The 72,089-nt window shown below is 43.4% G+C and overlaps 2 protein-coding genes across 2 annotated transcripts; both read right to left on the bottom strand.

Annotated features, from left to right (window-relative positions):
* Window positions 1-11,834: 11,834 nt before the first annotated feature.
* LOC143933012 (5-hydroxytryptamine receptor 3A-like) lies at window positions 11,835-67,649 on the bottom strand. Its single transcript, XM_077455928.1, has 8 exons — window positions 67,530-67,649; window positions 64,134-64,178; window positions 43,472-43,581; window positions 35,318-35,487; window positions 24,284-24,441; window positions 18,222-18,426; window positions 13,204-13,425; window positions 11,835-12,097 (listed from the first exon to the last, which is right to left on the bottom strand). Exons 1-8 carry the CDS (start codon window positions 67,647-67,649, stop codon window positions 11,835-11,837), a joined length of 1,293 nt encoding a protein of 430 aa, XP_077312054.1.
* On the bottom strand, window positions 20,812-21,866 carry LOC143933291 (E3 ubiquitin-protein ligase SIAH1-like). The gene is given in 2 exon segments (XM_077456169.1): window positions 20,812-21,413; window positions 21,415-21,866. Coding segments are annotated over 2 exon segments (846 nt in total). The 5' UTR covers window positions 21,675-21,866; the 3' UTR covers window positions 20,812-20,827.
* Window positions 67,650-72,089: the final 4,440 nt, after the last annotated feature.

Here is a 72,089-nt window from a genome sequence, read left to right as displayed (position 1 = left end):
CTAAAAAGATCAATAGTGTCAGTGGGCACTTATCTGAGAGGCAGAATTTGCTAGACATGGGCGCCGTCAATAAATTCGTTCCGTTTCGATTCGTAATAAAATTAATTCGTACTTCGTATTTCATGTCCGAAATTCCGTTCTGTTTCGTACGAAATACGAATCGTCGTTCGTTCGTTCTTTACAATGAGTTTAAAGGAAAAAACATTGCTCATTATGCTTATTATGACTTGCAGAAGACTTCTGTAATAGAAGTCAATGTAAGTTGCCCGAAGACGTCGTCGGATGTCAAGGTTTTTCAGTGCGCAAACCTGTGGTGAAACACAAAACACTCGGGCCTCCCGGCCACGAGCGCGGAGAAGGGGAAAACAAAGAAGGACTCCGATCGTGAACGTACCGTTAAGCAGTCGACAATTTTATTAATAAAAAAATATAAATACACAGCAGACCAAAGGTATGACCGAATAGGTCAGATTCTAACAAATAAAAAGTATGCATAAAAAAACGGTTAAAATTAAGAACAAAATATACAACCGTGCTAGGGAATATTCTAAGCGTGGTGTTATCAGCACAAACAGCCGGACATGTTTCGTAAAAACTTACATCCTCCTGGGGCACCTCATACATGTGTTATGTCACGGTGCTGGTGTCAGATCACTCTATCTGACAAGTCGCGGTAGTGTGAACGGGCACTGAGTCGTCGTCCGAAATTCGGAATTCGTAAACAAAAGTTCAGTCGGAGTGACTTGAGTCGCTCCTATTAGAACGGTTCCATAGTACAGAATGGAGCGCGACTTGTCAGGTGACTAAGTCACCTGACAAGTCGCGGTAGTGTGAACGGGCACTGAGTCGTCGTCCGAAATCCGGAATTCGTAAACAAAAGTTCAGTCAGAGCGACTTGAGTCGCTCCTATTAGAACGGTTCCATAGTACAGAACAGAGCGCGACTTGTCAGGTGACTAAGTCGCCTGACAAGTCGCGGTAGTGTGAATGGGCACTGAGTCGTCATCCGAAATCCAGAATTCGTAAACAAAAGTTCAGTCGGAGCGACTTGAGTCGCTCCTATTAGAACGGTTCCATAGTACAGAACGGAGCGCGACTTGTCAGGTGACTAAGTCGCCTGACAGTCGGAGCGACTTGAGTCGCTCCTATTAGAAAGGTTCCATAGTACAGAACGGAGCGCGACTTGTCAGGTGACTAAGTCGCCTGACATGTCGCGGTAGTGTAAACGGGCACTGAGTCTATTATTGCAGATGAGACATACTATGTTTCTTGATATTCTTAATAGTATGCTTAATATGCAAAGAACCTGTCAGAATAAGACATGTGCATGACGAAAAAATTTGTTTCGTTTCGTTTTGATTCGTTAATCTAGTTATTTTGTTTAGTTCAATTCGGTTGACTCATTCAATTTGTCTCCAGAATTCATATTCAGAATTTTTGAACTTTCTTAGAATTTACGGATTTTTTCGTTTCGAAAACGTTCAAATTGATACACTTTCGAATCGGTCAAAATCGAAAAATCTTTAACCATGTGATCGGCTGAGTCCAATCACAGCCGGTCACATGTAAACATGGAGATGCCAGTAATCCACTCTTCTCGCCTCACACTGACAGAGTATGTGGTGAGGAGAGCCGATCGGCAGCATCTTCACGCAAGGGGACATCTAGGAATGTAATCAGGGCACTGATCCGTGCCATTAGTCAGTGCCAGTCAGGGCTGGCTATCAGTGCTGCCTATCAGTGCTGCCCATCAATGCCCATCACTGCTATCAATCAATGCCCATCAGTGACGCCCACCAGTGCCACCTATCAGTGCCCATCAGTACTGCCTATACTCGGCCGCCTATCAGTGAACACCAGTGCCTCCTATCAGTGCCCACCAGTTCCACCTATTAGTGCCACCTAACAGTGCCCATCAGTGCCGCCTATCAGTGCTCATCAGTGCCACATATCAGTGCCCATAAGTTCAGCATATTAGTGCCTCCTAATCAGTGCCACCTAATCAGTGCCCATAAGTGCCACCTCATCAATGCCCACCAGTTCCGCCTATCAGTGCCCATCAGTGCTGCCTCATCAGCGCACATTAGTGAAGGCAAAAAATTACTTAGTTACAAAATTTACTGACAGAAAAAAAGTAAAAACATTTTTTTTTTAAATGTTTGGTCTTTTTTTTTGTAAAAAATAAAAAACCCAGCAGTGATTAAATACCAGCAAAAGAAAGCTTTATTTGTGTGAAGAAAATGATAAAAAATGTGTTTGGGTACAGTGTAGCACAACTGCGCAATTGTCATTCCAAGTGGGACAGCGCTAAAAGCTGAAAAATGGCTTGGACAGGAAGTACATCTCCATACATATGGTGCAGTATTTACCATTCTGGGGATGGGAAAGTGATACCTTGTACACACAATCAGACATTCCGACGACAAAATCTGTCAGATTTTTTCAGAAGGATTTTGGCTCAAACTTGTCTTGCATACACACGGTCGCACAAAGTTGACGGAAAATCCGATTGTTCAGAATGAGGTGACGTACATCACGTACGACGGGACTATAAAGAGGCCAGTAGCCAATAGCATTCATCTCGTAATTTATTCTGAGCATGCGTGGCACTTTGCGCATCAGAATTGTCTACACACGATCGGAATTTAAGCAATCGGATTTTGTTGTCGGAAAATTTTAGAATAAGATCTTAAATTTTGTGTGTCGGAACTTCCGACGGAAAAGTCAGATGGAGTCTACACACGATCGGAATTTCCGACAACACAGTCCGAGCGTACATTTTTCGTTGGAAAGCCCGACCATGTGTACAGGGCCTGAAAGTGTATCGCACAGCCAGAGTTATTAAAAACAATTGCATTCGGTGGTCCCACAATGTCCGCACATTCCCTCCGCCCCCCCCCCCCCCCCCAGGCCTGTCCATTGTCCACGGGACTTACAAGGAGCCACACACTTGGACCCAGTGGGGAAGGTGTGGGGCGAGGCACCAGTAATTTGAAATTTGTAAAAATGAAGTTACAGTCAGCAGGTGTTGGGTAGGTGTTCAGTGCTGCCTTATAAAGCCAGACTGGTTAATGTTCAAATCAAATATTAGAAAAGTACCAACTAATTTTGTTCATTTGTTCGTATTTGAGTTTATTAATTTGTTTGATTTATGATAATTATGATAAGTTCAAATGGATGTACTATGTGTTGTTACCTAATAGGGGAAATTACACAGGTGATGGTGCTAAGTAGTGAGGTGATAAGTATGGCAATAAATGAGTAATAGGGTTTGAATGTGATAAAATAAATAACATAGGAAAAAATTTGTTGAAAAAGCAAAAAAAAAAAAATTGAAGGTGCCAAAACATGGGCAAAGAGGAAAAAAATAGTGAATGCTTATGATCTTTGCTGGTGGGGAAAATCCCATATAGAGTGAATATAGAGTGAAATGTAAGGTACCTGATAAATAGGGACATATCCCGACCTGATAAATAGGGACATATCACGACCCGATAAATAGGGACATATCCCCCCGACCTGATAAATAGGGACATATCACGACCCGATAAATAGGGACATATCCCGACCCGATAAATAGGGACATATCACGACCTGATAAATAGGGACATATCCCGACCTGATAAATAGGGACATATCACGACCCGATAAATAGGGACATATCCCGACCTGATAAATAGGGACATATCACGACCTGATAAATAGGGACATATCACGACCTGATAAATAGGGACATATCACAATATTAACAAGTAATAAAGATATTGAGAATTAAACCATGTACGGTATATAAAATATCAGTATATTAGTAACGTATTGAGAAACCTGAATAATAAAAAATATATAGGTGAATGAAATATTCAATGCAGTGCAGGCTGCAGCCGGTCTGGCATATCCAGCAGTTGCACTTTCTTGTTACTCCAAACCTTCCCACTGTGGGAAGCCAAGTCTAGGAGAAGAAAAACTCCATGGGCGAAATAGACAAATATTTCCCCCTCCCTTTGTTTCACTTAATTGGTTGAATTTAATATACCTTCACTTCAGCTTCTTAAATTATAAAAAATAAAATAAAAATAGAATTATATTAATATATCACACATAATAATTGATACAATTTAAATAATTATGGTTGCCTCTCGGTGTACATCTTTTATTCACTCTATATGGGATTTTCCCCACCAGCAAAGATCATAAGCATGTTTGTAAATATTGACAAGGAAAAGGGGGAGTAAGGGAGAAAAATAAAAAATGAAAATAAAAGAACCTTCACATAAAAGACCTCAAAAGAAAAAATGTGGGTTCAGTTGGACTTTTTAGGCATAAAGAAAGTTGTAGACACAACCAGTATATTCAAAAGGAATTATTTCTATTTATTTTTAAAACAAAAAATAAAAACAGAAAATAAAGAGTTCAATTTCCTTTTTACACACAGAAAGGAAATGTTTCCTCCTTGTAACTACACATTTAAGACCTAATTGACATCCTATCAAAAACAGTAAGATCCATTTCAAATTTCCAAAAAGGAAAAAACAAAATATGCATCTATATAAATATAGAATTAAGGATACCAACCATACAGTCAGCAATTACATATATTTTTGGTGCTCTACATGTTTCGCGTCTGCGATGACGCTTCTTCAGGAGCTGATAACAATGTTATTCCTTCATAGAGTGTGTCCCATATAGAGAGACCACCATTTCCGAAGGAGACTGGGGAAGTTGGTACGATTGATTACACAACCATTTCTCCACAAAGGGAAAAAAAAGTAATTGTTGAGCAAAAAAATATAAGTATAGATTTTGAGCTTAGTGAAATCACTTTAAAGGTGTATTGGGCTCATAAGGTTTCAAATCTTCAGTGTTTAATAAATATTCTTGAGACGTAAGTAAACAGAGGTAGGATCGGTGATGGATACTGTTTAGTATCCCCTAAGCTCAAGGTGCAATGAAAACGGACCAAGTTCCCACTGGGTAAAGAAGGAAGGTAAGAGGGGGAATCAAAAAGGCAGACTATTCAGCCCATTCACCCCTATCATATTGTTTGTTGTGTACAAGATGGCCGCCATTCAAGGACGTGGCATTTTATTTATCAGTGTATCCACAGACACCACCCTGTGATAGATACACATTTGTTCTATTTTAAATATCAAAGATCATAAGCATTCACAAATTTTTTTCCTCTTTGCCCATGTTTTGGCACCTTCAATATTTTTTACATTTTTTTTTTGCTTTTTGAACACAACATTTTTCCTATGTTCTTTATTTTATCAGATTCTGAACCTATTACTCATTTATTTCCATACTTATCACCTCACTACTTAGCACCATCACTTGTGTATTATCCCCTATTAGGTAACAACTCATAGTACATACATTCTCCTTGGACTTTGTGTCATGAAAACTATATCAGTCATGCCAATAACTCACCAAGTACCGTATTTCAATTTCTAAAAGTCAGAACTGTACATCACCATATTTTTGTATTGACAGGCTCCTTCTGAGGGTGTCTAAACACACAACTTTAAGCAAAACTAGATGTTTTCTCAAGCAAAAGCATATTTTTTGTTAGATTTAGGTTAGATTAGGCAAGGTTGTAACCACTGTCAGATCTGATTGCTGCTTGTGCCCCTGCTGGGAATATTCAACTTCTCTATTTGTACTGATGGCCATAACTGTATTTCTCTCAAAACAAGTTTATTTCAAAGTAAAGAAAAATAAAACTGTCAACTTTTATTAAAAAACAGTTTGATGTCAAGATCGTATGATATAGAAGTTGGCATACGAACAAAATAACTGCACAATGGTATAGTGCTGGGATTTCTTCAACAGAATTGTATTTATTGGCTACTAGTTCACCATCTGGAACTAGCAAAAGATGGCTCTACATTGTATGGAAAATGATGTTTATTACACTCAAAGCCTAAAATAGAACCGCAAACAAGATTTTTTTACTTTTCTCATTTATGACTGAATTCTATGTATTACGTAGATGTCCCCTTTAACTAACCTTTACAGTAATTATTCAGTCCATGTATGTATTTATGCATTTTCCATTCTTCTTCTCATACAATGATAAATAACACAACCTGAAACATAAGATGCTGTAAAGGGGAAAAAAAACAGAGAAAGAAATATGTTCCCACTAGTACGGTATAAAACTCCCCAGACCTTGTTTTTTCATGAAGTATATAAATCTAGCCACGAGCGTTGTTCGTTTCCATGTTTTATGTACATTTATATGGCATATACAGAAGAAGACGGCGTAGATCAATCTGCCTATTGGATTTGTCCAGCCAGGCGTTTGATGTTACATGAACGTAAGCGATTGCAGAGGTTGTTAATTGCCCATTGTGCTGATCAGCTCTGTAACTCAATTGATTTAACAGGGATCAATGGGCTGATTTACTGTCTTACTAACTCCCGGTCTGGACACCTCATCAATAGATGGTTACTTAGGGATGATCAGCGCATTAAGTGAAGAACAGATGCTAAACATCACCTCTCTATACCTGCTCAGTGGCTTAAACTTTTCCAGCTGTTTTTTCTGCAGCTAGTGCTGAATTGTAAGGTATATTTCTTCAAAAATATCTCTTATTAAATCCCTGACAATATGCCCATAAGGTCCACTGATCACCAATATAAGGAGATCCTCCTCCATTGACCACCATTGACCACCAATGTAAGGCCTGATTACAATGGCATTTGACGCGTGGTAGAAACGCCCGGTTGAGCTGTGATTTACCCTCCTCCCCAACTGCTCTCACTTCAGTTGCAAAGGCAATGGACACATGCCACGAGAGTACAGCCTACTGAATGCAACCCATTTACCTGAATGGGTCCCACCACAACTTCCCGGAATTGGGTGACATAATGCCTTCTAACTTCCTGTCATATGCCCTATGAAGACCAATCCACCATGTGTTACCCTGCAGCCAACACATGTATAAACCGGCCCTAATGAGCATTTTTCCTTCCATTGACAACCAATGTAAAGCAGCCATTTTCCCTTGACATTGGGGGAGTGGGGGGGGGGGGGGTCTTCTACCACTAACCACTAATGTAAAGGGTCCTTCTCCTACTGGCCACCAATGTAAGGGAACACTTCTCTGCTGACCACCAGGACATTACACTAAAAGGATAACTTCACTTCACTTCACAAAAAAACCAATGCATGCACATTTTTTTACAGGTAGAAAATAATGCATTTTATTATTTTTTTTGTAGGAGCCTAGAAAGCATTACACCCTTGATCAGCAGATCACAGGTGCCATGGAGGACATATTATTATAAAATGCTTACTGGGGTTGATTTACTAAAACTGGAGCACATAATATGTACTAAAGTCGTGGTTATTTACTAAAACCTCATGGTAAAAAATCTGGTGCAGCTGTGCATGGTAGCCAATCAGCTTCCAACTTCAGCTTTTTTAAGCTTTGACAAAAAACCTGGAAGCTGATTGGTTTCTATGCACAGCTCGACCAGATTTTTTACCATGCAGTTTTAGTAAATAACCCGACTTCTTACTCCTTTAGTACATATTATGTGTCAAAATAACCAGTAGATCTTGAGCCAAGAAAAATAATCTTTATGAAAATCATGACTTTTCTTGTAAAAGTTGCCCACATCCCGTACTGCCACCCAAGCTTCCATATAAGACTTAATTTGATAGGCAGCCTTACTGGTCAATAAGTAGGCTTGGGAAAACAATAATGGAGCTGAGGGTTTGTACATAAATTCAGTTGCTAATATATCTCTGATGCCAGCAAAAGACCGATGAGAGCTTTTCATCGGAAAATGCGACCATGTGTATGCTCCATCGTAATTTAGCTGGCCGAATTCTCGCCAGCAAAAATTTGACAGCATGTTCTCAATTTTTCCAATGGAAAAACTTTCTATCGGAAATTCCAATCATGTGTATGCAATTCTGATTTGCAAAAACTCACGCATGCTCAGATTCAACTAGGAGATGGAAGCTACTGGCTACTGGCTATTGAACTTCCTTTTTCTAGTCCCATTGTACGTGTTGTATGTCACCGTGTTCTTGACGGCCGGAATTTGGTGTGACCGTGTGTGTGCAAGACAGCGAATTCCGTCGGGAAAACCATCAGAGCTTTTTCCGACCAAAATTCCGATCGTGTACATGTGGCATTACTCTACGATTTTTTTCATGTACAGTTTGCACCAAAAATAACCTCTTCTAATGCATGTTAACTCACATCAGTTTGAAATCCCCAGAATCCTGACAATTTTACTTTACTTTAGCGAGGTTGGAACTTAGATATGGCTTTGCCACAATGTACCACAGAAACCCCAGTCTTTGTCCTCTTATAAACTTGAGCTGCAGAAAGGTCAGTTGACTTCTGCTAACATGCTGATTACAGGTTTGGTAGGTGTGATTGTGCTAAGACAGTGATGGCGAACCTTGGCACCCCAGATATTTTGGAACTACATTTCCCATGATGCTCAACTACACTTCAGAGTGCATGAGCATCATGGGAAATGTAGTTCCAAAACATCTGGGGTGCCAAGGTTCGCCATCACTGTCCTAAGATATAGTGAAGGAGGGTACATCACTGGAATGGTTCTCTTTGTTGTGTACAGCATTGGGAACTGTGAGCCATAATAACAAAGATGTTTGCAACAGTCTCTTGCAGGAAATTGGCTAATACACTTCCTCTCACTTTAGGGGTCAGATGATTCTCACTTATTAATCTTCATATTAATGGATGTTAAACTCAGGTGCCCAACACTCATATTTACAACCTGTGTGAGTCTTTCCTAAGATACTGAGCCCCGAAGAATGTAGTGAGATCAGTGCATATGAATATTACTCTTTATCTGTGCTATCTTGTGCTAAAGGAACTCAAGAAGTAGTCAGTTAGTTAGTTTTAGTTTATTTAGAACATGCAACAAAAGCATATAAAAAAAAATCATTCAGTAGAAGACAATCACAAAACAACTAGTTACAAGAGAAGACAAAAAAAGAACTATAAAAAATGTTTTAGTTTATATATCCAAAAAGTAACATGCATGTGCAATGATGCCTTAGCTCTTGGCCTTCTATAAGGCCTCCCTTAGTTGGATGCTGATTCAGTAGAGCGCTAAAGGCAAATGTATGAAGATTTAATAGCAAGCATCATATGCATTTTAGCAACTTTTTGATTCAGTACAGAACAGCCTGTCATTGTACATGGCACACAGGTGAAGGGATATAATTGATAATCCTAAACTCAGACAGCAAAACGACAGTGATCTTTAATGACCTGCTTTTTCCCCCACAATACATTCTGATTGTTTTGCATATATTACTGAAAAAAAATGTAATGTTAAATTCAGATGCATGAGACTATAAAGTTGTTATTTTGCAAGTGGTATTTATTACTAGAAGAAAAAAATAAGAAACATGAGTTAAAGTGTTACTGAACCCAGGGACCTGCATTAACTATATCTGTTCTCCCACAGTACACAGAACATGAAAATGCAATTATTTTAGTAAATATAAACTGATAAATACCTTTTCTCGTAAGCAGTAAGAGCAGTCTTGTGACTTCTATCAGGGTCCAGCAGAACACTAGTCAAAGCTTTATGGGAGGAGCTGTCATTCTCCCCTGATTGTCCTATGAGGCTGCATGACCCCTGACCCTATGTCTGGACAGTGCTGATTAGCCCTGTGCTGATTAGACATGTGCAATTTGTTTCGTAACTAATCAAGATTCGGACATATTTTGCATATTTGAATTTGAAATTCGTTATTGTTTTCTTTGGACATTCGGATGCATCCGAATGTCCGAAGAAAACAATAACGAATTTCAACTAATACGAAATAAACCATAACAAAATAGAAAATTAACTTGTCATGATTTGTTAATTAGTTAAAGGTCTAATGAAATAGCAGGTCGACTCAGAATAAACCTTACAGTCCAATCAACTTATTCATTTAGTGCTGGAGGTTGGATTACTGGCAAAGTGCATTCCTGAGAACTGAGTGAGAATGGTGTTGTATTTGGGCAGAGGAGACGAGTTTTGAGAGGCATCAGAAGAGATATTGTCATTGTGTGCTAATGTATTTAAGCTCTAAACATCAGGTTCCTCCTGGTACCGGCTGCAGTGACACAGAACAACCACTGGCAATGTGCATTCCTGAAAAGGGTGTTGTATTGTATTTGAGCAGAGGAGATGAGTTTTAAGAAGCAGCAGAAAAGATATTGTCATTGTGGGTGTTACTTGATTCAATTAACAAACGACTGTCGGAATTACAAATCGTTATCACAAATATATATATACAGAAATTATGAATTATCCGAAAACAATTAAACAATAAAACAAATTGATTCGTTATAACAAAAAGTTTATAACAAAGCAAGGTCCATAAAGACATGGGAGAGCAAGTTTGTGGTGGAGGCACTTGTCTGGCCTGCAGAGATTCCATACCTCAACCCGATAGAACACCTTTGTGATGAATTAGAGTGGAGACTGAGAGCCAGGCCTTCCCATTTTACATCAGTGCCTGACCTCACAAATGCACTTCTGGAAGTTCAAACATTCTCATAGACACACTCCTAAACCTTGTGGACGGCCTTCCCAAAAGAGTTGAAGCTGTTATAGCTGCAAAGGGTGGGCCAACTCAATATTGAACCCTACGGACTAAGCCCTTGTACACACGGTCGGAGAATCCGTCGGAATGTGTCCTATCGGACCGTGTCGTCGGATAATCCGACTGTGTGTGGTCTGCATCGGACTGATTCCGTCGGAATATCCGTCGGACCCAATTTTCCAACATGTTGGAAATATTTCCCGACCAACTGGTTCGATCGGACATACTCCGATTATGTGTAGAGAATTTTGATCGGACCAAGTGCCACGCATGCTCAGATCAAATTCCTACATCAAAGCTATTGGCTACTAGCCTGAATGTAGTCCCATCGTAACGAAATTATGTCATCACATTCTGAATGATCGGATTTTTCTACAACTTAGTCCGACCGTGTGTATGCAACAGTTTCGGACAAGATCCGACGGACAAAATCAGACGGATTTGGTTGTTGAAATCTCAGACTGTGTTAACAGGGGCTAAGACTGGGATGCCATTAAAGATCATGTGCGGGTAAAGGCAGTCCCAATACTTTTGACTACATAGTGTATAATTTTTCCTGAAGAATGTAGTCCAAATAACATCATTACTGGATGACTACTGAATAAATATCATCTAAGGCAGTGGTCATCAACCCTGTCCTCAGGGCCCACAAACAGGCCAGGTTTGCAAGATAACTGAAATACATCACAGGTGATATCATTTGGTGCTCAGTGATTGCAGTATTCTAGTCTGCATCTCCCCAAGGTAATACATAAAACCTGGCCTGTTAGTGGGCCCTGAGGACAGGGTTGATGATCACTGATCTAAGGGTTAAGCCACCTAGAGATTCAGTGATATTTATAAAATGCAAACTGAGGCATTGGCTTGCATTTACAGTAGATAGGAGAAACTGTTCTGCACAGATAGCACAGCATGTATACATTGATAGCAAAAACGGATGCATCCAATTTGCCCACAGTACCTAATTTCAAACTATAAATTCAATGTTCTTCATGCATTGGAATGATAAAGAATGTACTTATTTGCTTTAAAATAACAAAGTGATAGTATGTTTTGAACAGGTAGGTAGCACAAACACACCTCTATAAACTTTTATGTGTCTACATTTCACAAAATACCAGTTTAAAGTTATATTAATATTCTGCTTTTTTGTTTCTCTATGACCATTTGTCTTTTGCTGAACTTTGCAGTTATGTATGCTCTTATGAACTGACTTACAGTGGGCCATTTCAAGCGGTGGACTATATAGACCAAAGAGTTAACATAATCAAAGCGTAGGCAATCAGCAAGGTAAGATACAGCCGGAAGAATAATGTATCTAAAACATATGAAACACAGAGCCACTCGTTGTTTTCTTCTACTGGCTTATTCAGATGTTTCAACCTTGTCTCAATCTCCTTCACAATACTGTTCATTGCTTCTATGGGGTCAGTATATCTCCTTGTCTCTTGTTCCAGCACATTGCAGTCATATGTTCTTTTGTTGCAGTAGGTAGACAGGTTGTCTGTGTACAGAGGAACAAAGTGAGAGCCCAGAATGATAAAATAGTTCTACCTGAAATTATGTAGCCATGCTTGGTGATGAATGCACACTTTTACATATGAACTGATGTAATGTTTTTTCTAAGTGATGGAAAACTGGTGGATGAGGTTCTCACTGTAAGTTCAGGGCTTGGATAGCAATCTGGAAAATTAGGAGAAAAGAGAAGCAGAGCAGCACAGCTCTGAGAGTAGCATGTCTATTAAAATGGCTTTATTTATAATTTAAAAGATGTGCACTCACATTTGAGTAGATAAAAACAGGCATAATAGTTCTCTGTGGCCGTCCTCAGCTATCATCCGGTGTGTCTTGCTGGGCTCAGGCGATCAGATCCCGGTCGCTTCCGGTGGTGTTCGTCGCTCCGGGGCATTTGTGTCCTACAATGAGCACGTCATCAGGTGGAGAACGTCAGCCGCTTGAGATCGAGGGGTGTGGCTACAGTGCTCACGTTCCGAGCATGCGTGCTCTTTCATCAGGCATTCATTGACGCTCTCCACCTGCTGATGTGCTCATTGTAGGACCCGTGTGTGTCCCAGCAGACAGCGGGCTGGGACAGGAAGAGGCATAGACTCCCTGAGCTACTTACCTATTTTATCTAAAATTAAATGAATTTTGCCCTAATATCGATCTTAAATCACATTGTAAATTGCAGATTGTACTTGTTTGTTGCCTAAATACTGAAATTTGTACTTAAAACTATATTTTGTAACTTTTGGAAATGCCAGTAAAAACGTGGCTGTCCCTGTAAGTTCTGGGTATCATGTCAGTAAATTTCAATCTGGTAGGTTGTCAACACTGAAATGCTAATGACACAAATTCTCCTGATTGGCTTGTGGTTAGGGTGGAGAGGAAGGGGGGAAAAGAAGGATGACTGCATAGCAGGATAAAGGAGCTTGCCACATGTCATCCCCAACATTAACAAAACCTTTGGCAAGAAATAATGTGATAATTGTCAGACATTTGGGAATATCCACCTTGAGTAAGATACGTTGAGCTAGCTGATCCAGTCATCTATAATTACCCTTACCATTACTGTTTTGGCCTTGCTGATATAATCTCACTATTTCTTACCAACATTTATTTCCTCTGTCTTGCCAGATGTTCTTTTAATGCTGCACGATGCGGAAATCTTGTCTTTTATGAAGAGCGCTTGAGCCATCTTCTCTAGTACCATTTTTTTTAACCACCCTGGAACTTGCGGGAAGAGACTCTTCTTATGACAAATTCTGACTATGAAGATACTTTCTGCCAGACTTAACATCAGCAGCAGCATGCACAAAAAAAAGTAGATGCCTACAAGAACAGGACAAACTGTTTAGGCTTAATTTACTTAAGAAAAAAAAAACTCATCAACATATCTAATACTCATCCTGTATTTAGCATTATAACCATTAATAATAATCATTAGACATGTGCATTTGTTTTTGTCCGAATGCATTTTCATCCAAATTTCGGGTATTTTCGTTATCGTTTTAACAAACGATAACGAACGCGCAGAATTACAAAAACCGAAAGATCTGACATAAACAAAAGCTTTATTTTTGTTTTCGTTGCAACAACAGTTCGATATAGATAGGAGGTTCGTCATGATGCTGACAATTACGATCTGTGTTCATTGAACCTGTGGTCGAATGTGCCTAACCTTAGCTCTATTAGTTCAAGATTATTCTACATAGAGAGAAAAGATTCGACATAGAGAAAAAAGATTCAACATAGAGAGAAAAGATTCAACATAGAGAGAAAAGATTCAACATTATAGAGACAATAGCAAAAAAGGTCGAATGTGCCTAACTTAATTCTATTAGTCCAAGATTATTCGACATAGAGAGAAAAAATTTGACATGAAGATTCGACGAAGCAGTCACCACGAGTGAACATTCAAGGTCAAATGCTCTGCCCATAGGCTATAGAAGAATTCTAATGTTGGTTGACTAGTAATAATAATTAATAAATATAATTATTACTAATGTCATACAACATTAGAATTCTACTATAGCTTGTAGGCGGAACATTTGACCGGAAATGTACAATTGCGGCGTCGTAGAGTTTCATTCAAATCTTCTTAGAACATTCGATAGACACCATAAGCCTTCAATGACAGATTCAACCTTAATCATTTCAGATTTTCGGACGAATGCATTTTTTTTAACGAAACAAAATAAATAAAACCAAATTTCTGGAGTAACTAAATAAATGTATTTTTCGGACGAAAATTAAATTCCAAAACAAAATATTTCAGTGTGCACATGTCTAATAATCATAGTACCTAAATTGTATCTGTATTGAACTAAAAGCATTCTGAACCACCACCTACCCTCACTTGGCAGGATGATTTTGTTCATGGAAATGAATGGGTTTAGCTTACCAGAAATGGTCTGGGTTAATTAAGTATAGATGGATTGGAATGGCTTACAAATAATGAGAATGGTAAAATGAGCATTTTAGGAAAACAACTGGATTTTTTTCTACTCATTGTAAAACGCCTTTCTTTGAGTTCAATGCAGGACACAGCCCAGCAAGAATCGTGACCATAGAGCTATAGCACCACATCCAGGAGTAGGACACTTAGCAGAAAAAATAGCAAAGCACCACCTATGGGCAACTCTTACCAGTGGCCAAACCTCCAATCTGCAAAAGTCAGCTCAGTTAATTACAAAGCAGTACAGAAAAAAATAACAGAGGAGTGGGAGCTGTGTCATTAAATGAACAGGGTTTTACCTAAGAAGCCAAACTGTCAATCTTGTAAAACTTGGTAAAGGTATGGACAGATGATCAGGTAGCTTTGCACAACGGAGACACTCATGTCTGATGTCTTAAACCCCAAAAATGCACCAAAAGCCTTAGTGGAGTGTGCTGTGATGGGAATGGGAGTCTGACCCCAGATGGTATAGGCCTGAACAATAGTCTGTCTAATTCAACAGGAAATAGTAGCAGAAGAGGCCGCCAAACCTTTACGCAGACCATCCGTAATCACAAAATAGGAGTCTATTTTGCTTAAAGGGGCTGTAACAGATAGATACACAACACTTTAAACGGATTGAAGTATAAAACCCAGAGGCCCCGTTTATACTTAGTGATAAGGAATTGCGTGCAGAATTGCCCGCAATATCAAATCACAGCAATTGTACATTTGGGTGCCATTTATTTTGAATGGCACTCCAAACACGGTTCAATTTTGCAGTGATTGTTGCATGACAAAACACACATGCAAAATCATGCGTAGCCGAGGGACAACATTTGGTCCCTGAGCTTCTTTGGTGTGACAAACATAGGGAATCCCATTAAAGTGAATCAAATCGCTAGCGGGAACCAGCAATTCCACTAAGTAATATGTGAACGGGGCCTTAGGGCATGGGACCAGAACTACCGTGCCCTAATGAAATAAGCCCTCAACTAGACTGAAAAAGGCTGAGATTGGAGGAAATTAATTTGGTGGATAAGAAAGAATCTTGTAGCCCAACATAATCAGTTTGTGATTCATTTGTTGGAGAGGTGAGATTCTCAAAGATCTGTGAATCACTGAAGATGACCCCCCCACCTTGGTGTTAACAGGTGGGGGCAAACCTCCATGCCTTGGAGGGCTTTTCTGCAGGTTTAGAGGACTTGTCCTGCCAGAAGCATTTTGGACCACCAGTGGACCAGTGGGGGCCTAAGAAGAATGAATCCCATGTCTGAGGTGCCAGCACATGGAAAAAGTTGGTCCTTGCTTGCACAATACTTCCTTGTCCTTCTGAGATGTGCGGAGGGAAGCTGCTCTTACAACCTGTGATTCTTAATCTTAACTTAGAGTGACACCAAAGAGCCCCAGGGGTCCCAGGTAGGGCCAACCAGCCCTAAGGCCCACACAAGGGACACAGAACAAGGAGACCTAAAAAGGCATTTCTGAGGCCCACTACCCACCTCTAGGGGGAGTTGGAGGGGTTAATACTTACCACACCACCAAAGAGAATGGGTACCTCTCCCTGGACAGTCTTCCTTCCACTGAGGTGGGGAGCTGTCAGCAGAGGGGGACAGGAGCCACCAAAAAAAAGGTCTGGTCATATGTGTCCTATATAAGAGTTCTCACTGGCATCCCCACTGCTGGACGAGACTGTTGCAGCTGACCCCAAACATAGCTAGGGGTCTGCATGCGCTCAGCTGGGATGACTACTTCGATCTACTGTATATTATCCAGCCTGTCACCCAACTTGGCTGTTGAATGAAGATCATTCAACTAAAAAAAGACATTAACCCTTCTAAAAAGAAGGAACCAATGGCCCCTGCAGCGAACTAGGTCTTTAATGTTAGACACTAGGCAAAAAACTAGACTACCTATAAAAGATGAAGAGTTTGGCAGCTGGTAAGGGCTAATATAGACACTACGGGAATAGAGAAAATGGAACAACATCATTCCCGGAATCTATGGGAATGTGGGTACTATTGGTAGACAGCATATGATTATCAGAACAAAACTATAGATACTATGGGGACATAAGGACAAAAATGGCTCGACCTCTACACACTTTGGTGGACATTTATCAAAACTGGAGCAGACAGAATCTAGAGAAACTGTGCATGCTAACAAATTAACTTCTAATTTCAACTTGTTCAGTATTAGAGATTTCAAAATGAAAGATAGGAGTTGTTTGGTTGCCATGCACAGTTGCTCAAGTTTCTGGCTGCTCCAGCCTTGATAAATTCCCCTCTTTGGTGTAAATAGCGAACAAAAAAAAAAACCTCTAAGCCCTTGCACACACGGTCGGAGAATCCGTCAGAATGTGTCCTATCGGACCGTGTGTAATCTGACTGTGTGTGGTATGCATCGGACTGATTCCGTCGGAATATCTGTCGGACTCAATTTTCGAACATGTTGGAAATATTTCCCGACCAACTGGTTCGATCGGACATACTCCGATCATGTGTAGAGAATTTTGATCGGATCAAGTGCCACGCATGCTCAGATAAAATTCCTACATCAAAGCTATTGGCTACTAGCCTGAACGTAGTCCCATCGTAACGAAATTACGTCATCACATTTTGAATGATCGGATTTTTCGACAACTTAGTCCGACCGTGTGTATGCAACAGTTTCGGACAAAATCCGACGGACAAAATCCGACAGACAAAATCCAACGGATTTGGTTGTCGAAATCTCCGACCGTGTGTACAGGGGCTAAAGGATGTAGCATGTCAGAAATAAGCCAATAAAGCTAGGATGTCCTCTTGCCAGCTAAAAGGGACATACTGGAAACATATAAAGTGTGTTCAGTGTCAGGATTTGCAGTGTCAGGAGAAAACACCAATAAGGCCAATAAGCCCTTGTACACGCGGTCGGAGATTCCGACGGAATGTGTCCGATCGGACCGTTTTGTCGGATATTCCGACTGTGTGTGGTCTACATCAGACTGTTTTCCAACTTGTTGGTAAAATTTTCCAACAAAATGCTCCGATCGGACATACTCCGATCATGTGTAGAGAATTCCGATCGGACAAAGTGCCATGCATGCTCAGATCAAATTCCTACACCAAAGCTATTGGCTACCAGCCTGAACGTAGTCCCATCGTAATGAAATAACGTCATCACGTCGGATTTTCTGACAACTTTGTCCGTCCGTGTGTATGCAACAGTTTTGGACAAAATCCGTCTGACAAAATCCGACGGACAGAATCCGACGGATTTGGTTGTCGGAATCTCCGACCATGTGTACAAGGGCTAACAGTTGTAAGTGGCACAGGAAGGTGAATGTGAGGATATTAAACACAGCCACATGATCTTGCTGAGAATATTGCCGGATTCTCTATATCATTCAGCTTATTCTTTATGCATTATTCTGTGGTGATTTATATTGTGCTAATAGTTTTATTAATTAATTATTTTTTTTGTTTTCAAGCAGCAATTGTGGAGAAAATGGTGACTTGAGCCAGAGACTGCAGATTGGGATGGCTAAGAAAACATGCCCTATGACCCAGAATGACCCACAAAGATTCCTGGCAGACAGAAGGAGCATCACATTGATGTTTGGCCCAGATTTGAGTAACAATGATGCCTTAATAATGTTATTCCAGTTTTTTTTTATATACAGTGTAATATCCTAAATATCTGACCTTACCTATTAATGGTGCCCCAACTGCCGGTAATGTCTCTGAAGCAATTACAAGGAAGACCGAGTAACCCAGAAGCAGTGTGATTTTGAAAGATATTCTCTCACCACTCTCAGGCGGTATGAAGAAACCAATTGTGTCCATGATCATAAGAATGGCACTGGGAAAAATAACATTCACAACATAGAACAGAGGTTTTCTTTTGAGGATAATCTGTTGAAAGAAAGTTGCGCATATTTGAGTTTTGGTAATTTCATATAACTTATTCATATAACTATATTATATAGCTAATTTCATATATTGTAGCTTATTCTAAAGCTCATAAATGCACCATTGGATAAAGCAGGCTGGGTGGGTTTATGTATTGAATTTTGCAAGATTAAAGCCTTATACACTTGGGTAGCAGCTTGTATTGGAATAGTAAGCTTTGACGGGGCATTTCCAAAGCTTTCAACATACTTCCAGTAGATTTCTTGGATTCCTTTAAAGCACCTTTTTGTTCCAGTTTGGAATGTTAATTGCAGATCCTAATTGTACTGCTGACTGTCACTTGCAGTAAGCAAGCTACTAACAGATTTCATGGAATTTTCAGTCACTGAAGCCTACTAACAGCCTGTTTAAAGTGATAGCTCAGCACTCCCATTAGCTAATAGCAAATAAACAACTGTTTTAGCTGCCAATGAGTTTGTTACTCTGTGCAATGAGGCCTGTGATTGGCACAACCTTGTCACATTGCATTGCCAGGCAGATGTTACCTCTATTTCTTGCTCCAGTCTTACCTCTTACAATGTCATGTCTTCCTTTCCAGCCTGGGCATTGAACAACGAATCAACATTACCATCACCTCTGTCCAATGAGAAGGTGAGTGATCAATGAAGCTATAAAGCTGAACTAGAAGTAAAATTGTAGTAGAAAGATGTCCCTGGCTATATTGTGTTGTGTAAATTAGGACTCATTACCACATTGTGTTACTCATGTGTTATTGCAATGTGCGATAGCGCACCATGCACATGTTAGTGCATTAAGGTTCCATTTAATCTGATTTTATTTTTGAATGGCACTTTAAACTCATCCAGAATGTAGATTTGTTACTGCACACTGAAACACCCCACAACAATGACATGTATGGTGCACTGTGATGTAAAAAACAAACAGCATGACCTATATTGTATTGTGCATTAAGCTGAATTACAGACCATTCATTTTGAATTGGTTGTGTAATGCAGTGCGCCGCAGTGAACCTCCAGTTGCAACACACTGGATTGTGTTGTACTAGGACCTTGCACATTATTATTATTAATACACAGGATTTCTATAGTACCAACGGTTTACACAGCGCTTTACAATAAAAAGGGGGACAGTACTATTTCAGTACAGTTCAATACAGAAGGAATAGGAGGGCCCTGCTCATGGAGCTAACAATCTAAAGGGAGGGGGAGGAGGTACAAAAGGTAATGAGTGCAGGGGATTATCTGATGGAGGGAACTCAAGTACAGTTCTTAGGTGGAGATGAGGTAGGTTTCCTTGAACAAGTGAGTTTTCAAGGATTGCCTAAAGGCGGACAGGGCAGGAGCTGACCGGACATACTGGGACAGGGAGTTCCAGAGGATGGGAGAGGCTCTGGGGAAATCCTGTAGGCAAGCATGGGAGGAGGTAACAAGGGAGCTTGAGAGCAGGAGGTCCTGGGAGGAGCAGAGAGGATGATTTGGGTAATATCTGCAGAAGCGATTGGTGACGTAGCAGGGGGTGATGTTGTGGATGGCCTTGTATGTTGTGGTTAGTATTTTGAATTTGGGGTAGGGGAAGCCAGTGGAGAGATTGGCAGAGAGGGGCAGAAGTCATCGATCGGTTAGTAAGGTGTTTTAGTCTGGCAGTAGCATTCATGATAGACTGAAGGGGGATAGCATGTGTAAAGGAGTGAATAAGTTGTTTTGTGTTGTTAGGATTTATGAATTCTGGAGATGTTACTGAGTTTAAGGCGCAAGATTTAGCCAGTGATTTAGATAACAATTATTGAACTGATTTTCTTTTTTCTTTTTTTTTTTTTTTACAGAAAAAGGAAGTCAAATTTATTGAATGGAAAACTAGAAGTTAATAAAAATTAGCAATACACAGAAAAATGTACACAATCAGCAGCAATTCTATATATATATAGGTGGCGTACAAATGAGGAACGCAGAATACCGCGCATAATGGCTTCTCCGTTAGAGGGGGGGGGGGGGGAGGAGAGAAACATGCAGTATTTCACTGTACAATCTACAAACACAAAAATTAATGGGTACTTTACATTTTTTTTTCCAATTTTTTTTCTTTACTTTAGTTTTAAATACAAAAAGATGCCCTGGGTAAGGGGTCTATATTTTTTTTTTCAGTGGTTGATGTTTAAATATTAGCGTTTTTTTTTGTTTTTTTTTGTTGTTTTTTTGTTGTTTTTTTTTTTACATGCATTTGCTTCCTGTATGTGTAATTACTGTTCATTGGCTCTGCCTCCAAATTCACTGTCCGTGGCGGCCAATAAAAAGTCAACTTTAAATGCAGTATGTGAAATATAAAGCCGTGGGAAAAAAAAAAAGAAAAAGGGAGGCCCTGCAGAGTTTTGCAATACGCTGTTTTATTAACACATGGAGATCGTCACATTTATTCCTAAATTGACGTTTTCTGCAAAAAGTTGTGCAATGCTCGTGTCAAACACTAGGCAGTCGCTGTTCATGATGGCGGTCGCAATGCCCTCATGAATAGAGCGGGGCGTGGCTTCCCACGTTAGCCGCCGGCGGTGACCGTTCAGCTCTAGCCTGTAAGCAAAGTTCTCCGCTTGCTTGCGCGTTCCTATTAGCTGCACGATGGCGAAGAATTGTTGGTGGCCGTCGTACTTTTCTTGTTTCTCCAAAACCAACATGAAATGAAAGCCGAAGCAGGACTGCATCATGACCCAGTCAACAGCACCCGGAAGGTTAATGTCTGTGGCGAGAAACACTATATCCTCCCCTTGTAACGTCGTGATGGATTTATGCTGGTGCATGAGGTGGGGCATCACTGCGTCCAGGGAACCCTGCCATTTACAAGAAGCCCCCGGGCAGGGGCACGAGTACGGTCGGAATTCGCACAACTCTTCGTGGTCCGCCTTCTCCGTGTGCGGCAGCGTCACCTCGCAACCCGAAGAAGCGTATTTGCAGGGGAAGAGGACAGAGTTTGAGACTTTCCATCGCCAAGTTGCGAATGGATCCCAAAGGGCCCCGGCAGGTCGGGCAACATGTGAGCTTCGGGCGGCAGTTGCTGCACACGAGGTGTCCGCTTTGACACTGGAGGATCGGCGGCAAGACATAGTCAAAGCACATGGGGCATTCGAAGAGGCTCGCCAAATCATTGTTGGAAGCCGTTGTTCCTGTCAAAGCTGGCACCCGCTGAGAAGGTGGACACTTGGAGGTACCAGTTGGGATGGCTGCAGCAGTCTGACGGCTCATGTCTAGTACCCACTTCACTTCAGACCCTTGATAGAAACGTCACTCTCAGTTAAGAACTTCTGAATGTTGGCTCATCTCTGCTCGGCCGCCCCGTCCTGTCCTGTCAGGTAAAAGCCCGGCTCCCCTATCGTCCTCCTCCGTCTTCTCAGCCGTTACCGGGGCTCCCAGAGCGCGCACGGATGGTTCCCCCCCTCACAGAAGGAGACACTGCGGAAGGGCTTGCGGGCGCGTGCACGGGGCGGCCCTTTGCGTCGCCAAGCCTGTCAGTCAAAGGCGCCTTGAACTGATTTTCTAATTCCAAACGTTAAAACATGTAACTTATACACTGCTGTGCAAAAGTTTCTGGCAGATGTGGAAAAAATGCTGTAAATATAGAATGCTGTCAGAAATAGAAGTGTTAATAGTTTATCTTTATTAATTAACAAAATGGAAACTAAATGAAAAAAAGAGAGATCCAAATCAAATCAACAATTGGTGTGACCGCTGTTTGCCGAGAAGAGCCGAAGGTGGCCGAAAGATGCCGAGAACAGCCGAAGGCGGCCGAAAGCTGCCGAGAAGAGCCGAAGGCGGCCGAAAGCTGCCGAGAACAGCCGAAAGATGCCGATAATGGCCGAAGGCAGCCGAAAGTCACCTTGAAGAGCCGAAGGCGGCTGAAAGCCGCCCAGAGGCTCAGAATTTCGGGGGATCGGCGTATAACACGCACCCACGATTTTCCCCTGCTTTTAAGGGGAAAAAAGTCGTGTTATACGCCGATAAATACGGTATTTAAAATGTATGACTTTGTGAAAGTGTACAATATGTGCAAGTGTAAGAATTGATGCTGGTTGGAAGCCAAGAGGCAATCACATCAAATATTGATTTGATTTAGATTTTTCTTCTGTTCTCTCACTTTGCATTTTTTTTAATTAATAAAATAAAGAATTAAAGTCTATATATGAATGCATTCTTTCTATACAGCATTTCTTCACACCTGCCTTAAACTTTTGCACTGTCCTATACATATTTTAACTTTTAGCTGGTTGGTCATCTCTATCACTCTCTTAACCCTTTAAATGGGAGTGATTTTTTTCATTATTATTCATCTGATGCACTTGCAGTGGTCTGCAGGGTCTGCATACCTTTATAAGTGATTAATCCTTTGGGAGGATCTCACCAAAAATACAATCGTTATTGTCGTGGATGCCCAAAATCTGACTTGTATCTGTGCAGACTTCTGGAAAAACCAGAGAGCCAATCGCACTAGCAGGAAATTACATTTTTGGGGGTGTTCCATATACCAATGGTGTACGGAACACAGTGTGAATAGTAACAATAAGTGTAGCACTAGCCCTCTGAGATAGTTATATACTTTGTGTAATGAAAAACACTGTCTTCTCCTTGAGAAGGTCATGTGACTAGTGATGAAACGCGTCTGGTGGAGTTTTGTGACATCATCATACCGAAGCAGGAAGTTTATCCTGATCTCCCTGAGCCTAGCCACTGCAAATATCTAGATCAGTTTTAAGGGAGCCATCCATCCAATAAAGTGGCAACTGTTCTACCCAAGTGCACTATTAAATCTGACTGCTAGTTGATTGTTTTTTAAATAAAACATTGATTTTATGCAGTTCAGCACTATGTTGGCTTTTTTAATCCTTTGAGCATTACCTGCATGAAGATTACTGCACAATCAGAAGCAAGCCTCCCTTGGGCAGGAATAGAGTTGAGATCCCCTAGAAGCTGCTTGCCACTGGATAAATATCCCTAAGGGGAAGGCTTTTTTTAGACCTTTAACAGATCTGAATGTGAGGTGAGCCCGTATATTGGCTGATGGAGGGACACAAGGTGTTTGTCTACTAAGAATGAGTATCCACAGGAGAGCATTTAATTACAAGGACACTGTTCACTTGTAATGTTTTAATATAATGGTACTTTATACACCCAGTTTTATTGCCAGGAGGTGTCACCATCCCTTTTTTGTATCTATTATAATTGTCACAGCTTGTATGTGTTTATGCTACCATTATAGTTATTTTTACTTGGCTTTGAGTTATGCAGTTTTGGTAATTGGGGGATTCCCATCACTGTTGTATTTGTTCCTTTTTTGAAAATTAATACCATTATCCATTTTTTGCAATTATAACACTATTACACAACTTATATCACTATGACAGAGGGCTAGCACTACACTTATTCTTACTATTCACAATTTGTCAAATGTGGGAACACTTTTTTGTGTATAGAAGCAAGCCACATCCTTTTTACATGTATAATTGGATTTTATAGAGTTAGCCAATAGTAGCGTGGGGGAAGCAGACACGCAATGGCGTATGGAACGCCTCCATGTTGCCATATTGCATTGAGTTTTACAGAAAATTACTGCACTACAGATGGAATAGGAAATGTCATTTTTAATAGCATTCAATTACAATATGGCTTGTGTAGCAATTTTATATGCTATAAAAAGATGTTTTTTTGCTATTTTTTTCCCCACGAATGTGGAGTTACCCTGTAAAGAAAAATATCCAATAGAATAACTTTAGCTGTACTTCATGAATAGACACAATACTTGCAATGACGTTACTGATAAAGCTGCTTTTATATTGTTGAAAAAAATACAATAAACTTACATTATATGTTATCTCTCCAAATATCTCATCTGTCTCAGTGGATTCTTTGTAGTTCCGCACCACCTCAAGAAGGTCCCACTCTCCTTCAGTTACATGTGTGTTTATAATGTTATGAGACTCATGTGGCATTCTTGCAAAAGATATGTTTATATCCTGAGCTGGAAGATAATTTTACATTACTAATACTATTTCCGACTGTATAATGGGAAAGAGTTAAATAACTTGATGTTGATCGATGGAGACAAAGAATAACATTGTTAAACATCTTCCAATTAACACAATGGAGCAGATAGACAAAATAGGGGTGGTATGAAGACAACTTCAAATGCATCATAATGGCTCAAACAGATGTGATTCAAAAACAGTTAGACAAAATAAAGGAAATAAAGCACCTGGACTAGATGGTTTACGCCCACATATCTTCAATAAATTGAGCTCAGCTATTTCTATTAAAAAAATGTTTAGAGGCTATTTTTATTTTTACCAATGGAGTTAGGGAGGAAAAGTGGTTCTCATATTAAAAAATTAACTACAGCATCCTTCTTCAACCGGGGTGCCCGGGCACCCTGGGGTGCCTTGAGGTTTCTTCAAGGGTAGCTTGGAAAAATGCCTAAAAATGTATAAAATTTTTTATACACGCCAACAGGTGGATGAAGCCTGCCTTTTAGTTACACAAAGCCATGTGGTTTCATTATGCACCATTATGACTGATCATCCTAACAATCAATGATGCCATCAGTTGATAAGAAGAATGCCTGTTGCCTCCACAGCATCCTTGTTTGACCCTCCTCTGCCCCTCTCCCTCAGCATTGTAGTAACATTAGCTGACTGATGGAAAGAAATTGAGAGACAAGTTCAATGACAAGAAACATATGAATACTAGTCAGTACCAGTATGCAACAGTGTGTAACACGGTCCCCTAAAGGACTGCTTGGATTTACCTGCTCATCTGCACTGCCATGACCTGATGACGAGCTTCTCTCCTGAACAGTATCCAGTAGAATCATTTGAGGTGCTATTATAAGCATGAACTACTGCAGCGATATGATCCCCCCAATGCTGTTTCTTCTCTAATGGGAGGGATCCCAACATGTTCCACAGGGTTGATACGCTCAGGTTGTGGATCCCCTTGAGGATGATAAGGAGTAGTCCAGGATTTCTTTATGCTTAAGAGTACACATAATCTTCTGATCAGTTTGCTCTCAAAATCCCACCCTCGATCCGAATGCAGGCGCTGAAAAATGAAAAGAGATCTTCTCCACTAGAGTGTTTGCCACAGTACTAGCTTGTTGATCCCTAGTGGAAAAAGCTTGAGCATATCGGGTGAAATGATCTGTCACAACCAGGACATTACTTCGTCCATGAGTGACAGTAGCTTTCCACTTCCATACTCATGGAAGGCCAGTAGAATCGATCCCTGACCAGCTTGAAAGTTCTATCTGGGCCTAAGTGACCATGATCATCATGAAGAGTGGTCAACACAGTTAGACAATGTTTCTCAGGGAGGAACAGTTGACTCACACCTCCTGGTTCCTCAGACAGACCTCTTCAATATATGACCTCATCTTCCAACTTCATTCGCTCCCACACTCTATTGATTACTTTGGCCTCCTCGATGGGGCTATTCCCCAGTATCTGGGGGGTCTTGGGTAGATAACGATTTCCTTATCAGACTCCCCAATGGATCTTCCCATTGATGCTGTCTTATATCCTTTTTTTTCAGCTGAGGCAATTCTTGGCTGCGTGCTTGGGTCAAATCACAGTAATATTAGCGGTACTCCCGCGGGTGTGACTCCCACAGCTTCAGCCCCTATGGTTCCTCTGTGTTTATACTCTACTCCTTGACACATGGCCTGTATTCCTTCAAAAGGTAAATGGACCCAGACTCCCCAATGGATCTTCCCATTGATGCTGTCTTATATCCTTTTTTGTCAGCTGAGGCAATTCTTGGCTGCGTGCTTGGGTCAAATCACAGTAATATTAGCGGTACTCCCGCGGGTGTGACTCCCACAGCTTCGGCCCCTATGGTTCCTCTGTGTTTATACTCTACTCCTTGACACATGGCCTGTACTCCTTCGAAAGGTAAATGGACCCAACTCTTTGGGCCAGCCTTGATAGAGTAAGGCCTTCGGGAAAGAGTGTCAGTGTCTCTGTTTTCCACACCCGGTCAGTATTTCAAGCTGAGATGAAATTTGGGCAAAACTGCCATCCACCGATTCCCAGTGACATCTAACTTTGCAGTGGACAGTAGGTAAGTCAAAGGGTTGTTGTCAGTCTTCATCACAAAGGTAGCCCCGTAGAGATAGTTGTGTAGCCTATCTACCACAGCCCACTTGAGGGCCAGAAACTCCAAATTATGCACAGGGGGGTGAGGCTGCGACTCACACAGGCCACTGGGCGGAGTTTTCCCTCCGACTCTTGGTACAACATCCTCCATGGCCATCTCTGCTGGCATTCACATATAATTCATATGGTTTAGATGGATCAGCGTAGGCCAACACCAGTGCTTCAACCAGGCTCTCCTTCAGTTGTACAAAAGACCTTTCACACTTCGCTGTCAATTGTTCCTAGATAGACTCAGAAGGCTTCCTGGGGCCTCCCCTCTGGATTTTCTGCTGGTTCCTCTCTGTTTGCTTCTGTAACAGCTTGTTCAATGGCCATGCAATCTGTGAGAATTTCTTCACAAATCTTCTGTAGTAAGAGCAGAAACCCAAGAATGACCTCAACTTGGTGGCGGTATTTGGACGAGGCCAGGAAGTGACAGCCTCCAACTTTTGAGGGTCAGTTGCTATTCCTTCGGCTGACACCACATGCCCTAGGTACATGACTGAGGTCTGGTAGAACTGGCACTTCTATAAAGACAGCTTCCACCCCTCAGTGTGTAGTCACTGGGAAAATTTCTCCAACCGAGCTTCCTGCTCCTCCAACGTTCTGCCAAACACAATGCTATCATTGAGATAAACTAGCACTTCTACCAAGTTCATATCACCCACAGTGTTCTCCATCAGTCTCTGGAAAGTAGCAGGGGCCCCTGTTAATCCCTGTGGCAGTTGACCAAACTCGAAAAACCCTAGAGGGCTGAGGAAGGCCATCTTTTCTTGTCATCTGGATGCATGGGGAATCTGGAAATATCCACTCTCTAAATCCAGTACACTGAACCATTTGGCCCCTGATAAGCATTGTAGCGCTTCTCTTATGCAAGGGGTTGTGTACTTGTCTGGGATAATTCTTTGGTTTGGTAGTCAATGCATATCCTAAGGGACCCATTCTTCTTCCTCACTACCATGATAGGGGAGGCATAAGGGCTCCTGGACTCCTTGATGATCCCTGATCTCTTCAATTCAGCCAGCTGCTCTCGAAGATCCTCCAGATAACAAAAGGGGTCACCTGAAAAGGTTTATCTTTGGTCAGTTGAATTTGATGTTGAGCACTCCTGGCACAGCCCACATCAAAGTAATTCTTGGAGAACATTTTCTCCCATCGAGCTATCTGAGCTTTGATCCTCTAATCCCATGCAAAGGATAGATTTGGGAAGTGGATAGTTGTTCTTCTTCCATCTCCCTTCTGAACTACCTCATCTCCTGCCACTGGGGTGGCAGCATTCACTTTTCCAATCACCATGTGGGGCTTTAAGCTGATTGGGTGACTAGTGATGTTCCTCACGCTGACAGGAATTCACCCTCCATTTTTTAGTAAGGCCCGAGTGGGTACGATCTCCTGGACCAGTTCTATTCCAACCTCCTCCTCTGCTGAATCAGCTTCCAGCACCATCACGTAAGGCCCCCGGCTGGTCCCATGATAGCTTGACCGTGGCTTTCAGACAGGCCCTCTCCCCAGGCTGCAACACCTTCTCATGGGTATTTAATTGCCACAATCTTTCCACTGCTTCAGCAGGTGCCTTCTTCTCTTATAACACTCGCTGAAACGCCTGCCTCAGCTGAGGATGAATCTTCCCTACTCAAGCGCCCTCCAAAGCCAGGGGAGTGAGTAGTCTCCTTACAAGGTTGGTGTTGGTGCCTATCAATAAGGAATTTCGACCTGCCCATGGAGGTCAGGGACAGATGACAGCCAGCATATTGAAAGCCTCTGGTTTTTGTGCCATGGTAGGATCGAAGGTAATCTTGATGGGTATGTATCCATTGTATGGGCACTTCTGGGTCCCTATACCCCAAATCCCTAACTCCTCGAGCTTGCACAAAGGGATATACATCAAGTACTTGTGGTAAAAGTCTTGATACAGTAACATCACCTGAGCTCCAGTATCCAGTAGGGCTTGTGTATAGATGCCTTCTACATGTATCGAGACTATGGGGGAGGGCCCCACTAAGCTCTTTGGTAGGTCTCTCACAGGTGACCCTATAGTTTGTGCCCTAATCAACCTCCTAGGAGGTGGGGGGGTTGGTCTAACTACTCATTCAGTAAGGTGTGCATTGATTTCCTGCCTTACCCACTCTGAGGATTTTGTTTCTTTCGCTAGAGGTAAGGGGTAGAGGTAACAGATGACTTGTGTCCCCTCTTTTTCTTATCTGTTTTCTTGGCTTTGGAGTGCAGTTTCCCCTCGGAAATCTCAACTAGCTCCTTCACTGAGGTCCCCTGAAGTTTCCTGCCTGCTTTGGGAAAAGTAATTTTGTAATGCTCTCAGAACTTCTGTGAGTAATTGAGGGCTGATGCCAGACTTGGCTCGGAAGTGTCCAACCTCTCTGTACCAATAACATCTAGTCCCTTGTTCCTTGACCTTCGAGTCCCTTGTTCCTTGACCTTCGCTTGGGTCTCCATCAGTCGCATAAGAGCAGGATACATTTGGGTTTGGGCCTGAGCTACCTGGGCCATCAATTTGGTTGGCCCAAGTTCTGCTACAGGCTTATTAATGTCAGGATTATTAATGTCAGGAAGGGCCAATGCCACCGGTTCAGACTTAGTTCCACTATCCTCATCCAAGAAATCCATTTCCGCATGAACAGCTAGAGCCACCACTTTCTCTTTGTAATAGAGCCCAATTCTCTCGATCTTTTTCTTCTCTTATCAGTTCAGGATATGTGGGTACAACATGAATTCTCTTTGGTAGTAACTTTAATACAATAGGATGATTTGGCCAAGCCCCTTGCAGAACCTGGTCCAGCCAAGCCTGGTCAACATCTTTGGGGTCAATACTCCTGGTATTCGGTCAGACTCCCCTTCTGTTGATGAGTATGGTTGAATTTGTACATCAGGTCTGCGGTCGTTTTAACCCTCCCAAATACAGCATACAGAGCATCTATGTAGTCCATGGCGACAAAAGTTTTCTTGCCCATCCTCAGATTACAGCTCACATTAGCCGCTGGGCCTTGAAGGCTCTCACTAAGCCATTGTTGTTTTACAGCCTCTGGAACACTCCACTCTTCCATGGCCTGCAGGACCCAACTCATTCACATTTCAAACTCAACTTCCCCCACAGGAGATGGAAATTGCCCTGAGAAGAACCTAAGTCTTGGAATGGTTGGAATTTCCAGATCCATTCTTCACTAAGCTATCAACTAGTCAGCTCATATCCATGTAGAAAGAGAGAGGAGGAGCACTGGCCCCTTGAGAGTCAGCTCCCAAAGGTATGGGACCGTTCTCCTGAGTTCTGGTCAAGAGCTACCTCTCAGTCTGTTCTCCCCCCACTTTTATTGGGAACACTTTAGCAATCACCTCTTCAGCCAGATGTACTTCTTGCTCCAAAAAACACTTAGGTACCTCTTCCTGTCATTCTAGTAGTACCCTGACTTGATCCAACTCATATTTGGCTTCAGTTTTCACAATGTAAGCCCGGTGTCCTGGGACAAGAGCTCCTTCTGATCTTTCTCTCAGTATGCTTACTTCCCAAGATCTCCAGAATAGTGCTCTTCTCTGTTGGAGCTCCCCGACTCCTGCCCCAAGCAACTGCAGCCATTATTGTGGCTCTTGTCTAGGTTGGCTAAGGCCAGCTGCAGATAGCATTCCAGACGAGCCCCCACATGTAGCACTGCCTCCTAAGGGGCTGCTTGGATTTACCTGCTCATCTGCACTGCCATGACCTGATGTACATTCCAACCCACCTGACGCTCTGGGTTCAGACATCTTTGCACCACCTTAAAGCAATAAATCAGACAACTCTGTGCATTTATGTTCTGATAATGTTTACTAAAACATTTCAAATAAGATATTGTCGCAAAGAGGAGGTAAAAGATCTGCTGAGTTTTGGGCAACAGCGCCAATTCAGCAAATGAATTCCTCAGAATAACACAAGCCAAGATATTTGCAGGTAAAACAGTCTATTATATACACATGTATAGTGGAGTTCTGCTTGCACCTGACAGGATAAACTAAGTTAAATGGTTATACTGATACATTTCTAAAGGGGAAACCTTGGCCAGCCTATAAACCTTTAACTCTAATGAGAGGTCAGACTTAATGGCAATAGTATAAGGACCCTTGCAGCAATAATGATAGCTCAATAATTGTATCCAATAAGGTGTAATAGCAAGCAATAAGGTTTCTTAACCACTTTAGCCCGGAGGATTTTACCCCCTTCCTAACCAGAGCACTTTTTGCGATTCGGCACTGCAATGTTTTAACTGACAATTGCGCTGTCGTGCGATATTGTATCCAAACAAAATTAACGTCCTTTTTTCCCCACAAATAGATCTTTCTTTTGGTGGTATTTGATCACCTCTGTGGTTTTTATTTTTTGCGCTATAAACAAAAAAAGTGACAATTTTGAAAAAAAAAAAAAACTATACTTTTTACTTTTTAACTATAACAAATATCCCCCAAAAATATAAAAAAACAATTTTTTTCCTCAGTTTAGGCCGATATGTATTCTTCTACATATTTTTGGTAAAAAAAATCACAATAAGCGTTTAAATTTAAAGCGTCTACAAAATAGAGGATATTTTTATTTCATTTTTATTTTATTGGTAATGGCGGCGATCTGCAATTTTGTATCGGGACTGCGACATTATGGCGGACAGATCAGACACTTTTGACACTATTTTGGGACCATTGTCATTTATACAGTGATTAGAGATAAAAAAAATAGCCACTGATTACTGTATAAATGTCCCTGGCAGTGAAGGGGTTAACAATAAGGGGCGATCAAGGTGTTAAATGTTCCATAGGGAGGTGTTTCAGTGCTATAAAAATCATTGATTACTGTGTAAATGACACTGGCAGTGAAGGGGTTAACCACTAAGGGGCAGTGAAGGGGTTAAGTGTGTCCTAGGGAGTGATTATAACTGTGGGGGGCTGGGCTACAAGTGACACAACAGCGATCATTGCTCTCGATGACAGAGAGCAGTGATCTCTGTCCTGTCACTAGGCAGAACGGGGTTCTACCTCTCCATGGCATGATCACGGGCACCTGGCGGACATCGAGTCCACGGGACCCGCGGTCACGGAGACTGCGACGTCACGCAGGTGCCCTCAACACCGCTTCTTAAAGGGGACATACCTGTATGCCCTTTTGCCTACCAGTGCCATTCTGCCGACGTAAATCGACGTGCTCTGGTTGGCAAGCGGTTAAAATGGTAGAAGCTAAAAGTGTCTTTGCACAGTGTTCAAGATAAGTTCAGTAAAGTATTCCCAAGATAAAGATGTCTGTGCAAAGTGTCCCAGTGAAACCATGAGAAAAGGATTTATAAAGGTGGGCGATTGCCCTCTCACCAATGACCAAGCTGATTTAATGCCCCCTGGACAGTAGCTCCTGTAGGTACATGAATGCAGCGGATCTGCTGTATTGATCTCCCGATGTGAAGCTCAGAACACAGGTTGGCAGGCGACTGAAGTGGTGCTGGATGGATATCTGACAAACAGCAAACAGTGCTAGGCCCCTCTCATCTGGGTAGGAATGTGATACACTGCATGGTTGGCCGCGACCTCTCTCTCCATGCATGGAGCGGTCCATCTTGCGTCAGGTTCAGGAGGAAGAGATTGCAGGGTGGAGCTTTGGCTTCTTTTATAGTTCCTCCCAGAAATCCCTCTGATGGTAGAAAAGATCCCTGGGATATGTAGTCCAGGTGCAGAGTCATGTGAAGCACTTATCAGTCTGGGAAATTACTCATCCCACAATACCTTTAGGTTGGCTCACAAACATGATGTCAGTTGATAACACTGGGCACTAGAGGAACATGCGATGCATAGAAATACTGGGGGATCACTGTACTTTATAATTGTAGTCCACATTTCTACACAGCACAACCACATGGACCAAAGAAAGATGATATAGTCCATATAATAATTGCAGCTAAGGACCAGTCTGACCTAGACAGATCAGCAATGAAATTTATCTATGGCAATCATATTGCAAAGTCCATAAAAACATTCAATAATAGGTATATTGTCTCTCAAACACAATTGTGAGATGCAATCATTCTTGTGAAGAAAGTAAGCTCACATTTTTGTAAATATTTTATTCTATCTTTTCATGTGACAACACTGAAGAAATTACACTTTGTTACAATTTAAAGTGGTGAGTGTACAGCTTGTATAACAGTGTAAATTTGCTGCCCCCTCAAAAACACGCTGGCAACAAAAGTGAGTACACATCTAAGTGAAAATGTCCAAATTGGGCCCAATTAGCAATTTTCCCTCCATGGTGTCATGTGACTCATTAGTGTTGCAAGATTTCAAGTGTGAATGGGGAGCAGGTGTGTTAAATTTGGTGTTATCACTCTCACTCTCTCATACTGGTCACTGGAAATTCAACATGGCACCTCATGGCAAAGAACTCTGAGGATCTGAAAAAAATAATTGTTGCTCTACATAAAGATGGCATAGGCTATAAGAAGATTGCCAAGACCCTGAAACTGAGCTGCAGCATGGTGGCTGAGGCAGCGGTTTAACAGGACAGGTTACACTCAGAACAGGCCTCGCCATGGTTGACCGAAGAAGTTGAGTGCACGTGCTCAGAGTCATATCCAGAGATTGTTTTGGGGAAATAGACGTATGAGTGCTGCCAGCATTGCTGCTGAGATTGAAGGGGTGGGGGATCAGCCTGTCAGTGCTCAGACCATACGCGGTACACTGCATCAAATTGATCTGCATGGCTGTCGTCCCAGAAGGAAGCCTCTTCTAAATATGATGCACAAGAAAGCCCGCAAACAGTTTTGCTGAAGACAAGCAGACTAAGGGCATGGATTACTGGAACCATGTCCTGTGGTCTGATGAGACCAAGATAAACGTATTTGGTTCAGATTGTGTCAAGCGCATGTGGCTGCAACCAGGTGAGGAGCACAAAGACAAGTGTGTCTTGCCTATAGTCAAGCATGGTGGTGGGAGTATCATTGTCTGGAAATGCATGAGTGCCACCGGCACTGGGGAGCTACAGTTCATTGAGGGAACCATAAATGCCAACATGTACTGTGACATACTGAAGAGCATGATCCCCTCCCTTCAGATACTGGGCCACATGGCAGTATTCCAGCATGATAACAACCTTAAACGCACATCCAAGATGACCACTGCCTTGCTAAAGAATCTGAGGGTAAAGGTGATGGACTGGCCAAGCATGTCTCCAGATCTAAACCCTATTGAGCATCTGTGGGGTATCCTTAAACGGAAGGTGGAGGAGCGCAAGGTCTCTAACATCCACCAGCTCTGTGATGTCATCATGGAGGAGGGGAAGAGGACTCCAGTGACAACCTGTGAAGCTCTGGTGAACTCCATGCCCAAGAGGGTTAAGGCAGTGCTGGAAAATAATGGTGGCCACACAAAATATTGACACTTTGGGCCCAATTTGGACATTTTCACTTAGGGGTGTACTCATTTTTGTTGCCAGCGGTTTAGACATTAATGGCTGTGTGTTGAGTTATTTTGAGGAGACAGCAAATTTACACTGTTATACAAGCTGTACACTCACTACTTTACAATGTAGCCAAGTGTAATTTCTTCAGTGTTGTCGCATGAAAAGATATAATAAAATATTTATAAAAATGTGAGGGGTGTACTCACTTTTGGGAGATACTGTATATAGCAGGGATATGCAATTAGCGGACCTCCAGCTGTTGCAGAACTACAATTCCCATGAGGCATAGCAAGACTCCGACAGCCACAAGCTTGACACCCAGAGGCAGAGGCATGATGGGACTTGTAGTTTTGCAACAGCTGGAGGTCCGCTAATTGCATATCCCTGGTATATAGTATACTTTGAATTTCATAAAGCAATTAATCCAATTCCCAACAGATGTCTAATTTGTAAGCCAAGATCTGTAGGGTGAGAAAATGTCATTTGTAATTCGATAGAAAACTAACTTACCGTAAATAAGACCTGGCATGAAAATAGAAGGTCTGCTTTTTTCCTAGGACCCCACCCCTTGAATAAAAAACGCTAACACTCTGGTACTGTAACTGGTAACTCTGCAGTTCAGTGGTTGTATGCAACTTAGAGGTCTAAGCCTCTGTACACACAGTCGAACATTCCGACAACAAAATCCGCCAGATTTTTTCAGCCGGATTTTGGCCGAAACTGGTGTTGCATACACACGGTCGGACAAAGTTGTCGGAAAATCCGATCGTTCGGGAACGTGATGACGTTCGTTCGTTGCGACAGGACTATGTTGCGGCTAGTAGCCAATAGCTTTGGTTTTGTAAATTTATTCTGAGCATGCGTGGCACTTTGTCCGATCGGAATTCTCTACAAATGATCGGAAAAAGTCAGATCAGATTTTGTTGTTGGAAAATTTGAGATCCTGCTCTCAAATTTTTTCCGTCGGAAATTCTGTTGGAAAAAGTCTGATAGAGCCCATACACCAGGGATATGCAATTAGCGGACCTCCAGCTGTTGCAGAACAACAAATCCCATGAGGCATAGCAAGACTCTGACAGCCAAAAGCATGACACCCAGAGGCAGAAGCATGATGGGACTTGTAGTTTTGCAACAGCTGGAGGTCCGCTAATTGCATATCCCTGCCGTACACGATCAGATTTTCCGACAATATAATCCAATCGGACCTTTTCCGCTGGAATTTCCGACCGTGTGTACAGGGCATAAGACATAAAAAGGGGAAAATTCTGCATGACAGTTGGATGAAAACTTACCTGTGTGTAACCAACTGCTGAATGTTATGGAACAATTTGCAACATCAAATGGAAAATAGTAAACATCAAGCTTGCAGGCTGTTGTAATGTGTATGGGAATGTTGTTGATTACCCTACCATGGTAATTTACATACACATAAGGGACATCTGGAGAATCTTTAGAGCTTACTCTGGAAATAGAGAATAATTAAAATACAAATGGATCAAGCATGTTTCTTAAAATGTATACAGGTATAATGGTAGCACCGTATAGAAGTCTAGCATGAAATCAGCAGCAAAATGTTTACACATGAATTATTTGCAAAATAATGTTACAGTAAAACCTTGAATTGCAAGTAACTTGGTCTGCGAGTGTTTTACAAGGCGGTCAATTTTTTAAAATAAATTTTGACTTGATAAATGAGCAAGGTCTTACAATATGAGTAGCGTCACGTCACAACTGAGTATAAAAGAGAAGAGAGGTGTCTCTAAGGCCCCTTTCACACTGGGGCGGTTTTCAGGCGTTACAGTGCTAAAAATAGCGCCTGTGTAGCGCCTGAAAAAAACCGGCCCCTTTAACTCCAGTGTGAAAGCCGGAGGGCTTTCACACTGGGGCGGTGCGCTGGCAGGACAGTGAAAAAAGTCCTGCTAGCCGCATCTTTGGAGCGGTGAAGGAGCGGTGTATTCACCGCTCCTATACCGCTCCTACCCATTGAAATCAATGGGACAGCGCGGCAATACCGCCGGCAAAGCGCCGCTGCAGCGGCGCTTTGCGGGCGGGTTTAACCCTTTTTCGGCCGCTAGCGGGGGTTAAAACCACCCCGCTAGCGCCCGCAGAATAGCGGCGCTTTACCGCCGACGCCGCTCCCGCCCCAGTGTGAAAGCAGCCTAAGTGTAGCAATATGGTTACATTTAATGAAGGTACAACATTTAGGCTCGGTTCACACTGCCGAGACTTAGGATCTGACTTGTGAGACTCCAAATCGCGTAACATGTGAAATCCCGTTTTAGTCAATGAGAGCTGTCTTAAAGTGGTTGTAAACCCTTACAACACACTTTGACCTACAGGTAAAGATTAAGGCTTACCTGTAGGTCCAAGAAATATCTCCTAAACCTATACAGTTTAGGAGATATTTTTTCCCGAATACAGGCACTGCTGTCTACGGCGCATGCACCATAGACATCGGTGCGCAGGCGCACTGAGCGCGGGATTTTCAACTACGGAGCTGCCGTGCGTTTCGGCTCCCGTGCGCTTGCGCGGGAGTGACGTCATCGCGGCTTCGCCGAATGACAGCGGCGGAGCTGCGAGACCCCACCGAGAAGATGGATGTGCCGGACTACAGGGGACAGCGGTGACATCGCTGGCTCCTGTGTCAGGTAAGTGACACATAATGGACTACTATGCGATGCACAGTAGTCCATTATGCTTTACCTTTGCAGGGAATGAAAGAGGAAGTAAACTCATCAGGGTTTACTTCCTCTTTAATCAGCACTACTGAAGGTTCCTGTACTACTTCAAGGGGACCTCTATCCGACTTGTGTTCATAGACTTTAATGGAAGTCGCCTCCAAGTTGGATCCTCATCTTAATTGATGTGATTTGGATCCGACATTACAGGAAGATTACCCAGGCTTTCCCTGAAGCTGCCAAGAAGTTACATGGCATTCAGTGTATGATTATAAGGCTCAACTGATGGCGTTTATTTATACAAAGCCCTTTTGATTGGGGTCTTTAAGTAAAGATAAATGAAACTGCAAATACAGCACTTTTTTGTTACATGTGTGCCCACCATTATTTGCACATAAGATGATTGATTTATACATGATTGATTGCAGATATTGGTTCCACTGTTATATGTTTTTTATATTGATATCAAGTGAGCTGTATGTATACATAAAGGGCATTCCAATATTTTAGGTGGTTTAAGAATAGATTTATTATAGCTAGGGATTACTAGCATTGTAGCAACATTTCACCAGGAAGGTTTTTTAATTCCTATGTCTGATCGCCGCATCTTCAGCACCTTGGCCAGCTCCACAGAATAATGCCAAGGCTCCTAAACTGTTCAAGCTAGTTTTATTTTTTGGGGATCTGATATCCATGGAAAGGAATTTTGAGTTTAAACAAATTAAAACTCATTTGTGGAGTAACAAGAAAGACTTCCAAACTCTCATTACTCCTTGTTAAAAATAATCAGAAGTCAATTTCACTGCTATTTACACCGTGGATTGATATCCAACTATTTACCTACAATGGTGCTCATAAAAAAAAAAAAAACGAATATTATGGTCACACAAGATATTAAAGTTTATCAGAAGAAGAGCCCCTTCTACTGAAATGCATAATTTTAGTCTCTAGTAAAATCTGGGAGTTGAGGAAAGGAGGATCCATCTTTGTATATAGTTGGACCCTATGCAGGTGTTTGCAGTAATATTGTATTCATCGGATAATATTGTTAAAATGGGTAGGTAAATTGTACATTATTCATTTAAAATGTTCTTGTATTCAATTAAGTTTGTAAAGTAGTACAACTGAACAACTTAGGACTATGCATGCAATATTGTATCCCTAAGAGCCGGTTCACACTGCGGGCGATGCGAGGCGACACGACTCGCCTCGCCTCGCTCTCGCAAGTCGCCCCCGTTCTGTACAATGGAACCGTTCTGAGAGGAGCGACTCGAGTCGCTCCGACTCAGAAAAAAGGTTCCTGTACTACTTCTGGGCGACCTCGGGGCGACTTGCATTGACTTCTATACAGAAGTCATCTGCAAGTTGCCGCTGAGGTCGCGGCAGGTCGCAGCGAGGCAAGTCGGTGTCGCCTCGCCTCGCCTGCAGTGTGAACCGGCCCTTACTGTATAGGAAAGTAGGTACAGTAGGTACAGTAATACAGAATTCAATTTAAACTCCAGCTGCCACCTCTTTAAAGTATTGTGATCTGTCATCCACTCCCCTTCTCATGTACAATGCAGGGTTAATAGTCATGAGCTGCAGATGATGATTACCTAGAGACCAACTACAACCTGGGGCTTGGAGCATGGGATAGTTTAACCACTTGCTTACTGGGCACTTAAACCCCCCTCAGTCCCAGACCAATTTTCAGCTTTCAGCGCTGATGCATTTTGAATGACAATTGCGCGGCCATATAACACCGTAACCAAAGGAAATTTTTATCATTTTTTTCCCACAAATAGAGCTTTCTTTTGGTGGTATTTAATTACAGCTGGGAGTTTTATTTTTTGCTAAACATAATAAAAGAAATAAAAAAATCATGTTTCATAGTTTGTTATAAAATTTTGCAAACAGGTCATTTTTCTCCTTCATTGAAATGCGCTGATGAGGCAGCACTGGTGGGCACTGATAGGCTGCACTGGTGGGCACTGATAGGCACAGTTAAGGCGGCACTAATAGGCACAGATAAGGTAGCACCGATAGGCACAGATAAGGCAGTACTGATGGGCACAGATAAGGCGGCAAAGATAAGATGGCACTGATGGGTGGCACGGATGGGTGGCACGGATGGGTGGCACTAAGGGGCACTGATAGGTACCACTGATAGGTGGCTCTGATAGGTGGCACTGCTGGGCACTGATGGGCAGCACTGATGGGCACTGGTGGGCACTGGTAGATGACACTGATGGGCACAGATATGTGGCACTGGGGTGCAGCACTGTTGTTGAGGCAGATTGTGGGCACTGATAGGTGGCACTGTGGGCACTGATAGGTGGCGTTGTGGGTACTGATGGGTGGCACTGTGGGCACTGATTTGTGGGTACTGATGAGCTGGCCGTGATCGGGACTGAAGTCCCTCTCATGGCCACCGGTGATCGGCTTTTTTTTACCGATTACCGGCTCTGTTGTGTCACATGATCAGCTGTCATTGGCTGACAGCTGATCACGTGGTAAGGGGTCGGGATCGACCCCTTGCTCCGATCCGTGATCAGGCGAGTCTCATAGACTCGCTGATCACAGAGCGCGCCGTACGCACCCCTCAGGGGGCACGCAGGCCGCTCGTGCATGGGACAACGTCAATAGACGTAGTCCCTGGAAAAGCAGGTCCGCGCTGTAGCCATCATTCGGCTATAGCGTGGATCTCTAGTGGTTAAGTAATCAACATTATCCCTGCACCCCCAGACTAAATGACATTTAAATGTTGCAGTGCGTTGGGCCCACTGCAAGGTTAGATTTCATCCCTGAGTTCAGCTTTAGGGTCACTGAACTGCTTAATGGATTTTAATACCATTAAAAACCTATTACGGAGATTTGTTTATGAAATAGTACACCAAATCTAGCCTACAAATTTACAGGCATTATGAGGAGGGTGCAAATCAGCTGGGAGTAAAGATGGGCAAAAAGTTGGAGGAGTTTTAAACTAGGCGACGGGGGGGGGGGGGCAGAGGTAGAGATAGTCAGCGCGGAACATATTCCAGAGGGTAGTATTGGGGGCATTAGTGGTAGGTTGACTAAGGCCCCATTCACATCTGAGCATTTTGTAGCTTGAAGCCTGAAGCTACAAAAAGCAGGAGGGGAAAAAATCAATTATTCTCTATGGAGATGGTTCAAATCTCCACTCCAAAATGGCTGCAGCCAGAAGCTACAAAACACCTGAAGCTCAAACAAGTTCTGGAACCTTTTTTAGGCAGACTTTGGCATTTTTCTTCTTTTTACATTGGTCACCTTTTGCCCTGCACAAAATCTGTAAAAAAAACGCTGCAAAATTGTGGTAAAAAATGCCGCAAAATTGTGTGATTTTCTGCCTGAAAACACTACGCTTAGGAGAGCATGGGGCCTAAAGCACATAAACCCAAGGTAAGTATAGTAACAAGTCCTAGTTGCATTCTCAGAACACCCAATAAGAGGATAGTATCCGACCAGTCTAAACTACGTGGCATGTTCACCAATGCCAGGAGCCTGGCGGACAAGATGGGTGAAATAGAGATACTGTTGTACAAGGAGGATTTGGATTTTGTGGGTATTTGAGAGACCTGGTTCAACAGCTCTCATGATTGGCTGGCAACCATTCAAGGATATACCCTTTATCGCAGAGGTATGCCTATATTTCAAGAATAATGTACAAGTAAATGTTTACGAGGACATCACTAAGGGAGATAAGGAGGAGGTGGAATCCTTATAGGTAGAACTCCAAAGGATAACACTGGGAGCATGCTATAGGCACCCTAACCTGAGCAGCAAGGATGGGAAGTGTTATAATGGGGGATTTTAATTATTCAGACATAGACTGGGCGGAAGGGAACAACGCATACGGGGAAATTTAGGAAACAGCAGTCACAGGTTAATTGGCTTCAGTATAAATCACACAAGTAGGAAACATAAGGGGAATACAAAGACACTGACTTTCAAAAAAGCCAACTTCCCTAAACTACGAACCTTGCTAGAAGGCATGAATTGGGATAAAATCTTAGGAATAAAGCACACAGAGGAGAGATGGGTTTGCTTTAAGAGCATATTAAATAAGGGCATTAGCCAATGCATCCCATTGGGTAATACATTTAAAAGAGCGAACAAAAGTCCTGGATGGCTTAACTCAAATGTAAAAATGCATGTAAAGGAGAAGGCCTTCAAAAAATACTAGGTTGAAGGACCATCATCAGCATTCAGACTTTATAAAGAATGCAATAAGAAATGTAAGGGTGCAATTAGGGTGGCTAAGATAGAACATGAATGTAGCATAGCAGAGGAGAGCAAACAAATCCCAAGAAATTATTTAAGTATGTAAACAGTAAAAAAGGGAGGGCAGACCATATTGCCATAAAGAATGAGGAGGGATGTCTGGTTACAAAGGATGGGGAGATGGCAAAGGCATTGAATTTATTCTTCTCCTCAGTCTTCACGAGGGAATCGGGGACTTCAGTAACCAAAACTGCAATTTTATCCTCATGACACCTCACAAGAAGTACCTCCATGGTTAACAGAGGACAGAATTAAAATTAGACTTAGGAAACTTAACATTAATAAATCATGGGGACCAGATGGCTTACATCTGAGGGTACTTAAGGAACTCAGTCAAGTAATTGCCAGACCATTGTTACTAATTTTTACTGACAGTCTACTGATTGGAATGGTACCAGCTGATTGGCGAAAAGCCAACGTAGTACCAATATTTAAAAAGGGACCAAAATTCATCCCTGGGAATTACAGACCAGTTAGCCTAACATCAATAGTATGCAAGCTCTTGGAGGGGATGAAAAGGGTCTATATACGATTTTAGTATTAGTATTAATATTTTAGTAGTGAGAATGGTATCATTAGCAGTAATCAGCATGGATTCATGAAGAATGATTCTTGCCAAACCAATCTATTAACCTTCTATGAGGAGGTGAGTAGCCATCTAGATAAAGGAAGGCCCGTAGACACAGTCCTGGGGATGCTGGGACTATGACGTCATAAGGGGTGGGGGTCACCATGGGACATCACCCAGTGGCCCCACCCCTTATGCCTATATAAGTCGCCACGTACAATGTCCATGGCATTACAGCAGGAGAGAGTGTCATGTCAACATCGGAAGAACAGGAGAAGGAAGAAGAAGAAGACGGTGACGACAACGACGACGAAGATGAAGGAGAAAGCCGGGCTCCCCTGCTAGAAAAAGAGCAGCAAAAGAGCAGAAGATAGCGGAGGAGCCCGGCGAGAAGAACCGGAAAGCACGGAGAAGTTGGAAGAAAACCCCCCCGAAGTCCAAAGAAGACCCCTGGATGGCGACGACGACAAAGGAAGCGGAAAGCGCAGAGAAGACCCCCGAAGCTGCCTAATAAACTACTTTAAAAACCTGTGTAGTGTTTTTTTTTTATGAATGAATGAATGAATGAAATACTTATATAGCGCACAATGCGAACTGAATCGCCTCTAGGCCTCTAGATTATTGACACTTTTTCCCCCAGGTGAATGGGTAAGGGTACGATGTACACCATACTCATTCACATAGGGTGGGGGGCCGGGATCTGGGAGCCCCCTTATTAAAGGGGCTCCCGTATTCCGATAAGCCCCGCCCGCAGACCCCGACAACCAACGGCCAGGGTTGTCGGGAAGAGGCCCTTGTCCTCATCAACATGGGGACAAGGTGCTTTGGGCTGGGGGGGCCGCAAGGTGCCCCCCCTTCCCCAAAGCACCCACCCCCCCACGTTGAGGGCATGTGGCCTGGCACAGTTCAGGAGGGGGGGTGCTCACTCATCCCCACCCCCTTTCCTGACCAGCCAGGCTGCGTGCTCAGATAAGGGTCTGGTATGGACCTTGGGGGGTACCCCTACACCATTTTTCAGTGTAGGGGTTACACTTAAAACCCATACCAGGCGACAGGGCTCGCAAAGTGTCAATCTCGCCGATGGAGGCGGCGACATTGACTTACTTCTCTAGTCCCATCGTACCTGAAGTCACGTTAAAAATGAATGGACTTTAGTCCATGTGTGGGCAAGTCCGTTCATTTGGAAAGTCTGGCGGACTAGCATACAGACGAGCGGATTGTCCACTCAAATGCCGATTCCGGCAGACAATTTTGAGTCAAGTCTTCTTACTAAGTCCGCCGGACTTTTGGGAACAAAAAGTCCACTGGAGTCCACACACGATCGAATTGTCCAGCGGACTCTGGTCCGCCGGATAGTCCGATCATGTGTACGCGGCATTAGAAAAGCACCTGAACGACCACAACATACAGGGATATACAATGTACAGTAATACAGATAAATAATCTCACACATAGGTTGGACTTGATGGACTTGTGTCTTTTTTCAACCTCACCTACTATGTAGCTATATGTAACAGGCATGAAGAAGTGAGGGAAAATCAGTAACATGTATATATTTTTTTGTTTTGTTTTTTTTTGTTTTTTGCATGTTCAGATGTTTTTTGTTTCATATTACCCTGATAGTTGCGCCTTTACTTGTATATTGAGACACGGGACTTAGGGCTTCGGAGAGATAAGTAAACACTACAGATAGATATGCCTGGGTCATATTTTATGAATGGGGCTTGCATCCACTTTAAGCTTTGACAATAAAACCTGGAAGCTGATTGATTTGTATGCAGAGCTGCACCAGATTTTGCACTCTACAGGTTTAGTAAATCAACTCCTATGCATTCATTTACTTTAACATTATCATTAGTCTCATTTCTTTTTTTAAACACTATGCCCTCACATTACAAAAGTTAAGTAATCGTACTTACGCTTCTTCAATCATAATGTCTGGAAGCCATATTGATTGTGTGGGAATGGAAATGCGAGTCAAGTTGTCAAACTTGGTTGGATCCCACTGAAGAAACTCATCCACCCAAGACTGTACAAAAAAAAAGTTTATTTTGACAGCAGACACATGCCGTTATTAAAAGAAACCCCATCATATGCCTTAGGATTTAAAACTGTCAGGTCCCTGCAATTGAAGACAGGATATACTTACCTTTCCAGTGGCCCATGTCTCCTACCTCCCCTCTATATCAACACAGCAGCCTCTGACAACCTCTTCCGCAATTGACACTTCTTAGAAAGGCCCCCTGCCGTGCAGTGTTGTTCTTTTCTCTTACCTCTACATCGCTGTAGAGTCATATTGTGTTGTAGGTGATGTAGGTGTCAGAGAAAAGAAACTGTTTATGATGATAGACATATTATATATAAATGTGCAGCTCTAACTAAAAAAGAACGGCCATAATAAATAGGAATGTATACAGACAAAACATTAATGTTAGAGTAAACAATAAACATCTGAAAACATCAATGAGTGTATAAAATAAAATTCACACTGTGATAATGAATAAGTGAAAATAATCCACGTATAAAATACTGAGATGTGATGTTGATCCAGGTTGATGGATATCAACTTCCAGACATAAATAAAAAAACAAATGTAAAGAGAAGATAATGGGAGAAGCCACCACCAACATAAGAGAGGCATACCAGAGCTAATGGACTCAATGAGTCATCAAGACTTGTGGTGACAACGCACCAGTACACAGGGACTTCCACGTCTGGGGATGTTGACACAGGATGATTATGTTCACGCTGTCCCTCAGGATGCAACCATAAATGAAATCAAAATTCCACATAGTATGAATCCGCATAACAAGGAAATGTATTTAAAATTGGAGGAACACTCATATTGGGACGAGCCTGCTGATGCCATTGCGTTAACCTTCAGTCTTTTTACAAGGGCTTTTTTATCTACTTTTTTATCGGGGGCATGGCCTGGACATGGCTGAGTAAGGTTGCAATTTTGTTGAGCTCCCGGCCTCCCCTTACCTACCACAGCCTTACATTCTACTATCACAGGAATGTGCTCATCAAAAAGGCACAGGACAAGAGCAACGACTAGGGGGAACAACTCCAATCTCCCCAGGAATGATATCCAGCACTTCTTCTCGCAATTACAGCAGATATCCCTGAGCGCCATGATGGCTACTGCATGTGGTTTGCCCCCGGAGGCCCAGACCTCCTACTCACATCCTCCATCCCCCAGGTCATCAGCTCCCACAGCCCTCCTCATAGGGACACCGGCGGCTTTCCGGGCTGACTCGCCGGTCCCCCAGCAAACCCCGGGGTCTGGTCAGTTAGACCAAGACATTCATTCCCTATTGCAGGCTCTTCCCACTAAAACGGAGATAGAGGCTCTTATTCTCTGGATAGAGGAGACGCACCGGAGAGATCTGCATGGAGTGCGTGAGGAGGTGCAGGGTCTCTCAGACAGGGTGACCTCCGGAGAAACATCTCTCTCATCCCTGACACAGAGAGTGATAGACTTAGAACAGTCTCAAGCTGCACATTTAGATGCCTCTATTGAACTACAATTGCACCTGGAAGATATTGAAGACCGCAGCCGCAGGAACAATCTGCGGCTCTGCAGCATTCCGGAGGCCACGGGTGCGGAAGATCTGAGGGCTATGGTCACTGCTATTTTTCACAAGCTGCTAGACCCCACTCCACCCTTGCTGGAACTTGATAGAGTGCACAGGGCATTGGGATAGAGGTCTGCCGACCCCGAACGTCTGCGGGATGTGATATGCCGGTTACAACGCTATACTCAGAAAGAGGAGAAGTGATAGGGCTCAGATTAAAATCTTACCAGACCTGTCAAGGCCTTGTGCTGCAGAGCTCTCCTCTGCCCAGTACTAGAGCTGGTGATAAGGCATGACTGCACATATCGATGGGGGTACACGTTAGCCGTCCTGATTAAGAAGGACTCGTCCTCCTTCAGGCTTCGCACAACAGCGGATTTGCCAGTACTGTTTTCTTTTTTGGGCACACCCCCCATTCAAGTTCCAGACTGGCTACATTATCTTCCGAGATCCTCTGGAGGCTTGGGTACTTTTGGATCCTGGGGTCCCCTGCCTGCACGTCCACAGAGAGGGAGGAGGAGATCCCGAGCGTCCTCCCCTGATCAACGTGAAACCTGAATGAGCCGGTGCCCTTTGTGAGCTGTCCCCCCTCCTTCTCTACACTTTAGGCTCACACGTAACTGTGCCCCGTCTGTCTGCCGGATTGTTGCGGCTTTTTCTGGTGCAGGGTCTCCACCGGTGTGACAGTCTTTCCCCCCACCTACTTCTGAGATGACCTTGGCGGCCAGTGGAATCCCCTGCATGATCTGTATAGAAATGTCCGGAGCCGTGGTCCTTTCCCAACTTCCCGCTTCTCTACAACCCGCCTGATGGCCCTGCTTCCCATCATCCCTTTCCACGCTGGTGCTCCTTTGGCTGTACTGAAGAGGAAAGATTGCGGCTGCAGAACATGTGACTCACAACATATCTACTGTCATAATGGCAGCTGGGAGTGAGGCTCCTCTGGACAGATCAGCCTGGAAGCAGTAAGTAAGAACCTGGCTGGCAGTATGAGGGAAACACTGCAATAATGAGGAATAGATGCCTACTCTCCCCCTGCAGTTCATCTTGGCCTCTTCTTTTCCCCCTGGGGGTGGGGGAGAGGGGCAAACCATGAGGAACTGCCTATCTTGCACCCAGTCTACATGTGTACATTGTCTGGGGTTGGTACCAGGTGGGGGTGTTGCTGATGTGGGAGGGTACGGGATATGCGGGAGGGGGGGGATAGGCCCCTTGGCTGGACACTAGCACCAAAACCCAGGGTCAGCCAGATGCAGTGTTTTTTCTTTTTTGTTTTGTTTAATTACAACAGTTTTAGGCTGTAGCCACATGGAGTGGGGTGGAATGGGGTGAACTTGGATGGTGGGGCCTGGACATAACCAACACGTAGATGACTAGAGGTCTAGGGGGGATCCAGGCTCACATTGGTACCATTGCTCTTATTTCCATTTTTTCTTTTCCTAGCGGAATCAAAATACTTGTTAAATGTAAATTCACTTATGTTACATTATAGCTATATTGTTTCCTGTGTTATGATGTTTTTTGCTGACCATCTATTATTGCTGTGGTGGGTGGGGAGCGGGCAGGGGGCTCCCTCCTTGGTCCTGTCTAGCCTCTCTCCCAAGTAGGTTTGCGCTCATTCCCCAGCGATTTGTTGGAGAGTGTTTTGGCAATACTTTGCCCCTTTTATAAGTTACTTTTGGCTGCTGTACTCTTAGAGCCCGTTCACACTGAGGCAGCACGACTTGCAGCGCGACTGCCTCAGGCGACCAGGATCCGACTTTAGCGGCGGCTTGTGAAATGACTTCTGTATAGAAGTCAATGCAAGTCGCCCCAAAAGTCATACAGGAACCTTTTTCTAAGTCGGAGCGACTTGAGTCTCTCCGATTATAACGGTTCCATTGCATAGAGCAGGACGCGACTTGTCAGGCGGCTAAGTCGCCTGACGGGTCGCCCCTGTGTGAACCAGCCCTTACACAGCCGCCTAGCTCTTTTCTATTTTTCTCATCTTCTCCACTAATATTTTCTGATCTCCAACACCTTTGTCTCGTTTCTTTCTATTCCTCCCTTCTTTCCCTTTCCACCCCCCTTCCTATGCTATCCCCAACCTTCCCTACTCCTCGCCATGGAGGTCCTGGATGTGATCTCGCTGAACGTTAAAGGCCTCAAAACGCCAGAGAAAAGGCGGATACTCCTAAAGATCTACACCGTCTTAAATCGGATGTAGCCTTTATACAGGAGACACATTTCAGAGACAATAAATTGCCTATTCTTAAGAGCCACGCGTTCCCGGCAGTTTATCATTCCACTAAGCAGTCGGCTAAGTCGAGGGGGGTGTCCATCCTCCTCTCGGGGAGGATACCATGGACCTTTGTAGACTCAATGGCAGATACTGGAGGCCGTTTCCTGTTTGTGAGGGGAAAGGTGAGTGATGCCAAGATTACGTTGGCCAATCTGTACACCCCCAATGATCACCAAGAGGTGTTCTTGAGTAAGACGCTTAAAAGACTGACCAACTTCTCAGAGGGCCACCTTATTGTAGGGGGAGACCTGAATGTCCCATTGGCCCCAACAGTTGACACATCCTCTGGACTGTCATCAGTGTCCTGCGCCTCCCATAACCGCGTTATACAATCCCTACACAACTGCCAACTGATTGATGTTTGGCACCTCCTTCACCCCGCGGAAAAAGACTTCACCTTCTACTCCCTTCCACACAAGACCTACTCCTGCATTGACTACTTCCTCATCCCTCATGTCCAATTACATGCAGTACGTGCTTCCATGATAGGCTCCATTACCCGGTCCGACCACGCCCTGATATTTCTATCATATGCATTACATGACCCCTGATGACCAGGACCAATCAATGGAGATTAAATGAAAGCCTCCTGTAAGACAAGGAGGTCCTAACGGACATAATTAAAGAACTGGGCTGGTACTTCAGCACCAATGACACTCCTGACTGTGACCCTGGGATTATCTGGGAGGCGCACATGGCGGTTATTCGAGGGGTGCTGATAAAGCACGGATCCAGAATTAAACAGAAGCATACCGAACAGCTTAGGGCACTTCTTGCGGAGCTTACCGCACTGGAGAGCCGCCACAAAAGGGTACAATCCCCCTCTTTAGAGAGAGAACTTTTGACTAAACGCTCACAAATTGCAGATCTCCAATTTAAGGCCAAAACGGCGCTACAGGTCTGCAGGAGATTTTTGCGGCAAATTATTAGCGAGAACGCTGCGAGAGCAGAGAATGGTGACCTATATCCCACATATAGTTCCGCACAATGGACCCAAGGCCACGAAACCCCACGACGTAGCGCAGGAATTCCGGGAATTCTACAACTCCCTGTATAACCTGCAGACCAAACCTCCCACCCAGGAACAGATAGACTCCTATCTCTCAACATCATTAATGCCCCAAATAGCAGAAGCTGACAGAGACATTCTTGAAGGCCCCATTACCATTGAAGAAATTCAACTGGCAGTAGGAACTATTAAGCTGGGCAAAGCACCAGGACCAGATGGTTTCACGGGCCAATATTATAGGACCCTACTCCCGTCTCTCGCCCCGTATATGGTCAAGCTGTTTAATGCACTGGGCTCGTCTGTGAAGTTTGCGACTGACACTCTGTTAGCACACATTTCGGTGATCTCTAAGGAAGGGAAAGACTTATCCTCCTGCGGTAGTTACTGAAAGGTTATGCTAAGCATCCATCTTGTTTCTGTCAGCCATCTTAATATTCACAAACTTCCATTTCAATAATATGTACAGTTTGAACACCCCTTTAACTTCTCAGATAACTGTCTCAACATGAGATTCTTCTAACCCGTGTGTTCTCACACACTTATCTATAACCTTCACACTGTTTCTCAGCATTTTTTAGCTACAGAAGGAATTATGTATCTTTTCTTATATTAATTCAGCTAGCTTAGAACAAAGAACAATAGCGTTTTTGTCTTGACCAGCTGTAATCGTCTTGATGTCTACTGCGCATGTCTTATTCTGTATGACGTAAAATACCCTATATTATTTGCTTTGTAATATCCCAATACAATTAGTTCTCGAAGGACGCCATGGTGTGTGTGTGATTTTATTTGTCCTTTGAGAATTGATTCCAGAGCGCTCTGAATTTATACAATACATTGGATCTAAGGTCTGAGAGGTTGAAGGGACCCCCCTAGACACAGGATTAACCCTTACAGAACTGGGGGCTCGTCTCGGGATGGATGTTAACCCTTAATGGATTTGGAAAGCTACTAACGGCTCGGTAAGTGAATTCTATTCTTATTGAGTGAAATTGACTTGCCGGAGTCCAGGTGTCAGGTGTGTGACTTGGCTTCCATCCCACAGAGATTGCTGTTGGGTTATAGAACCTCTCATAAGTATACATAAGTTGACCGGTCATGACCTTGGAGGTCATATAGTGTTTTGGGGACACTTGTAAAGGTTTTGGTGACCTTAAAAGAAAAGGTTTTGGTAATCTTAGAAGAATAGGTTTTGGGGACCTAGAAAAATTTACAGAGTACTCTAGAGTTTTCGTTCTGTTCGGGACAGAACTGCTGACCTATGATCAATGTATTGTGTAAACTTTGTGTATGATTGTATAACTGCTTTTCTTTAAATGTATCACGCTGAATGAATTGCGCTGAGTGTGTATATGTGTGGACTGCTATTTTGTTTCCAGAACCAAAAGGCATACTTGGTGAGTGGTATTCCTGGAGGTTATAAAGTTACAATTTGGGTAAAGCTATTTTGTGAAAGGTACACAGATTAATGTACATTGCAAGTTAAATTCATCTGTGGTTTAAATTTGTCTGAAACAAAACAGCAGCTCCATGAGCAAGATTGTGCGTTTATTGTATGTCTGAAATACTCTTGAACTTGTTCCAAATTTATTCTGTTACAGTCTTGAAGTGATTGTAGCTGTATTAGTACAAAAAAAGTATCACGGACAGTACTGATTTCTTTTTGGTAAAGGAATCTAGGTTGAGGTATTGTCTAATTGTCTGATTCACACCGTTGTCTGATTGTCTGCACCGTTAGGTGGCAGTCAAGCAAGTAAATTGTTTTGTTTTCATAGGAACACTAAATGTACGGAGTGATACCCAGTTAACCCTTAGGTGGTTCATATGGCAGGATGGACAGAAAGCCAGTTTGGGTATTCTGACAACTTTGGATCCATTATTGATCCAGACTTTCCTGAGTAATCTCAAACCCCATTTAGTGGTCCCAGTCAAACAAATGATTACTGAATGGTCAACACTTTCTAGAACTAACTTTGGTAAAGCGCTTTCACAGAAAGATGCAGCGGGCTGTTTTGAAATACCAAAGCCGTCTCCTGCCTCACAAAATTTCCAAGGGAATACGAAGGGGAACTTTAGAGGCAGAGGAAATTTTAGAGGCAGATTTAAAGGCAGAAATGGAAGAGGGATGAGTCGCTCTAGAAACAATGGATGTTTCAATTGCGGTGCTGAGGATCACTGGGTGAGTCAGTGTCCTCACCCCACCCCTTCTCAGACTCCCGATTCCAGCTCTGTCCCTAACCAGACACGGCGGCCACGGGCATCCATCCAACAGGGTCCAACATTTCCAATCAAATGGGGAAGTCAACAACAATGATGGGGCCCGGAGGGTAGTGTCCCAGCTTTTCCTTTTGTCTCAGATGATTTCACTGACAGTCCAATGGTTGCTATTTCAATAAATGGGAGACTCCTCCCCTATCTCGTTGATAGCGGGGCCACTAGGAGTACTATTTGTGAAGATCATTTCAGAGGCAAATGGGAACCAGCGGAACCCTCTTTGGGAATTAATGGGATACTGACAAAAACATATAGGACTCCACCCCTACCAATAGAAGATGATGAAGGGTACACCATATGCACACATTCTTTCAGGATAATACCAAGGTGTCCTGTAAATTTGTTGGGAAGAGACTTGTTTGGGCCACTAGGAATCACAATTAGAACCAACTCAGAAGGAGGTCTAGACATTTCCTCAGATAAAATCACTATAGTAGCATGCAAACCAGGTTCATTGATGCTGTCACAACAAAATAGTGAAGAAGATTTTGAGGATATAGACCCCCAGGTCTGGTCTACATCAGATCTGGATGTAGGACTTATTTCATGCACACCATACAAGGCCACTCTCAAAGAAGGTGCATTTCCTATCTATCACAAACAGTATCCACTCTCTAAAGAAAAGATGGATGGCATAGTGCCAATGGTGAAAAAGTTTCTGCAGGATGGAATCCTGGAGGAAATTATTTCTCCATACAACACACCTGTTAACCCTGTAAAGAAGCCGGATGGCTCCTTCAGATTTGTACAGGACTTGAGGGCCATAAATGACCTCATAGTCCCAATAGCACCCATTGTACCTGATGTTCCATCTCTGCTGTCCTCCATTCCAGCAACAGCCAAATGTTTTACTGTGATTGATTTAAAGAATGCTTTTTTCTCTGTCCTTGTAGACAAGGAGACAAGGCCACTCTTTGCTTTTACTGTGTCGATTGACCAACACAATCGCCAGTTTACCTGGTGTAGAATGCCCCAGGGATATATAGACTCACCTGTGGTCTATTCTATAGTACTCCAAGCCACCCTCAGGCCTTGGACTGCCCCTCATGGTTCTGTACTGTTGCAATATGTTGATGATCTTTTGATTTGTAGTTCTTCAGAGGAGGACTGCCGAGCTGATAGCCTATCCTTATTGAAATGGTTACATACGTGTGGTCACAAAGTGTCTAAGAAAAAATTACAATGGTGTAAACAGGAGGTTGAGTACCTAGGGTTTGTGCTGTCTCCGGGAGTTAGGAAAGTCAGTCACAAAAGAATTGTTGCTATAGTGGGTCTGCCCCTCCCACTTACCAAGAAAGACCTGCTAACCTTTCTTGGAATGATTGGTTACTGCCGCCAATGGATACCTGACTGCTCTTTCTATGACAATATATTGAGACAAGCAACCCTCTCTGAAATGTCTGATATTGTAAAATGGTCTGATGAAATGTTAAATGCTTTTACCATGTTGAAAAGTGCAATGGTTACCAGCCCGAGCCTCGGCCTCCCTGATTTTAGCAAAATGTTTCACTTGTTTGCTAGGGAAAATTGCAGAACCATGGCAGGAGTACTGGCCCAGGAACATGGTGGGAGACTGCGCCCTGTAGCTTTTTTTTCAAAGGTGGTTCCAGTACAGGTGCAAGGCATGCTTGCTTGTCTCGTTGAAGCTTGAAGCGTTGGCTTCTTGTTCTATGGTCGCAGAGTTGGCAGCACCATTTACCTTGGGCCATAACACTACTTTATACACCTCACACAGCGTTACCACACTCCTCAAAACTTTACATACTCAGCATATGTCAGCACAAAGATTGAGTGGGTATGAAGTCATCCTCCTGTCCAATCCAAACCTGAAAATAAAAAGTTCAAACATAAACTCTGGCCCAGCTCCAATTTTGAATGCCTTATTAGGTCTTAAAGGAGAACAGGAGGACTTACCACCACCTCATGACTGTACACAATCAATACATCAGGACACTTCACCTAGAGCAGATATGCTTTCAGTACCAATTCCTACTGCACAAACAGTTTTTGTTGATGGCTCTTGCAGCAGACCAAGTGATAATGTCTATCATGCAGGATATGCTGTTGTCCAACTGCCTGATACTGTCCTCGAGGCCAATCCAATACCCTATCAGTCTGCACAAGCTGCTGAATTGATAGCATTAACCCGTGCATGCCAGCTGTTTGCAGGAAAAGAGGTAAACATTTACACTGATTCCAGGTATGCTCATGGTGTGGTTTGGGACCATGGGGTAATATGGCTTCGCAGAGGATATGTGGCAGCAGATGGAAAGAGCATCTCACACTCTGACCTAGTCACAGCATTACTAGATGCAATTCAGTTGCCTTCAAAACTAGCTATCATGCACTGTAAGGCACATACAGGCCAAATGACTGATATAGCCAAAGGTAATGCACTAGCTGACAGAATAGCTAAAGAAGCTGCATCTACACAAAAGGCAAACATTCAAATGCCCATGCTGACACCTCAGCCATGTTCCCTGAAAGAGACACATTGGCTCACGGAACTACAGGCTTTTGCCACCCCTGATGATATTGCGCAATGGAACTGTGATGGGATGATACAAAAGGATCCTAAAACAGGATTGGTCTTCAAAGAGGGGAAGCCGTGCATTCCTGTTGCTAGCGCCCCCCTGTTCATTGCACAATACCATGGACTGGGTCACAAGGGATGGCATGCCACATGTGAACTTCTAGATGCAGATTTTTTCATTGCAGGATTACCTAATCTAGTCAAAGCTTTTGTAAGGAGATGTGTCACTTGCATTAGGAACAATCCAACAAACCCAAAGAAATCAAAGCATGAACATCTTGAATACCCAACAACACCGTTTACCCATTTACAGATAGACTTTACACATATGCCCAAAGAAGGAAAGAAACAACAATATCTTTTGGTTATCGTGGACATAATGTCACGCTGGCCCGAAATTTTTGTCACCAACAATGAAAACGCACAAACTGTAGTGAAGATCCTCACACAGGAAATTATTCCTAGATGGGGGTGTCCATTGCAAATAAATTCAGACAATGGCCCAGCTTTCACAGCTAAAATATGCCAAGATCTTGTAAAAGTACTAAAAATAGACTGGAAATTTCACCTCCCCTACCATCCACAGAGTTCAGGAATTGTAGAAAGAATGAATAGAACAATTAAAGACAGGATAAGGAAAGCTACAGGTGGGAATTTTGGCAAGTGGAAAAAAGTTCTCCCAGCTGTATTAGCTGAAATCAGAATGACCCCTCACAGTGTGACGGGTTATTCCCCCTTTGAGGTACTCATGGGTAGGCCATTCCCCACACCGTGGGCTAATCATCCCTTGATGGTAGAGAAAGGTGATTTGGAACAGATACAGGAGGAATATGTAAAAAAACTGATTGAAACTCTTGATATTGTCGAAAGAAGCGTTGCTCGCACCTCTCCTTCTTCTTCACAGGTACCAACCCACCCGTTCCAAGTCGGTGATCAAGTTGTGGTCCAGAGGCTTCAGAAAGGTCGAAAGCCGCAAGAGGTTCCATTCGGACCAGTGACCAAAGTGGTAGCCGTCACCAGGACCGCCATCCTTACAGAGGAAAGTCCTACTTGGATCCATGCCAGCAGAGTAAAGAAGGTTGATCTAAGCCCAGGAATTCAAGAAAGGCTGAAAAGAGGTGAAGCAGGTGTTTTAAGTCCTCAAAAGACAAGCACAGACATAAAGGACAGTGATGTCACTCATTTCACCACAGACTTCTGGGAAGGCCTTTTGCCTTCTGGTGATGTTTCTACTTCTGATCTTTGTCCCAGTGTGGATAATAACTAACTGTATTTTTCATCCTGAAGACTTAGGTGCCTTGAAACTCATATGTGGTAAAAGCGAAATACAAACCAACCATACTGACTTTCACCTCAGAAATCGCAGCAAACGAGATGTCTCTAATGAATTGATCAAAGAAACAAGTTTTTCTGGAAAAATGTTACTGTTAAAATTTAAATATGCTTACGCTAGAAAGTCAGGATATGAAAAATGCTGGATTTGTAGTAAGTTGCACCCAGAAACTGCTAAAATCCCACTCTTAGCTGTCCCTCTGAACCTCAAGTCATTATTGGAAAATACTCTAGTCTTAAGTATTAAGAATGTCTCGGAAGGGTACCGCAATCAGAGTATTATGTTTTACACTTTAGGAAAGACACATGAACCTGAGTGGTGTGTTCAGTTAGGCAATACATCCAACGGAATAGGTATGTGTTCCAAGTCTGTATTTAACATTTCAAAGGGTATTCCCTTCCACACCAGTAACATTATCATAGGTCATATGTGTAGTTACAAAAATCAATCCCTTAACAACACCATTAGTGAACTTACTACATACAGGAACACAACCTCTGGGATACTTGTGAGTAAACTTGTTAGTGCTGCATTTGAGGCTGGAACTGAGCCCCAACGTAGTTCTCTAAGAAGTTTTTCATTGGGAAACAATACATATGTATGCTGTGCTAAAATCTGTTACCCATGGATCCCCGCAGGAGTGAAAGGATGGTGTTATTTAGCACAGTTGGTACCAGTCATGTCAGCCCTAGGCCAGAATCAGGAACATCACATACAAGTTACTTCAAGTCCAGTACATAGGTTAACTTATAAATACAAGAGAGAAGCCCCACCTATGTTTTCTACTTCAGATAAGTCATGGACATGGTTTCCATCCTGGACAGGATGGGGCATAACCATGATGGACAAATTAAATAACTACACTAGTTTAATAAATGATGTTATGGAAAAAAACTCCCAAGATATAGGACTACTCAATGTCGAGCTCAAAGCAATTAGAAGACAACTAGAGTTACACGAATTGGCTATTGAAAGCATGAGTGCAGCTCTGACAGGTTTATGCGAAATGACCCAAGATTATGAATGTTGTACATGGTTTCACAATACCAGCCTGGAAATCCCAGACTACTATGATGCTATTAATCAACACCGAACACAGGTAAATGAATTAATGAAACAAGCAAGGGACATAGGTAATTATGGATGGAATCCCTTTTCTAGTTTGGGTTTAGGTGGAATGTTTTCATGGTTAAAGGACATAGTGATTATGATTATCATAGTACTATTGTTAGGCTACTTGATTTTCAAGCTTATTCTACTTTGTATTAGCAAGTGTACTACACCAGACCAACCTTCTCACGCATATACACAATATCTGCAGCTTTATGTAAAAGAATATAACAAACGTAGCAAGAACCGTAGATTTCAGGAGGCTGCGGATCTGTAGAAGTCATTTCATGACTTAAAGAGGGGGTTGAAAGGTTATGCTAAGCATCCATCTTGTTTCTGTCAGCCATCTTAATATTCACAAACTTCCATTTCAATAATATGTACAGTTTGAACACCCCTTTAACTTCTCAGATAACTGTCTCAACATGAGATTCTTCTAACCCGTGTGTTCTCACACACTTATCTATAACCTTCACACTGTTTCTCAGCATTTTTTAGCTACAGAAGGAATTATGTATCTTTTCTTATATTAATTCAGCTAGCTTAGAACAAAGAACAATAGCGTTTTTGTCTTGACCAGCTGTAATCGTCTTGATGTCTACTGCGCATGTCTTATTCTGTATGACGTAAAATACCCTATATTATTTGCTTTGTAATATCCCAATAAAATTAGTTCTCGAAGGACGCCATGGTGTGTGTGTGATTTTATTTGTCCTTTGAGAATTGATTCCAGAGCGCTCTGAATTTATACAATACATTGGATCTAAGGTCTGAGAGGTTGAAGGGACCCCCCTAGACACAGGATTAACCCTAACAGTTACCGGCGAATCTCATTGCTCAATTTGGACCTGAAACTTTTTACAAAAATACTGACCAACAGTATACAACAGTTTATCCCAAACTTGATTCATTTAGATCAAGTGGGCTTTGTACCTACACGAGAAGCTAAAGACAATACTACGAAGGCACTGAACCTTCTCCAGATAGTCAACAAATCCTGGACACAATGCGTTTTCCTTAGCACCGATGCAGAGAAGGCCTTTGACAGGGTGAATTGGACCTTTATGTTAACAGTCTTGCGTAACATTGGCTTTGGCAACAAGATGCTACAGTGGATTTCTGCGATCTACTCCTGCCCCTCTGCTCGAGTCCGAGCTAATGGGATACTATTAAATCCTTTCAAAATTACGAATGGGACACGCCAAGGGTGCCCACTATCGCCCCTCCTCTTCGCCCTGTCACTGGAACCCTTTCTCTGCTCGGTCAGACTGAATCAGGACATTAATGGAATAAAAATAGGCGACGACCAACACAACATTTCGGACTATGCTGATAACATGTTATTTTCAATCACAAACCCCCTGATCTCTCTCCCTAACTTGATGAGGGAATTTGAGAGGTACGGAGCTCTCTCCAATCTTCAAATTAATTTCACCAAGTCAGAGGCAATGGGGGTTAACTTTCCATATTCGCTGATCGCCCAACTTCAGAAAACTTTTAAGTTTAAATGGACGGACAAGGCACTGACCTATTTAGGCACAATGATCCCCCCTAACATAGGCAAGATCTCTGAGCTTAACTTTCCCCCACTGTTGAAAAGAGTTAAATTACTCTTAGACAAGTGGAAATCAGGCCTCCATTCTTGGTTCGGCCATTGCAACATTATAAAAATGAGCATCCTCCCCAAGTTCTTCTACCTCCTCCAGGCGCTACCTATCCACATACCACCCACATACCTTAAACAGGTCCAAAAGACTTTATTTGACTTCATATTGGCACAGAAACGTCCGCAGGTAAAGCGCGAGCAACTAATGCTCCCTAAGCAATATGGGGGACTGGCAGTCCCAGACATACGTAAATACTATCAAGCTATGCATTTGAGTAGGCTAATTGATTGGAATAGACATATTGACCTTAAGATTTGGGTTCGAATTGAACAGGACCAATCATTGATCCCTCTGGGTGGGGCCCCCTGGTGCTTCCCCACCCTGCCAAGAGAGATGAGAAATCACCCACTAATAGGCAACACGGCCAGACTTTGTTTTTCCCTGGTTCCTTCCGCCTCCCTCTCCTCTCGGACTTCTCCCCTCTACCCTATCCTGGGAAACCTGCTCTTCCCTCCAGGTATTGATGGTGCGGAATTCCGAGAACTGTTGAGAGCAGGCGGCGGACGATTTTGCAAGTATGTAACGACAGGGGGATGGCCAATGGTTTCAGAGTTGATGGACCAGTCGGGCATGTTCCTCCTGAAATTTTGGAGTGCCATCCAGATTGCTCACTTTTTTAGAGTTCTCCCGGAGCCGAGGCTGTTTGTCAGGTCCCTTACTGCTTTTGAGGAATTTTGCTCAGAAACAGGAGCGATGCATAAGATTCTATCAACCTGTTACAAGTTACTTAACACCCCTACAGAACCCCACGCCCTGACCTGTATTACGGAATGGGAACGGGACCTGGCTAAAACCTTTAATACATCACAGAGACAACACATACTCAGGTTTACACACAGATCGTCTATTTGTACAAAAACACAGGAAACTAACTTTAAGATCCTTACTAGATGGTACAGAACACCACCGAGATTGAAAAAAAATTTCCCTGATGCCTCTGACCACTGTTGGAGATGTCAGAGTGAAGAGTGCACCATGCTACACATTTTCTGGTCATGCTCCAAACTGGAACATTACTGGAAGGAGGTTTGGCGCATCCTTCAGAGATTTACCGAAAGGGTAATACCAGACGACCCAGCCTTCTTCCTCCTACATGCATCTAACATACCAGGAAAGATTTACAAAAAATCTTTTATTCGCCACCTCCTTGACGCCGCCAAAGCATGCATTCTCCTTAAGTGGAAGTCTCTCCACCCCCCATAAATTGGATGTGGATACGCAAAGTAAGAGAAGTTGGAGGATTTGGTTCTAAACACCAGCAGGAACGGTACTCTACCACATGGTCAGGATGGAATGCATTCTTTTTCTCGGAGGAGGGGCAGGCCCTCCTTGACAACGACTAGATGGCGACTTGAGCTGCTACACCTACCCCTTATATTTGAATAATAGCTCATTCGGATACAGCGCACCTTTCGTGTACGATATGATTCTCGCCTGCGTTTGGTGAGCTCGCACTAGACACATCTCCCATGCAACCCTGTCTCCTCTCCCCACTCCCTCCCCCCACATGTCTTTCTTCTAGTCTCTCTTTCCTTACTCTCCTCCATCCCCTTCCTTTTAACTTCTCTCTGTTTTTCCTTGTTCACTATATTAAATGATAAAACTGCTCGGGGCTGGTTCGGGGCCCTCGCTGGAACAACACTATTGGATAAGCAGTACTGGGGATTTAAGACCACTGGAGGCACCCCGATTGGCAGTATCTTAGTTTACCCTTAGGAGGCAGTGAATTGTCTCCAACCACAGCACACCCCAGATATGTGTGCGCTGTAACTGACTGATTGTACCTGGTGATTGTACCCGAGCCTGTTCTTGGAATAAATAAAATAATTGCAAAAAAAAGTGAGTGTTCCTCAAATTTTAAATAAATTTCCTTATTATGCGGATTCACACTATGTGGAATTTTTATTTAATTTATGATTGCATCTTGTGAACATATGAAAAGAATTTGATCTACCTACCTCTGAGTTTCCCTCCTTGTTGTGAGTTCTCTGAGGGACAGTGTGAACATTATCTTCCTGTGTCAACATCCCCAGATGTGGATGTCCCTCTGTATTGGTGCATTGTCACCACAAGTCTTGACGACTCATTTGGCGTATGCCTTGTTGAGTCCATTAGCTTTGGTAAGGCTCTCTTATGATGGTGGTGGCTTCTCCCATTATCTTCTCTGTTATGACCATTCTTATTTAGCGCTGCACGTTTATAGATAATTTTTTCACTTGTGATTGTCATTTGCTGTGCTGGCTGCTGTCTTGTATTTAGGTGACAGCGCGGTATTGTTTAATTTCTCACATGATGATGGACTTAGGCATCCAAGACTTTTAAATATGGAAGAGGATTTCAGAGCAGGAACAGAGGGGGTAATATAGACAGACCACCAGAAAGGTAAGTATTCTGTCTTCAACTGTGGGGACTTTAAATATTTAAATACCTGATAGAAACTTTAAAAAATGTGTACTGGGAGAAAAATGTAGGCCACCATATCTAATTCTTTCTGAAATGCTAGTTGCCTGGTTTTGTGAGTCACTTCCAGGATCAGGTATTAATATCAGGAAATTCACAGCTGCTGATCTGTATATTAGTTCCAGGTCAGTGACCCAAAATATACAGAAGCCATTGGATACCATGACAACCAGGGAGCTCAAATATTCATAAGTTGGGGTGGGGGGGGGGGATCAGCCATAGAAGCAGCGGCTACAGCCACTGATTGAGAAAATTTTTCTAACAAGCCCAAGCAACAGAAGTTGATCATTAGGTTGAAATTCAATACATCTATTTGATATGTATATTGTTTTCACTTAGATGCTAGTCCAAGAGTCTTTTAAAACTATCCATACTTCCTGCCGACACCACCGATTGTGGAAGAGAGTTCCACATTCTTACTGCCCTGACAGTGAAAAATCCTACGCAGTTTAAGGTTAAACCGCTTCTCCTCCAGTCTCATCATGTGGCGCTGTGTCTTCTTATGCCGCGTACACACGAGCGAATTGTCCGGCGTACTTAGTCTGGCAAACAATCCGGTGGATAGTCCGGCGGACTTTCTATCGAACGGACTTGGCTACACACGGACACACAGAAAGTCCAGCGTTTGCTAGCGCGATGACGTACAGCACGTACAACGGGGCTAGAAAAAGGAAGTTCAATAGTCAGTAGCCAATAGCTTCCTTTTCGTACTTGCTTCTGAGCATGCGTCATTCTTAGTCCGCCGGACTAGCATACTGACGAACGTATTGTCCGCTGAAACCCAAGTCCGGAAAGGCGGAAATATTGGACTGCAAAAATACTTTCTGAGGCCGCGTACACACGGGCGGACTGTTCGCCCAACCTTGTCCGCTGAACAGTGTTTGGGCGGACAGTCCGCTCGTGTGTGGGCTTTCAGCGGACAGTTTCAGCGGACAGTTGGACGGACAAAGTCTTTCGGAAATTCCGAAAAACTGTCCGCTGAAACTGTGTTTGAGCGAACAGTCCGCCCGTGTGTGGGCTTGTCCGCTGTACTTTCGAAATGAGCGGACTGTTCCCACTCGGAAAGTCCGCCCATTTCGAGCGCGTGTACAGGTAGGCGGGGCCCGCGAAGGAGACGTCGCGGGCTCCGCCGCCTGGAATGGGCTTAAAGGGGAACCCCAACGCCGAAAAAAATCGGCGTGGGGGTTCCCCCCAAGTCCACACCAGACCCTTGTCCGAGCACGCTACCCGGCCGGCCAGGAAGGGGGGGCGAGCGAGCGCGCCCCCCCTCCTGAGCCGTACCAGGCCGCGTGCCCTCAACATGGGGGGTGCCTTGGGGAAGGGGGGGCCGCGCGGCCCCCCCACCCCAAAGCACCTTGTCCCCATGTTGATGAGGACAAGGGCCTCTTCCCGACAACCCTGGCCGTTGGTTGTCGGGGTCTGCGGGCGGGGGGCTTATCGGAATCCGGGAGCCCCCTTTAAGAAGGGGGCCCCGGATACCGGCCCCCCACCCTATGTGAATGAGTATGGGGTACAATGTACCCCTACCCATTCACCTGTGAAATAAAGTACAAAAAAAAACACAACACAGGGGAAAAAAATATTTTATTGCACAGCCGGGGGTCTTCCGTCTTCGGGGGTCTTCTCGCCGGACTCCTCCGCTATGTGTGTGTAGCTCTTTTGCTAGCGGAGGAGTCCGGCTTTCTTCCTCCCCGCCGCCGGCCTCTTCTCCCGACTTCGGGGGTCTTGTCCCCCTCTTCGGTTCTTCTGCCGGGCCACCGCGCCTGGTCCGGTGGCCCGGTCTTCTGTCGCCGTCTTCCGTTCTTCTGTCGCCGCCTTCGGTTCTTCTGCCGGGCCACCGCGCCTTCTTGTAGCTCTTTTACAGGCGGTGGCCCGGTCTTCTGTCGCCGCCGCCGCCTTCCGTTCGTGTTCTTCTTGTTCTTCTTGGTCTTCTCCAGGAGATGTTGACACGTCGCTCCCTCCGGCCGGAATGCCAGAGCCGCGCTGTGCGGTCACTTATATAGTGACAATGGGGCGGTGTCACATGGTATATGTCACATGGGTTGGTCACATGGGTTGATGTCACATGGGGACTATGACATCGTAAGGGGGCGGGGTCACCATGTGACCAACCCATGTGACATATACCATGTGACACCGCCCCATTGTCACTATATAAGTGACCGCACAGCGCGGCTCTGGCATTCCGGCCGGAGGGAGCGACGTGTCAACATCTCCTGGAGAAGAACAAGAAGAACAAGAAGAACAAGAAGAACACGAACGGAAGGCGGCGGCGGCGACAGAAGACCGGGCCACCGCCTGTAAAAGAGCTACAAGAAGGCGCGGTGGCCCGGCAGAAGAACCGAAGGCGGCGACAGAAGAACGGAAGACGGCGACAGAAGACCGGGCCACCGGACCAGGCGCGGTGGCCCGGCAGAAGAACCGAAGAGGGGGACAAGACCCCCGAAGTCGGGAGAAGAGGCCGGCGGCGGGGAGGAAGAAAGCCGGACTCCTCCGCTAGCAAAAGAGCTACACACACATAGCGGAGGAGTCCGGCGAGAAGACCCCCGAAGACGGAAGACCCCCGGAGCTGTGCAATAAAATATTTTTTTCCCCTGTGTTGTGTTTTTTTTGTACTTTATTTCACAGGTGAATGGGTAGGGGTACATTGTACCCCATACTCATTCACATAGGGTGGGGGGCCGGTATCCGGGGCCCCCTTCTTAAAGGGGGCTCCCGGATTCCGATAAGCCCCCCGCCCGCAGACCCCGACAACCAACGGCCAGGGTTGTCGGGAAGAGGCCCTTGTCCTCATCAACATGGGGACAAGGTGCTTTGGGGTGGGGGGGCCGCGCGGCCCCCCCTTCCCCAAGGCACCCCCCATGTTGAGGGCACGCGGCCTGGTACGGCTCAGGAGGGGGGGGCGCGCTCGCTCGCCCCCCTTTCCTGGCCGGCCGGGTAGCGTGCTCGGACAAGGGTCTGGTGTGGACTTGGGGGGAACCCCCACGCCGATTTTTTTCGGCGTTGGGGTTCCCCTTTAAGCCCATTCCAGGCGGCGGAGCCCGCGACGTCTCCTTCGCGGGCCCCGCCTACCTGTACACGCGCTCGAAATGGGCGGATTTGCCTCCTCCTTACGTGGGCGAGTCCGTTCATTTCAAAAGTTGAGCGAACTGTTTGCCCAACCTTGTTCGTCAAACAGTCCGCTCGTGTGTGGGCAAGTCCGCTCATGCAAATTTTGAGCGGACTGTTTGCCCAAACTGTTTGACGAACAAGGTTGGGCGAACAGTCCGCGCGTGTGTACGCGGCCTAAGTCCGCCGGAATTTACGCTGGAAAAGTCCGCTGAAGCCCACACACGATCGAATTGTCCGGTGAAATGCGTTTTGGTGGACTAAGTACGCCGGACAATTTGATCGTGTGTACGCGGCCTTACACTCACTGGGACTGAAAAGTTCATACTTATGCTGGGATGACCGTTGAGATATTTGTATATTGCTATCATATCTCATCTCAAGCGTCTCTTCTCCAGGAAGAATAAATTTAGCGCTTGTAGTCGTTCCTCATAATTTAGGTCTTCAAGCCCCCCATATTCATTTAGTTGCCCTTCAATCAGACAAGAATGTGTTAGCCCTTGTACACACGGTCGGAGAATCCGTCGGAATGTGTCCTATCGGACCGTGTCGTCGGATAATCCGACGGTGTGTGGTATGCATCGGACTGATTTGTCGGAATATCCATCGGACCCAATTTTCCCAACATGTTGGAAATATTTCCCGACCAACTGGGCCAGTTGGACATACTCCGATCATGTGTAGAGAATTTTGATCGGACCAAGTGCCACGCATGCTCAGATCAAATTCCTACATCAAAGCTATTGGCTACTAGCCTGAATGTAGTCCCATCGTAACGAAAAAATTATGTCATCACGTTCTGAAAGATCGGATTTTTCGCCAACTTTGTCCGATCGTGTGTATGCAACAGTTTCGGACAAGATCCGACGGACAAAATCCGGCGGGCAAAATCCAACGGATTTGGTTGTGGAAATCTCCGACCATGTGTACAGGGGCTAACTGTTGGTTCACCTATGGCTCTAAATAGGAATGATTAGGTTGCCTAATCCTTTATGGCAGGGAGAAGGGAAAGACGTGAAGGCAATCCCATTACTGCCTTATTTTGGGGAATATGATAGAATTTAGACCTTTTACTCCTGAAGGCATACAAGCCTGTTGTAGACTAACTTTTATAACATCTGCATACACCTTTACAATCATTCTGTGTTAATGGACACCTACAATTTCTTTCTATGCAGAGATATAAATGATGAAACTAACATATGTTTAAGTGCCAAAAAATAATTACCTGGTTGTACCAAATGTAAGATTTCAACAGTTGGTTTATCTCATCCTGAAAAAATAAATACATGCGTTTGCATTAAATAAAGTTCTCAGAAATTGGCTCATTCCAAATATGAACCTGAGATAAAAGAAGAATGTCAAGATTATAGTCCCAAACTCACCACTTAGGTGTTTCTTATGCTGAAATAAGTGAAAAGTTTAATGTATTTCCAGCAAATCACTAGATACCTGCAACATCTGGCATCAGCTTTTTTACACTGCTACTACTACCATTTTAAAGCACTACTAATGGTTGTTACAGAGCCTGAGGTGCAATGGCGCCCCTTTAACTTTGCGATCTTTGCCCTAACAAACAGCCTATTATTGACAATACAGATTTTTAGTCAGTTTTAACCACTTTCAACCTTATCTCAATTGCAAAATGACCAAAAATGAAATAAAGCAACCTACCATCAACATTGTTGATAGATTTACCATTGGTAGTAGGTTATATTCATCCATTTGCCCTGTTTTGCCATCAAAAACTGATTGAAAGTGGTTGAAATCTGAAAATGATGCCTGATTAAAATTCTGCACAAACGAAGCATAAGGTAACTTAATTGATTGAGTAATGGGGGGGGGGGTGACTCTGGTCATAAAATTCTCACTGAAAACATCACCTTTTTCACAGTCTCTAACCCTGGGCAAACCCACTGCATTTGAACTCTTATGTGCCCAAGGTCCCTATCAACCTCACCTTAAATCATCCATTTATAAAATCTTTCATGATGATCCACTTACTGACTCCTTCCACTCCTACATGAAAAAAATGGGCTCAAATCCCCCAACAACCAATTTCTCTCTCACAATGGCAGAAAATATGGGACTTTGTTTCTAAGGCCTGGAGATGCTTGGAGCAGAGACAATGTATAAGCTTTACTATTTTGGTATAGAACTCCAGAGGTTCTTCACAGATGCAACCCTGTGGTTACTCTGCTGTGCTGGAGATGCCATCAAGACGTGGGTTCACACTATCACATCTTTTAAGACTGTCCTATTATCCAACATTTTTGTACTTGAATCCAGTCCCCTCTTCAAAGCCTCCTTGGGGTAAATCTCCCACTAGACCCAGGTCCACTATCTATTAGGACTACCTATCCCTGGCATCTCCAAACACACCAAGAAATTGGTTGCATTTGTTGTTTTTAGCTGCTAAACGGGTTATACCCTCAGGTTGGTTATCTCCTTCCCCTCCCACATTCTCCCAATTATTACAGGCTATAGTATATATACATAGAATGGAACACCTTAAAGCAGTAGCACTACATTTTTTACTCCAATTTGTGAAGATTTGCGATCCATGGGATAATTTCGAGCCTCCTTTATTTTCACCCCCCCCATTTTCTTTCCCTTGATGAGGTTATCATACTGAGAAGCCTCTATGTGGCCTAACCTACGAGCTGTAATAGGTTTACGTGATATCTTATATATGCTTACAATGCCTGCTCTACTGGTAGCCACCTTTGTAATATCCATGGCATTGCTTTGTCCTCATGTTCCATTATCACCCTGTATCCTCATATTACCTAACGTGGAATTTGTTATATATTTTGGTTGTTCATTTTTTTCTTTAACAAAAGAAAATAAAACCGCGCTGAAAACCCCCAAAAGAAAGGAAAATTTCTTTCCTTCCTTTATTAAGCAAGAAATAATGTCAGGCAAAAAAAATATATATCTCTCAGAAAAAAAAATCTTAGAAATAAATACAAATAGTCCAAAAATACAAATGAATGTTTCACAGAATATAAGGCTGCTGCTCCACAGTGGGATACACACACATAAACATAGATAGATAATAAACAAAAGAGCTGTGCCAAATAATATAAATCAAAAAACCATACAATTATAAAGAAAAGTCCATGAAAACTTTATGCTATCCAAAAAAGGAAGACGATCGCACCACAGTGATTCCACACTTCTTTATCACTATAGTGTCCCACCACCGACAAAATAGTGCGCTTACCAGATGGTAAAAGCACAAGGAGCGTTTAGAGTACCAAGCCACCGACAGCTCCTCGCCTCCACCAGACACTTTATCCTTTATCCCTCAGGAACGAACGATCCATACACTGTAGCCGCTCCACATTCTCATAAGTAACCCAATTTCACATTCGTAATATAAAAAGAAAAGAAGCCTCCCATAGTGTAAAAAACCTCAATGCTTTTTTTTAATTAGTAGAAATACACTTACATAAAAACGAACGTTTTCAGCATATAAAAACAAGCCGGCCGGCAGAAAAAGCGAACGAGAGCCCGTCCTCCTCTCTGGGGCATTGAAAACGTCACGTATGACGAAACGCGTATGGGAGGGCACGCTGTGACGTCACCACGTGTTACGAGAGGAGGACGGGCTCTCGTTCACTTTTTCTGCCGGCCGGCTTGTTTTTATATGCTGAAAACGTTCGTTTTTATGTAAGTGTATTTCTACTAATTAAAAAAAAACATTGAGGTTTTTTACACTATGGGAGGCTTCTTTTCTTTTTATATTACGAACGTGAAATTGGGTTACTTATGAGAATGTGGAGCGGCTACAGTGTATGGATCGTTCGTTCCTGAGGGATAAAGGATAAAGTGTCTGGTGGAGGCGAGGAGCTGTCGGTGGCTTGGTACTCATTTTTTTCTTTGTATTGCTTGGGAAAAACTCAATAAATATACAATTAAAAAAAAAGAAAAAAAATCATTTCAGCCAATTGATTAACTTTAATTTTCTTTTTGGCATTCACCTTATGCACTGGCTGCCCTGCTATTCGAATCACTGTTGTTGCTATCCTAATTGAATATGAACACATAGAATTAGAGGTAGGTTGCACATCAGAGAATCATGCTTCAGACCCACTTAGAAATCATGTGAGAATTCCAATATATCTGTCTTTGGAATTGTTAAGTATGCACAGGGGTCGATTTGCTAAAACTATGGAGTGCAAAGTCTGATGCAGCTGCGCATGGTAGACAATCAGCTTCTGACTTCGGCTTGTTCAATTAAGCTTTGACAAAAAGAAAAAAAAAAATGGAAGCCGATTGTCTACCATACACAGCTGCACCAGATTTTGCACTCTTCAGTTTTAGTAACTCAACCCCACAGTTTTAGTGTTTCCTGAATGTTAGTAGTTTACATATGTATTTTATTTATTAAATTGCTTCAGTTTTTATTTGACTGCCTTTTCTACTAATCAGATTACCAAAATGTATATATATAATAAAGTATTGGTTATCAAATGATTTAGCTGCACATGTATCATTAAAAACATACTTGTAGCAAAGCTAATATTTTTTTCTGCCAGACCACTTGCCATTTACAAACTATGCAGACCAGACTTTAAAGGCTTGTCAATGAAAACAAATAAATAAATAAAGAGCTTACCACTCCAAGAATGGCATATATGGAAATCTTTATACACACTGTAATAGGCTTTCTCCAGTTTTTCACAGGTCTTACGCCCTTGTTGTACCCATCCATCAAATATTGTGAAAGTTCCACCATGGCTGATTTATTGGTCAATAATTCATGAGACTCTTGCATTCAAAGGATGAAAACAATGTTGACAAAATTAGATAAAAAGCCAAGGAAAGCCCAAAAAATGTGACCAAAGTATTTTTTTTTTCATCAAGATAATGTTTTAAGTCATTATGAATGACCTATCTGATCTTGCCCAATCAAAATATCACCCGTTCTCTAATGTAAAAAACATATCAGGTGTTCAATTTTGGATAAACAAAGACATTATTGGTGCTGTTGTAGTTAATTTTGGCAAAAATGTAGATTTTTTCAGTACCGCTGATACAAGTTTGTGGATCTTCAAGGGTACTCAGGGACTATATAGAAAATAATCCTACCCTATTTTTTCAGGGAAATCACTTCAAACTAAGGCTGAAAACCTTGTAAAGGAATCCTATATATGTCCATGTGCATATTTACAGTATCTCACACAAGTGAGTACGCCCCTCACATTTTTGTAAATATTTTATTCTACCTTTTCATGTGACAACACTGAAGAAATGACACTTTGCTACAATGTAAAGTAGTGAGTGTACAGCTTGTATAACAGTGTAAATTTGTTGTCCCCTCAAAATAACTCATCACACAGCCATTAATGTCTAAACCGCTGGCAACAAAAGTGAGTACACCCCTAAGTGAAATGTCCAAATTGGGCCAAAAGTGTCCATATTTTGTGTGGTCACCATTATTTGCCAGCACTGCCTTAACCCTCTTGGGCATGGAGGTCACCAGAGCTTCACAGGTTACCACTGGAGTCCTCTTACACTCCTACATGATGACATCACAGAGCTGGTGGATGTTAGAGACCTTGCGCTCCTCCAACTTCCATTTGAGGATGCCCCACAGATGCTCAATAGGGTTTAGGGTTTAGGTCTGGAGACATGCTTGGCCAGTCCATCACCTTCACCCTCAGCTTCTTTAGCAAAGCAGTAATCGTCTTGGAAAAGTGATTGGGGTCGTTATCATGTTGGAATACTGCCCTGCGGCCCTGTCTCTGAAGGGAGGGGATCATGCTCTGCTTCAGTATGTCACAGTACATGTTGGCATTCATGGTTCCCTCAATGATCTGTAGCTCCCCAGTGTCAGCAGCACTAATGCAGCCCCAGACCATGACACTCCCACCACCATGCTTGACTGTAGGCAAGACACACTTGTCTTTGTACACCTCACCTGGTTGCTGCCACACACGCTTGACACCATCTGAACCAAATAAGTTTGATCAGACCACAGAACATGGTCAGAGGCGTACCTAGGGTCTCCAGCGCCCTTGGAGAGAATCTGTATCGCCCCCCCATTATACATTGTCACCCTGTATTTTTGAATATGTTCAGGTGTTTTTAACTAGCCTTACAGGATGAATGTCATTTTTGCATGTGTGCGCTGTAATCTGTTTTGTATTATACATTGTCAGTCTACATTTTTAAGAGCAATAATTTGTATATAATTATCTCAAATCTGCCTCTTCCCATACACTACACACTGACCTCTACACTACACACTGACCTCTACACTACACACTGACCACTACACTACACACTGACCACTACACTACACACTGACCTGACCACTACACTACAAACTGACCTCTACACTACACACTGACCTGACCACTACACACTGACCACTACACTACACACTGACCTGACCACTACACTACACACTGACCACTACACTACACACTGACCTGACCACTACACTACACACTGACCACTACACTACACACTGACCTGACCACTACACTACACACTGACCACTACACTACACACTGACCTGACCACTACACTACACATTGACCAAACCACTATACTACACACTGACCACTACACTACACACTGACCATTACACACTAACCACTACACTACACACTGACCAGACCACTACACTACACTCTGACCAGACCACTACACACTGACCTGACCACTACACTACACTACACACTGACCAGACCACTATACTATACACTGACCAGACCACTACACACTGTCCTGATCACAACACTACATACTGACCTGACCACTACACTACACACTGACCACACCACTACACACTGACCACTACACTACACTAAACACTGACCTGATCACTACACTGCATACTGACCAGACCACTACACACTGACCACTACAGTACACTACACATTGACCTGATCACTACACACTGACCACTACACTACACACTGACCAGACCACTAAACACTGACCACTACACTACACACTGACCAGACTTACTGACTGCTCCTTCTCCCCAAATCCTGTCCAATCCCCCGGGCCAGCAACACAACTCACAAGGGAGTCTCTCACTATGTGTGCGCTGTAATCTGTTTTGTATTATACATTGTCAGTCTACATTTTTAAGAGTAATCATTTGTATATAATTATCTCAAATCTGCCTCTTCCCCTACACTACACACTGACCACTACACTACACACTGACCACTACACTACACACTGACCTGACCACTACACTACACACTGACCACTACACTACACACTGACCTGACCACTACACTACACACTGACCTGACCACTATACTACACACTGACCTGACCACTACACTACACACTGACCACTACACTACACACTGACCTGACCACTACACTACACACTGACCACTACACTACACACTGACCTGACCACTACACTACACACTGACCTGACCACTATACTACACACTGACCTGACCACTACACTACACACTGACCACTACACTACACACTGACCAGACCACTACACTACACACTGACCACTACACTACACACTGACCACTACACTACACACTGACCACTACACTCTGACCTGACCACTACACTACACACTGACCAGACCACTACACTACACACTGACCTGACCACTACACTACACATTGACCAGACCACTACACTACACACTGACCACTACACTACACACTGACCACTACACTACACACTGACATGACCACTACACTACACACTGACCACTACACTACACACTGACAAGACTACAACACTACACACTGACCACTACACACTGATCAGACTTACTGACTGCTCCTTCTCCCCAGACCACGTCCAATCCCCAGGCCAGCAACAGGACTCACAAGGGAGTCTCTCACCTGCAATCACAGAGCACCAAGGGCCAGCCTGAAATTAAACATGGTGGCTAAAGCGTGGGGATACAGATCAAAATTAGGAGGACGGAGCTGGGTGGAGACACTCACTGGTGCGGAATGAAGGAAACCGAATTTGTGTACGAAGCTCAGGCATACTGCTACTGGAGGTAGAAAGAGCACTGTTGGTATCCTCTCCTTCCATTACAGCCACATCTCTTGAGCTGCCTGTCACCGCACACCGAGACCAGGGATGGAACAGACATGATAGGAGTGGGGGGAGAGGAGGAGCAGGTGGATAGAACCACTGGTGTTCTGGAAGGGGCATGGCACTCATTTCTGCACCCCTCGAGCGCTCCAGCTACCCCTGCACTATGCCACTGACTGAGAGTTAGGAGCCAGTGAAGCGGGCAGCCTCAGCGGGAGTCAAGCCTAATGTGGCACTGAGTAGAATACCCCCAATTTGCGCCCCTCCCCGGCCTGCACCCCTGGCGGGCGCCGGTCTCACCACCCCTTGGTACACCACTGAACATGGTTCCAGTAATCCATGTCTTTAGTCTGCTTGTCTTCATTAAACTGATTGCAGGCTTTCTTGTGCATCATCAATAGAAGAGGCTTCCTTCTGGGACGACAGTCATGCAGACCAATTTGATGCAGCGTGTGGCATATGGTCTGAGAACTGACAAGCTGACCCCCTAACCCTTCAAACTCTGCAGCAATTCTGGCAGCACTCATATGTCTATTTTCCAACGACAACCTCTGGATATGACGCTGAGCACGTGCACTCAACTTCTTTGGTCGACCATGGTGAGGCCTGTTCTGAGTGGAACCTGTCCTGTTAAACTGCTGTATGGTCCTGGCCACTGTGCTGCAGCTCAGTTTCAGGGTCTTGCCAATCTTCTTATAGACTAGGCCATCTTTATGTAGAGCAAAAATTCTTTTTTTCAGATCCACAGGGAGTTCTTTTCCATGAGGTGCCATGTTTAACTTCCAGTGACCAGTATGAGAGAGTGATAACAGCAAATTTAACACACCTGCTCCCCATTCACACCCGAGACCTTGTAAAACTAACGAGTCACATGACACCAGGGAGGGAAAATGGCTATTTGGGCCTAATTTGGACATTTTCCCTTAGGGGTGTACTCACCTTTGTTACCAGCGGTTTAGACATTAATGGCTGTGTGTTGAGTTATTTTGAGGGGACAGCAAATTTGCTCTGTTATACAAGCTGTACACTCACTACTTTACATTGCAGCAAAGTGTCATTTCCTCAGTGTTGTCACATGAAAAGATAATAATAATAAAATATTTACAAAAAAGTGATAGGTGTACTCACTTTT

Source organism: Lithobates pipiens, unplaced genomic scaffold (assembly GCF_037356315.1).
Source record: "Lithobates pipiens isolate NorthernLeopardFrog02 unplaced genomic scaffold, aLitPip1_a1.2 Scaffold_27, whole genome shotgun sequence".
Taxonomy (NCBI): domain Eukaryota; kingdom Metazoa; phylum Chordata; class Amphibia; order Anura; family Ranidae; genus Lithobates; species Lithobates pipiens.
This window is presented reverse-complemented; position numbering and strand designations above follow the sequence as displayed.

Excerpts from the sequence above, each read along its gene's own strand:
- LOC143933012 (XM_077455928.1), bottom strand. The coding sequence starts at position 67,649 with ATGGTGGAACTTTCACAATATTTGATGGATGGGTACAACAAGGGCGTA. Across the intron at positions 43,582-64,133 it reads CTTACATTTGGTACAACCAG|TCTTGGGTGGATGAGTTTCT; the intron begins GTAATTATTTTT and ends TTTTTTGTACAG. Across the intron at positions 18,427-24,283 it reads TTGGAGAGATAACATATAAT|ATTATCCTCAAAAGAAAACC; the intron begins GTAAGTTTATTG and ends TTCTTTCAACAG.